Source organism: Trichomycterus rosablanca, chromosome 2, assembly GCF_030014385.1.
Source record: "Trichomycterus rosablanca isolate fTriRos1 chromosome 2, fTriRos1.hap1, whole genome shotgun sequence".
Taxonomy (NCBI): domain Eukaryota; kingdom Metazoa; phylum Chordata; class Actinopteri; order Siluriformes; family Trichomycteridae; genus Trichomycterus; species Trichomycterus rosablanca.
Window position 1 is genome coordinate 36,177,614 of NC_085989.1, and position 72,089 is coordinate 36,249,702.

The 72,089-nt window shown below is 38.7% G+C and overlaps 3 protein-coding genes across 3 annotated transcripts in view; 2 read left to right on the forward strand and 1 right to left on the reverse strand.

The window, feature by feature from the left end:
- The first annotated feature begins 527 nt into the window (after positions 1 to 527).
- On the forward strand, positions 528 to 32,380 carry dennd3a (DENN/MADD domain containing 3a). Its single transcript, XM_062986219.1, has 23 exons — positions 528 to 611; positions 2,060 to 2,324; positions 2,417 to 2,532; positions 2,700 to 2,830; positions 2,921 to 3,032; positions 3,869 to 3,988; positions 4,161 to 4,379; positions 6,285 to 6,394; positions 6,954 to 7,109; positions 7,588 to 7,684; positions 9,894 to 9,997; positions 10,155 to 10,342; positions 12,843 to 13,352; positions 17,773 to 18,032; positions 18,286 to 18,456; positions 20,161 to 20,290; positions 21,536 to 21,643; positions 27,192 to 27,331; positions 27,796 to 27,956; positions 28,914 to 29,053; positions 29,816 to 29,934; positions 30,240 to 30,377; positions 31,708 to 32,380. Exons 1-23 carry the CDS (start codon positions 528 to 530, stop codon positions 31,906 to 31,908), a joined length of 3,780 nt encoding a protein of 1,259 aa, XP_062842289.1. The 3' UTR covers positions 31,909 to 32,380.
- A 1,455-nt stretch (positions 32,381 to 33,835) lies between these two features.
- Positions 33,836 to 35,906, reverse strand: LOC134309159 (tubulin alpha chain-like). Its single transcript, XM_062990794.1, has 4 exons — positions 35,859 to 35,906; positions 35,543 to 35,762; positions 34,987 to 35,135; positions 33,836 to 34,866 (listed from the first exon to the last, which is right to left on the reverse strand). The coding sequence occupies exons 1-4, from the start codon at positions 35,859 to 35,861 to the stop codon at positions 33,889 to 33,891; spliced, it is 1,350 nt and encodes a 449-aa protein (XP_062846864.1). The 5' UTR covers positions 35,862 to 35,906; the 3' UTR covers positions 33,836 to 33,888.
- A 7,887-nt stretch (positions 35,907 to 43,793) lies between these two features.
- Positions 43,794 to 72,089, forward strand: part of ptk2aa (protein tyrosine kinase 2aa) — a 160,485-nt gene continuing 132,189 nt past the window's right edge. Inside the window, exon 1 of the mRNA XM_063014944.1 lies at positions 43,794 to 43,940. The gene's annotated coding sequence lies outside the window, so the exon portion shown is untranslated. The remainder of the gene's footprint in view (positions 43,941 to 72,089) is intronic.

Genomic DNA, 72,089 nt, shown 5'->3' on the forward strand with positions numbered 1-72,089 from the left:
ACCTATGCTGAGCCTACATATGTTTTTCTTTGCTATTAATATAACAAAAGTCTTCTTGATTTGTCTGATAACGTTCAAAATTTTTACACAGCTTGGTTACCAACTTTCATTATGGGAAATGAATGTCCTTACTGTGTTTTGTCTGAAGAGCTACATTATGTCTCTGGTTTTGTGTATTGGTATTTGTTCTGTTGATCTTGATGAACATCTGCAGTTTTTTGCAGGCCTGGCTAAAATTAAGTTGCATCTTTGTTGCAAACTGCTTTACATTTGTCCCACTTCCTTTTTTCTCTATTAAGCCCCTCCAAGTGCCAGTAAGAGCTATTATTTTGCATGTCTTTTTAAACAGGGCCGGAAGACTTGGTCGTTCCAGTAGGTGAAATGCTGTGTTACCAGGTGACATTGGTGGGATCTTAAAGCAAGAAGTGCTTGAAGAATACAAACACCTAGTCAAGACTTCAGCTTCAGCTGACTCCAGCTAGCACTGGAGACTGTGTGAGTGATTAGACGGCCTAAATGTTCTTCTGATGGCGGATAATATCCCACTGGGACTGTTGGAAGCTTGTGTAGTTCTAGGACCATCCAGTGATCGTCTGAAGGAGCTTTGTGAGGTAATGTCAGTCTTTAACACTTCACAATTTTGGTTAGTAAATTAATTTATTTTTACTATCCGTTTTGTCTTGGTCAGGGTTATAAATGACGTCTTATTTACTTGGATTCCAACATCACAAAGAACTGAACCCACACACACAATCTTTTCAGAACCAGACACTGGAGCACTGGACAGCATTCATTACATACAAAATGCCAAGTGTAAATGAAGGCAGTATTCACACAAATGGCATCTTTTATCACTGTTGGGCCTCCAAATTATGCAGGCAGAGTTGATAGAACACAGCAAATAGACAAAACACTTGGCTACATGTTTTACTTCACTGGTTTTATCTGTACAGAATGTTGCCATGAACACTTTCTCTGTTCCCTCCGAATATGCACTTAAAGGTGTACAGATTTTAAGCATGAACTGAGAATCAGGGGCGTAATTGCATTTAAGACAGTGCCCTGATTCATTGTTAAATCAAAGCCCAGCGCTGCCAGAGATTTAATTTTCTTGCAAATTTACTCTGTCATGCCATCAAGTAGTACACAGAGCTAATTCATTTTCAATTAATGATTTCTTTCTGCTCCCACATTTAAAGTTCACCACAGTGGATCATTCAACCGCATATTTGATTTGGTATTTTTGTTCACGCCGGATGCCCTTACTGACACAACCCTACCACACAACCCTTGGGACTGGCACTAAGGATGCACTAATATTCATGGTTGATTGGTGGGGGATTGTAATCACCTTACAAAAGCAGTTCAACTTTGATGAGCATATCTCTTAAGTTTTCCCTTTTATCACAGCATTGCTTGCTCATTTAGCATTGCTTGCCAGATGCTAACAGTGGTGGCTAGCATGCTTTAACGCTGCGCCACCCGAGTGCCTAGCTTGTTTCTCAAATACATTTTATTTGCACTGGAAGTTGATGTTAAACACCCCTTTGCCAGGGCGCTCAGGTGACGCAGCAGTAAAACACGCTGGAACACTAGAGCTGACAACTCATTGGTTAGAATCTCAGCTTTGCTACCTGCTACTGAACAACGATTGGCTTATGGTTTTTTGGGGGAGGGGGGGTTGGCTGCTGGAGGGGTTTCCTCATAACTGGTGCAATTACGACCTCTGCTGGCTGATTAATGCCGCCTGCACAGAGAAAAGATGCAGTCGGCTACTGCACAAGTGTCATGGCTCTCCTCAGTCAGAGTGGATGTCAGCATCAGTAGAGAGGAAGCATATTGCAATCGGGTAATTGGGTATTAATAGATTGGGAGGAAAACTGGGGGGAAAATGCATAAAAAATAAGAAAACACCTTGACTGATGGACAACCTATAGAGCAAAAGACAAACTATACATTTGCTTTGTTTTTTTTGTGTTTTTTTTACCAATTTTTACCAAAGCAATAGTCCTAATTACAGGTTAATCAAAATATCAAATGAACTTTTTCTGTTTATCAGGCTCAGTTGCAAGCTAAAGTAAAGGAGCTTCCAATTTTGGAGGCAGAGGTGCTGCAGGTTCATGCTCCTCCATTTGTGAATAAGGAGAGTGCGAGTGACGAACACACTCCGGCCTTCAGTCGAGTCCACAGGAGACGCTCCTTTTTGAAGAAGAAGAGGGACAGACCAGCCAATTCCTCTAGCAATGAGTCCAAAACCCTGGCCAGCGATCCTAGTGTGCCTAAAGACATTGACCTCATTGCCCTGCCTCAGCTCTGTTTTCCAGGTCAGACATTTTTAATCTTATCAAGGGCTCCAAGAAAATGTTCTGGTAGAGCTAACAATAATAAAAACAGCATCTCTGTTCTCATTGTTTAGGTGGGTTGAGAGTAGTCAGTGAGATTAAGGAAGACTCTTATCACTTCCTGGTGTTCACGGACGTCTTTGGGAACCAAACACATGGCGTAGTGGTTCAGTATTGCAAACCCATACAGGTGAGACTATGAGATTTTTAGACACACTATACTAAAACCATAGGCATTGATATGGACTTGTCCCCCCGTTTTGCAGTTATTACAGCCTTTTGTGTTTAATGGATTGAATGTCAGGGCTTTGTGAAGGCCACACATTAATCATCTGCTCCCCTGTGCCCCCGTTTTAGTTTTCTTTAGACAGGACAGTATTTAAAAATGGCCACCTTTCATCCAAACCCCCACGGCTGTACACTTTCTATGGCATCTGTGTTATCTCCAAACACCCTTACTACAACGCTCTCAGAGACTGCCTATCCTCGTGAGTACCCATATCACCACACCACGTATCACAGGCTTGAATTTGGATGTTGCTCTTTTTTCTCTATTTGACTTCCGTAAATGCTCACAGATTCCTGCTTCAGCTAAAGACTTGCCGCATATCTGAGTTTGAGGAGCAAGTGAAGGAATTCTCAGCCAAACTGGCCCTGGTGTCTATTCCACCGCCTGGTCAGCTGCAAGTGGTGAGCTTATTTAGTGGGGGATTTTGAAAGATCAGGCATTCAGAATATTGTAAAGAACAAAATTTTAAATACATTTTATGTGTAAGTGTAGTTTAATTCGTGGATAAGTATAAATTTTTATGTCTGTAGGGACTACATTTCTACTCAGCATTTATGTTTGTTCAAATGACTTGCTTTAGTGCAAGTATTGTAGATGGGCATCTCGTGTCCTTATGGTTTGAGCTTTATCTCTGGTCACTGTTTATAAGGATGTTCTTCCCAATGGTTCCCTCCAGGGTACTCTGGTGTCTTCCAACGTATTAAAACATGTACAAGCTGGATTGGCTGCTCTAAATTGCACCTAGATGTGAGTCAGCAAATATGTTTGTCACACCCTGTCTTGCACCCACTGTTTCTGGTAGATGCTGTAACCACTGCAACCCTGACCAGTTGAAGGTGGTTAGTAAAGATGATCAGATAAATGAATATTTTTGTATGTGCTATTTTGTACATTCTGAGTTCTGTCCATTAGTTTTTTAAACAGTGCTTTTCTTATATACTTGGAGTTTTTTCACTTCTTGCCCCCCTTTTCTATAATTCTAAATAAAATAAATTAATAAATGTCAGTTTTACATTTGTTATTGTGCTTAGAAACACAAGGCTAAGGCTTACGTTTATATTATAACCATCCTGGAAAGCTGTACATGTATTTATGTTAACGTTGAGACTGTTAGAAAAGCTTAGTCATTGACAAAATCGTTTCCATGTGGACTCCTCTCTCCCCACAAAGAGTTTTAAATAAAGCTTGTTATTTTTCTGCTCAACCAACCAGCTGTTTCTTCTCACCAACTTCATAGGCCTTCAACCTGAAACCCCTGGAGATCATTCTTTCACCCAGAGAAGACATCGACCATCCCACTGTAGACCTGGACCTACATCTACCCTTCCTGTGCTTTAGACCTGAGCAGATATTACAGGTCTTTCAGCTAATGTGCTGTATTCTTCAGGAATTTAAATACTTAAGTTTCAAACCAGAATGGCATGAATATTATACATGCCGTGTTCTGCACTTTTGATGTATGCAAAAGCAACTTTTACAAGTCTTTAAAATATCACTGAATTCATTTGGACCGCTTTGTGTGTCTGCAGGTGATCTGTAGCATCCTGACTGAACAGAAGGTGGTGTTTTTTTCTTCGGACTGGGCAAGGCTCACACTGGTGGCTGAGTGTTTTATGCTTTTCATTTACCCGCTGCGCTGGCAGCACCCATTTGTGCCTGTTCTTTCTCAACAAATGCTGGACTTCCTAATGGCTCCTACTGCGTTCCTGATGGGCTGCCACCAGCAGCACTTTGACGAGGTGGCTACGGTAAGTAGAATCCTATGAGAGTTGGCTCAGCACATAGGGTTTGAGGGTTTCCCTCTCATAAATTGTTACTAGGTGTGAGTTTTTATTCCCTGAAATGCAGTGGCACTCTATTTACACGCTATGCATCTACAGGGAGACGGTGATCGTGATGAAACAGTAAAAGAAAATAAACAAATGATTAATGTAATTGAATAAAAGCAGAGATTTAAATTGTTCACACAAATTAAAGCTTATATATAATGATAGATATTATATAGAATGCCTGGGCTTTTAAAACTATATGAATAAAGAGGCACTGATATTACAATGTTGGTAAGATTAATTCTATTCACTTAATAAATCGTAGTTACAAAAAAACAATCCATGGTGGTTTTAGAAAAAACTGCACAAGCCACTTCACTGTTCTGTTACAGGCGCTACAATGGGGCACAATCATGTTTGAACAGGAAAGGGCGTTCCTCCATCTGTTGCCACAAGTTGAAGTAATGTTATTTATATTTTATAATTGACGTTATATGCTATTTTAAACACCTGAACTTAATACATAGAAGGGATGTCTGCATACCATTGCTCATTTCGTGTATCATTTACTATAATTTCCAAAATCTGATCATTGTACTGCTTCATAAGATGGCAACACTGATGAATACCATACGATGCAGCGGAAATTTTCTGATACTAGGATTTTTCTTAATAATTTACCAACATACTAAAGAGGGCAGCACGGTGGCTAAGTGGGTAGCACTGTCGCCTCACAGCAAGAAGGTTCTGGGTTCGATCCCCAGGTGGGGCGGTCTGGGTCCTTTCTGTGTGGAGTTCGCATGTTCTCCCCGTGTCTGCGTGGGTTTACTCCGGGAGCTCCAGTTTCCTCCCACAGTCCAAAAACATGCAAGTGAGGTGAATTGGAGATACTAAATTGTCCATGGCTGTGTTTGATATAACCTTGTGAACTGATGAACCTTGTGTGAAGATAAACTACCGTTTCCTGTCATGAATGTAACCGAAAGTGTAAAACATGACGTTAAAATCCTAATAAACAAACAAACAAACCACCACACTAAAGAAAATATTTGTGCTCCAGACAGATCTGTTTTCCTTCTATTAAAACTGTGTGGCTTTGTGTTGTTAGTCACTAGTTTGACATAAGACCTTAACCCATTAACTGCCATAATCCCCATTTGGGGATAATGTACTTTAACCCGTCTGGTAACTCCATCTGTCAGTCACTTGTCAGGACGTTCACGTGTTCCAACAGAAAAAAATTGGCAGTTAATGGGTTAAAGTGTTATGTCTGTGTTTTCTGAAAGACAAAATTGCTTTACTTGTTTTGTTGATGTATATGAAGAAGCAATGCAACTGTTTATCAGATTCTATGAAGAAAGAAAATATGTAGTTGGCCTTAATTTACAAATTTCCGGAATATTTCCAAGAGATCAGCACATTAGGAAACTCGAGCAGCAATATGTTAGCTACCTACAATATACCTTACTAGCAGGTTATTTGTTAAAAACCTGCAGTACATCTACTGTTTTGCTTAAAAGCAAATACAACAGCATTAACAAATCTTGTTTTAATCCATACAGCTGGTTTAGAGCTTTTTTTATCTTTTATTCTGTAGCTGATTATAAAGTAAGATATACAAAACATTGTAGTGTGTTTCACAATTTTTTTTATTTCCATTAACCGCTTTATCCTAGTCAGGGTTGCAGCTGGTCTGATTCCACTGAGAGCACTGTACACAAGGAAGGCCAATCCATTGCAGGACTTTGCCCAGCCAACTCCCGACAATAGCACTGCTGAGATTCAAACCCAGATCTCATCAGTGGTGGGATAGAGTAGTAATCGCTGCACCACCCAAGTGTAGTTTCTTGTTATTAATCCACTAGCTTATTTTTTTCCTTTTAGGAGACAGATGACCTGATCCGAATTGATATTGATAGTGGAACAGTTTCTTCCTTATGTCCAGAGGACCTGCCAGATGTGCCGTTAGCTGCCACAGAGTGTTTTAAAAGACGGTAAATGCGTTATATTCAATTACAAGGTTTTTATTAAAAGTATTTTGTTTATCAGCAATGTTTATAAGCAATGTTCTTTTTATTTGAACTATGCTGTACACATGCGAAGTGAACTCATTATTATTTTCATTAAATTTTGATATTTAATGTTACTCTTAATAATACTTGTAACATGATCATTAATTTTACTTGGAAAATCAGCAAATAGTAGTATTTGACCAAGGGTGTCCTAGTTGCATATGGCTCTCGATCTAAAACTGATTTCAAGCACACAGCCATCATGCTTGACATGTTTTGCATAGTTGCGACTTGCGACTTTGTTACTGCGACATTATGTAATTAGTTGTGGTATCAGCCATTACTTAAAGCTGCAATTATTGGAATCAAAGTAAAAACAAAGACAGTATGTTTGGTACATTACTTTATCTGGGTGGTGTTGGTGTTGCTATGAGTGTATCTGGCGAACACACACTCAGCTTGTTGGTACAGCTTATAGATGTCATTTAGCCATACATTATTTGTGTCGTTTTTCATCTGTAATAATTTTCTGTATGTACAGAGTAGCGGGGCTGCAGATTCACTATGACTTGGAGTTGTGCCGACAGGGCAGCAGCACAGATGTGACTCAAGTGCGGGAGCACAGGAGGCAGTGGCAACGACAGCTCAACTCAGAGATACTTAATATCACTCTTGAGTTAATTGTCAACATCTTCAGGTCTGAACTTTAAAAATCTTAATGTTATTTATTATGCGTTAGACTGTTAAGTATCATATTTAATTCAGTATTTACATTAAGTGTGAATACAATAATCATTTGTCAGATATTAAAAATATTCCAACTTAGCTTCACAATTATTCAGTGTGTGTGTTAAGGACTGCTGTATTACTGATTAAATACCATGTTTTCACTGAGACAAATTTTCAGCACTAATGGGAACCAAATCCAAAACTGAATATTTCTAAGAGATCAGCACAACATTAGGAAACTCAAGAAGCAATATGTTAGCAGCCTGCAATATACCTTATTGGTTAATAACCTGTAGTTCAACTACTGTTTTGCTTGAAAGCAGATACAACCACATTGACAAATCTTTTCATGTTTAATATTTTTACTGAGACAAATTTTCATTTTGTTGATAACCTGATATTTTCTGATTCACTTTTAAAACAATTTCCTTTTACTTACTCACTAGGGAGGTTCATGATCACTTAAACTATGAGCACCGGGTTTTCAACAGTGAGGAATTTCTCAGGTCCCAAGAGCCAGAAGATCAACTGTTTTACCGGAAGGTATAAGAAAATTAAATACACTTGCTATATTTAACTATATTTGCAAAGAACATGCATAACCATTCAGTTATAAAATAAAATTCATTTATGTTAACACAATTTCTTTCCTAAGCACTGCATTAAATTGTATACTTATGTACTATTCACAAGTATACAATAGTATACATACAGGGGTTGGACAAAATAACTGAAACACCTGGTTTTAGACCACAATAATTTATTAGTATGGTGTAGGGCCTCCTTTTGCGGCCAATACAGCGTCAATTCGTCTTGGAAATGACATATACAAGTCCTGCACAGTGGTCAGAGGGATTTTAAGCCATTCTTCTTGCAGGATAGTGGCCAGGTCACTACGTGATGCTGGTGGAGGAAAACGTTTCCTGACTCGCTTCTCCAAAACACCCCAAAGTGGCTCAATAATATTTACATCTGGTGACTGTGCAGGCCATGGGAGATGTTCAACTTCACTTTCATGTTCATCAAACCAATCTTTCACCAGTCTTGCTGTGTGTATTGGTGCATTGTCATCCTGATACACGGCACCGCCATTGGATGCACATGGTCCTCCAGAATGGTTCGGTAGTCCTTGGCAGTGACGCGCCCATCTAGCACAAGTATTGGGCCAAGGGAATGCCATGATATGGCAGCCCAAACCATCACTGATCCACCCCCATGCTTCACTCTGGGCATGCAACAGTCTGGGTGGTACGCTTCTTTGGGGCTTCTCCACACCGTAACTCTCCCGGATGTGGGGAAAACAGTAAAGGTGGACTCATCAGAGAACAATACATGTTTCACATTGTCCACAGCCCAAGATTTGCGCTCCTTGCACCATTGAAACCGACGTTTGGCATTGGCACGAGTGACCAAAGGTTTGGCTATAGCAGCCCGGCCGTGTATATTGACCCTGTGGAGCTCCCGACGGACAGTTCTGGTGGAAACAGGAGAGTTGAGGTGCACATTTAATTCTGCCGTGATTTGGGCAGCCGTGGTTTTATGTTTTTTGGATACAATCCGGGTTAGCACCCGAACATCCCTTTCAGACAGCTTCCTCTTGCGTCCACAGTTAATCCTGTTGGATGTGGTTTGTCCTTCTTGGTGGTATGCTGACATTACCCTGGATACCGTGGCTCTTGATACATCACAAAGACTTGCTGTCTTGGTCACAGATGCGCCAGCAAGACGTGCACCAACAATTTGTCCTCTTTTGAACTCTGGTATGTCACCCATAATGTTGTGTGCATTGCAATATTTTGAGCAAAACTGTGCTCTTACCCTGCTAATTGAACCTTCACACTCTGCTCTTACTGGTGCAATGTGCAATTAATGAAGATTGGCCACCAGACTGGTCCAATTTAGCCATGAAACCTCCCACACTAAAATGACAGGTGTTTCAGTTATTTTGTCCAACCCCTGTAAGTGTACATAGCGCTTTGGAGAGTTCTTACCTAGAACTAAACAATTCTAGCACAGTCAGTCTAGTACAGCTTTGTTTTCACAGATAACAAATGAAAGCAACATGACCAGTAATGGCTACATTTGTTGCTTTGCAGTGCCTACATTAGTTGCTTTTACTCCCTGTCTTAAAACTGTTATTGTAAATAACCTGTACATTTAAACTAAAAATATGCACCATGCAGAAACTGTTTGGAAGCTGTCCAGTGTTTTTTTAAGTACTCCCGAGCCCAACTGCATTAATCACAGTAGCATGGCATCTCATGAAATGCCATCTGAGGGCTCATAGGTCACACATGTTCAACAGTGGTTTCTGGCCTTGTGCTTGTCAGTATTTCCTAAATGTTTTCACAATATTATGTGTAGTAGGCGGTAGATGACAATTCTTTCATGAAGTTTGGCACAAAGTATTGAGCCATGAAATATCTCTTTTTGCAATGACTGAACCTTTATTGGATCCTCCTTTTACTAATTCACCTGCTTATTGTGGAATGGTTTAAAATTGTCTGACTTAAATAATCTGTAAACGTTTTACTCTTATTTTAGTCCTGTCCCAATTTTCTTCTTTGAATGTTGCAATTTAAAGTTTGTGTATATATTTACCACATACAATAAGGTCCCAACTTTTTTGGGAATTGGATTTGTAATAAATCTGAGAGACATATTTTGAATTACTGTGTCACTGTGTGTTATTGAGTTAATCTATATTAACTAGAATGAAGGATTAATTAAGTATATGTGTATCTCTGTGCAGGTTTTAGACACGCACATATTCCACTCTTTTCTGCGGGATCGTCTCAATAGAAAGATGGATGCCTTTGCACGCATGGAGTTAAATACTCGTTCAGAAGCATACAGGTAAATGTTCCAAATACATAATTCCCATTAGCTCTTCACTCTGTTTTGCATGCATTTTGTTTGTATCAGTTTGATATATGTAAGAATACTTCTTTTGTAGAAACTTTGGTTCTAAAATGCCTTTAGTTTAATATTCCTTTGTTTTTCTGTGCCCTAGGCTGAGGACCATGTCAGAGTCTCCACGGAGGCCCATAATGGAAGAGATGTCACGCAAGCACCCTGATATTCGGTTACGTAAAAAGCTGGGCATGAGTCTTCCCAACCTAGTGGAGGAGTGTTCTCTAAAGGGTCCCTTCCGCCAGCTCTCCTTTCAAAAGTGTAACATAGGAACCACGTCGAAGACAGGTGTGAGCTGTATTATTTCTCAATAAGATGTTTTAGACATATATGGTACAGACATTTTGAGCTGAATAATTTAAGCATTAAATGAAACGTGAAAAAAACCCCTAGTAAACAGAGCATCATTTAGATGTGTAGATACTGTATCTAATAAGTAATAAGATTTTATTTTGTGGTGAGTTGCAAGTGAAGCATTATCATTGTGGAGTCAGTGGCATTGATGCCTTTTAAATATCATAGCCTAGTTCAGTGTTAAGAAATTAGACATGACTATGAGTCTATTCCTCACAGACTAAATGCTGTTTGAGCTGTCTTCCGCTGCTGAGGGATACCTGATTGCATCCGAGGAGAACATGTCGCTGTACATGCCTCTCCTCCGCCAATCTGGGTCCTCACACAGCGTATGAAGACCCACACACCCAACACATACACCCACCCACACATAGTCCGGCCCCCACCCTGCAGATACGGTGGCCAATTAGTATCTGTTGCAGGCACTGCCAATTATGCCTGCCAGATGGCAGCTAGCCGACAGGAGTTTCGAACCGAGGAATTCAGAATCATTTTGACAAGCATTTTGACACCTCTTTTGATAATCCATGCTTTGTTTATTTTTTACGTAAACATTAGTTCTGTCTACTAGAAACATATTCTGATGACATTTTGAAGTTTATCATCAAAGGCAGTTGTAGCCTAGTGGTTTCGGTATTGGACTAGTAATTAAAAGGTTGCTGGTTCAAGCCCCACCACTGCCAGGTTGTCACTGTTGGACCCTTAAGCAAGGCCCTTAACCCTCAATTGCTTAGACAATATACTGTCACAGTACTGTAAGTTGCTAAATGCTGTAAATGTACATATAATGTATTCAAATTTTGATCCATAATCACAGCTTATTCACATGATAAGTGTTTTGCGCATCATTCTTCGCATGTTGCAGCCGTTCACATGATGCGAGTCAAAACCACTTTCTGCTGGCTGTGGCACCAAGCGCCAAGCTTGAAAACAATACAAAATATTAAGTTTATTGGCATGCAGTGTTGTATGAATAGATTTTAGTTAATACAAGAAATATCATCATTAATCATCATTTGGAGATGCAAGAAGATAACAGAAAGAATAAAACAGCGAAAGAATAAAGTGACTTTATGAAACTGTGTTATTAGGGATGCATCGATACCATTTTTTCCCAACCGAGTACGAGTACAAGTACATGTATTTTTGTACTCGCCGATACCGATACCTATTTAGAATACCGTTTTTTTTAAACAAAAACACACATGAGAAGTGACGAGAAGTTTAATGATACCACGTCCAAAAATGCACGTCAACAAGTAGCGAGTGATCAAAGTGTTTGTGCGCTGATGTGATGAAATCAAGTAGGAAAAATAAATGAATCTGAGTGGATTTGGCAACACGAATAGCATGGATTGTTCTGTAGTGAGTTGGAGGTTAATAAATATTTTTGCAATGTTGGTGTTTTGTTGTTATGCTTTGTAGAGAACGATCAGGTCAGAAATACTGTAAAACTTGTGTGTGTGCTGGTGTATTCTGATATAAACTTTATTATCCCCCTGTCCCACCTGTTTACACTCCTCTCCTGCGTTTCCCCTCACACCGTATCCTGCGTTCTCATTGGCTGTTCGACATGTCACTCATTATTACTAAGGATTCAATCTTATTGAAGAGCAATGAAGCCATGACAAGTGGTTAAAGAATTAGAAAACTTGTTTAAAATACAAACCTGATCTCCATATTTCACAGCTTTCTAGTAGTCATGCTAAATTTTCCATTTTTCGATATTTGATTTAATGGAACACGATGTTTAAATTTTGGATGTTGTAAAACAATGAGAATCAAATTCTCTCTGCCAGCAAATTGTATCATTGGCCTTGCTCCCAGGAAAGAGTGGCAGAACCATGCAAAGCTGTTTTACTTCGTATCATGTGAATGTCTGTTTTGCCAGCAAGATTAATGAGTGTGGCTGAAATACAGAACAATAAAACGGGTAGATGGAGTCTTTGTGCTGTACACGTGTATAAATATACTGTATGATAATGTTTTTCCACACATCCCAACTTGTTTGGAAGCGGGGTCAGAGCACAGGGTTACCCATTGTAGGTCACCCCTGGAGACCAACTTTAGTAATCCTGAAGGAAATTAATTGTTTTAAAAATTGTTTTATTCTATAGTACTGTAAAATAATTCTATTATTTTTAGTGTTTTCGAAAATGACTGTTAATATTTGTTTAAATGTCATGTAAGCATTTTTCCCATTAATTTGCATTGTTGACTAACGGCAGAACCTCTGTGATGACCTCTGAGGAAACTGTCCTTGCATCCCAGTAAATCCAAAATGGGAACATATTGTAGCAATATGCTGTCATAAATGTATATAATTTTCTCTCCCTGACTGAAATTTTGTTAAAACATTTTGTACTGATTTTTTGTTTTAGAATGTTGTGAGCGTGTTCTACCCTAAAGTATTTTACTTTTTCTGTCCTAACAGATTTCCAAAAGCCATTTAAGACATTCAAACTTCCAGAATTTCCTCCTCCATTGGCCTATCATTATGTTCAGAACTACTATTTAGACCTGATCAACCAGCTGGGCAAAGCCATCACTACAGCGACCCCTGAGGACTCTGCACTTCTAGCACGTTACTATTACCTTCGTGGCATGGTAAATACTGTTGCTGGGAAAAGGCTGGATGCTCTGACGGACTTCCAGAGCCTCTACAGGACAGATACAGACATCTTCCCAACAGAGCTGGTAACAGCATTAGCAGACTGTTTAAAGAAAGAAGAGCGGCGAGTGGCAGAGGAGCGGCCTGAGCTGAAACGCCTTATCAGCCAGGTGAAGAAAAGCCAGGACGGCAATCGCGATGGCGGCTCTGTCAAGAAGTTTGAGCTCCCACGCACACACATGCTTCTGGATGACTTTGTTCGACGTGTGCAGGAGTCTGGCATTGTTAAGGATCTGGGCACCATCCAGCGCCTGTTCCAAGCTCTTACAGTGGGTAAGTAAATCAGCCAAATCACATTCAATTTTCCAGAACATTCAATTTTTCACTGTGCTTAAACTTTTATCATTTTGTGGTATCACAGTTTTAAGAGCTAAACATTCTGTAATCAAATGTTAAACCTACTAGCTGTACTTTTGGCTTTGAGAACACCTCTTGGCACCAGAAGTATAATTTATACATAATTTATTAATGTGGCTGTAACACATCAATTCAAAAATTAGAAAAGATGCCACAGTACTACAGTGTATCACAAAAGTGAGTACACCCCCCACATTTCTGCAGATATTTAAGTATATCTTTTCATGGGATAACACTGACAAAATGACACTTTGACACAATGAAAAGTAGTCTGTGTGCAGCTTATATAACAGTGTAAATTTATTCTTCCCTCAAAATAACTCAATATACAGCCATTAATGTCTAAACCACCGGCAACAAAAGTGAGTACACCCCTTAGTGAAAGTTCCTGAAGTGTCAATATTTTGTGTGGCCACCATTATTTCCCAGAACTGCCTTAACTCTCCTGGGCATGGAGTTTACCAGAGCTTCACAGGTTGCCACTGGAATGCTTTTCCACTCCTCCATGACGACATCACGGAGCTGGCGGATATTCGAGACTTTGCGCTCCTCCACCTTGCGCTTGAGGATGCCCCAAAGATGTTCTATTGGGTTTAGGTCTGGAGACATGCTTGGCCAGTCCATCACCTTTACCCTCAGCCTCTTCAATAAAGCAGTGGTCGTCTTAGAGGTGTGTTTGGGGTCATTATCATGCTGGAACACTGCCCTGCGACCCAGTTTCCGGAGGGAGGGGATCATGCTCTGCTTCAGTATTTCACAGTACATATTGGAGTTCATGTGTCCCTCAATGAAATGTAACTCCCCAACACCTGCTGCACTCATGCAGCCCCAGACCATGGCATTCCCACCACCATGCTTGACTGTAGGCATGACACACTTATCTTTGTACTCCTCACCTGATTGCCGCCACACATGCTTGAGACCATCTGAACCAAACAAATTAATCTTGGTCTGGTTCCAGTAATCCATGTCCTTTGTTGACATGTCTTCAGCAAACTGTTTGTGGGCTTTCTTGTGTAGAGACTTCAGAAGAGGCTTCCTTCTGGGGTGACAGCCATGCAGACCAATTTGATGTAGTGTGCGGCGTATGGTCTGAGCACTGACAGGCTGACCCCCCACCTTTTCAATCTCTGCAGCAATGCTGACAGCACTCCTGCGCCTATCTTTCAAAGACAGCAGTTGGATGTGACGCTGAGCACGTGCACTCAGCTTCTTTGGACGACCAACGCGAGGTCTGTTCTGAGTGGACCCTGCTCTTTTAAAACGCTGGATGATCTTGGCCACTGTGCTGCAGCTCAGTTTCAGGGTGTTGGCAATCTTCTTGTAGCCTTGGCCATCTTCATGTAGTGCAACAATTCGTCTTTTAAGATCCTCAGAGAGTTCTTTGCCATGAGGTGCCATGTTGGAACTTTCAGTGACCAGTATGAGAGAGTGTGAGAGCTGTACTACTAAATTGAACACACCTGCTCCCTATGCACACCTGAGACCTAGTAACACTAACGAGTCACATCACATTTTTGAGGGAAAATGACAAGCAGTGCTCAATTTGGACATTTAGGGGTGTAGTCTCTTAGGGGTGTACTCACTTTTGTTGCCGGTGGTTTAGACATTAATGGCTGTATATTGAGTTATTTTGAGGGAAGAATAAATTTACACTGTTATATAAGCTGCACACAGACTACTTTTCATTGTGTCAAAGTGTCATTTTGTCAGTGTTGTCCCATGAAAAGATATACTTAAATATCTGCAGAAATGTGAGGGGTGTACTCACTTTTGTGATACACTGTATATACTACAGTACAGTAAGTAGCATGAAATATGACAGATACATGTTTAATAGATTTTAGCTACAGTATGTTTAGCTACTCAAATGTAATTAGGTTTGTTGCAACACTGTAGCTCCGACTAATTATGTTTCCTAAGAGTGTTTTGTCATTATATTCTAAAATCAGTGCACTAGGGTTAGGGTTAGGGGTAAGGTAGTTCATAAAACTAAACTAGGTGTCACGGCTTGATGGGTAGCACTGTCATCTCGCAGCAAGAAGGTCCTGTGAGGTTTTTTCTCATTTTTTCTTCATGTTTTTCCCCTAATCTAGTCACATTCAATTACGCTTCACCTCTACCAATACAACCCTCTGACTGGGGAGCTTTGAAACTGGCACACACCCCCTCCGACATGTGAGCAGTACAGACTGCCTCTTTTCACCTGCACGAGGCAAGTTTATATGTGGATCAGCCTTATGCACGAAGAGCCACACCCTGATCAGCATTATTCCCCAACTCTGCACAAACGCCATCAATCAGCCAGCAGAGGTCGTAATTGCGTAATTGTTATGAGGAACCCTGGTCCGGCTCATCCCACCCTTGAACAACAGCCAATCGTTGTTTATGTGGCCACCCAGCCCAGCCGGATAGGTCCTGGGTATGATTCCCAAGTGGACCATCTGGGTCCTTTCTGTGTGGAGTTTCCTGCGGGTGCTCCAGTTTCCTCCCACAGTCCAAAGACAGTTGGGACATTATGGAACATAAACAGAAGGAAGTAATTTCTAAATTTGATGTTATACAGACAAAAAAAAATGCTTTGAAATTGCACCTTTTTCATCCCATTGTTTAAAGCTCAGAATCATTTACATGCTCAATAGGTTCCTTATCTATCTGTCTATTCATCCATCCCAGGGGTGTGTCTAGTCTAATTGAACCCAATTGAATTTAGTTTGGTAAACTGATTATATAAGTAACTTAAAATAGCAGTATTTTTTAAATAAATGAAAGGATTGTTTTGAAAATATGTATTGTCTTTTTCTCATATTCAATCTTGTTTAACGCTTAGAATCATTTACATGAACAAATATGTAAAAATACATAAAATGGGTAAAATATGTTTTCATTAAACAGTATAAATGAATCTATTCGATCTATGTGCACTGTGTATGATATCCATAAATGCCATGTCATGGTGTAGACTGATGGGAGCGGATGTGGTTTGCCAGGTGTGGAGTCTACAGCGACAGTCTCAGTGCAGTCTGTATTTTACCTTGATTCCTCAGCGGATGGTAAGCTTAGATTGTGCTGCTGAAGGGTCTGTGATGTTTGTGTATGTGTGTAACCTATTACTCATTTATTGCCGGATGTGCTTCAAGCCTTCAAATTTAACTGTTTGCTTTAATCCTAAACCCTGTTTGTTCTTTAACTCAGAGCTTGTACCTCTTCATCGTCTGCTGTTTAGGAGAGGTCCTGCTGGCATGCTGCTAGTTAATCATTTCCTGTTTTAGCTTAAAAGGCTGCTTTCGCTCTGAGGAAAAAAACTATTATGGAATGACTTGTGTTTGCATTGTGTGGCTTTTTCCTTAGACACAATTAATTCGGCTTTGTTTTGGTATGCTGAAATTGTTGATTGCTGCATGGTTTAGGAATTGCAGTGGGTAAACAAGTGATCACATTTCCAAATTGGAGGTACAGTGTTAATATTATATACACATATATTGTACCTACCCTTTTCTACTTGTAAAACCACTTTGAAGATGTTAAAACACTGACTATATTCCACCTACTACTATCTACCCATCCATTAATATAAAGGAACCATATTGCCATATGCCATCTGCATTTCAAAATTAAGATTCATCAAACCAGGTAATGGCTTTCCACACCATGAACTTCTAGTTTGGTAAGCCTGTGCCCACTGTAGTCTTACATTACTTTTCTTCGGTGGCAGGAGTGGTACAAAAAATCACCTGTGACAAAAAAAAAATATCAACCAAACACAAAATCAAACACAAGACAACCAAGAACTTGTTGCCATAAAAATGAAAATATAAAACCAGACAGAAACATAATATCTATCTTACCATAAAATGACACATACATATTTAACATGACATTAAAATCCAAATAAATAAATACAATACTTTGTTAGGAAATCAACAAAATATTACATTTGGCCTGGATTGTCCTAACAATGTAAACAATGGTGTAACTGTAGATTGTTGATAGTGTAACCTTAACCTAAACGTTAACATTAGAGTGTTAACCAGATGACGAGTGTTTTAAGTGTGTGCAACTGCTTTAAAAACATTAGGACCTCCTAAAAATTGTTCCTGAAGTCTGGCTGGATAAAAATGAACAAACCTGATGATACAGGTGATGCCAGCTTGTCAGGAACAAAACAAGAAACTGTGCTTCTAATGACAAGTCAAAAGCTGTAGTTACAAATGGTCTGCTTTTGGAAATGCCAAATACGCTGCTGCTTCCAATGCATTAAACCAACCTAGCAGGAAAACTGTGTATTCGGGAGCTTTACCCCTGAACAGCACTGCCTGGGTTTTTTTTTTAATAGGTCAACAGAAGCAGGTGGACCCTGAGGTCTTCCGTTTCTTCTACACCATATGGAAGGAGACTGAGGCTGAAGCTCAGGATGTGGATTTGCCTGCTGCCGTGCTGGAGCACCTAGAGGCTAACGAGTGTGTGTACAAGCTATCCTCATCTGTAAAGACCAGCCATGGGGTGGGCAAGATCGCCATGACCCAGCGTCGGCTCTTCCTGCTCACTGAGGGACGACCTGGTTATGTTGAGGTCACCAAGTTCAGAGATATTGAGGTGAGCTCATGTTTCGCTGTGTTTCCACAAGAATTACATATTTTTTACAGATGTCATGTATAATGGTTTTGACCCTACTTTTCTTGGAAGTGTTTTATTTAACAAATTATATTAGTAAATGTTGGAGAACGTGTATCAGATATTTTGGGGGCAGAGGGTAATATACAGCAGTATTTTGAGAAAGGTGCTGTCTTTTTAGTAAACTGATAATAATCTGAGGAATTTTTAACTTCTGTCTGTTCATTTCATTCAGGAAGTGAAGATATCATCTGCTCCTTTACTTCTTCTGAGGATTCCTTCTTTAAAGATTAAGACTAGCCTGAGGAAGGAGAGTTTTGAAGCTAACCTGAAATCTGAGTGTGATCTTTGGCACCTGATGATTAAAGAGATGTGGGCAGGGAGAAAAATGGCAGATGAACACAAGGTTAGTTTCATTTCAATGTCTCAACATTAAAGCTCAGTCCTGGGTGAATTTTCAAAATAAACTGTGCCCTGATCCGAATCAAAGTGTAAATGAAGATGAATTAAGGAAGATACATTTTGTTTATGTGGTTATGCACGTTTTAAGTATATTTTTGACTAGTACATGTAAACAATAAATCTCAGAGTTAATATTTTATTTATTACAAAATTTGGCAATATACATCATTTGGATTGTCTAAAAACATTTTGTTTTACTAATAAGGCAATATCATCATAATTTAATTTAATTTATCATGATCGGGGTCACGGTGGGTCCAGTTCCACACACCCAGACATAGCCAATCATATCTGTGCAGGTGCTCGGCCAGCTGATAGCACCGCCAGGATTTGAACCCGGATCTCAGTGGTGATGGGCTATTGTCTGGATGATTATCATGCTGCATAATTCAAACTTTGCTGCATTTGACCTGCAAATTCATAGTTCCATCAATTACAGCAAGGTCCTGTGGAAGCAAAGCAGCTCCAGACACACACTGCCACCACCATGTTTAACTGTTGGAATGATGTTCTTACGGTGGAATGTAGTGATCTAGATCTAACCGTTTCCATGCCACTGCTTGAAAGGTCCGTGAAATTTCCCCATGAATGTAGTAGGGCCCTGCTTATAGGCCTCCACATACCCAGTGAGACCAATGTGTTTGTACTGTTTTTCCAGCTGCCTGTCTCTAGCCTTTTTTGCTCAAGGCCTTAAGGTATATCATATTGCAGAAGTTTATGTATACAAACGATTATGTAGAACGTTTGCTGTTGTAAAAACAGCAGTTGTAAAAAGTTACTAAGAATCATGTATGATAGAATAATGGGATTAAGATTTAATTAAAGATAAAGGTTATGGTCACAGACATGTCAGTTAAAACTGGAAATAGAGGCAACCCAGTTATACACACTCAATCAAGAATATGATATTAGCACATGTAATATCAGGGACATTAACACATGTAATATCAGCACATTCAAAGAGAACTAAAGAAATTCCATGCAAAACAGCAAGTCATGTGTCAACATGATTATTAAAATCTTCTCCTAATATAACAGTGACGGTTTAAAGGGTGCAGACTGAAGACAAAAGATCAAAGAGCTCTGTGGAAAATATTGTTGAGATATAGGAATTCCATAAATAAGAAGAAACTGTAGTGCTTTCAGACCAGCCCCAAAAAGTTCAAGCACTGTATATTAAAGGACTGATATATCCCTTATTTTAAAATCACCACTGTGAAGAATTGCCACCTTTGCCCACCAAGCAGGGCTTGATAGTATAAACATACCCCAGTTGTTAAAGCAAGGATAATCTCAATGTTTCTGACAGTTCTCATATCCATCTGAAGTTTTTTCCAAAGGTGGTGCAGCAGGATATTTTGCCAGTGCACCTGTGCTGATATTCTGAACTCTGAACCAACACTGTACCAATCATATTGATTTTAGATTGTAATGACTTTTAAAATCAAGATACTAAAAGTTAGCCAGTTTGTTATGTATACTGTATGTCTACATAAACCAAAATAAGGCTTAATGGGGGAGAATCATATTTACACCTCTTAATTCACTTTTAATACACTAGCGTTTTGTTTACAAACACTAAAAGTCTAACGTCTTTGCATACCAATTCCTTACCAATTAACTAGTAAACGTATGCATTTCTTTATAGGACCCCCAGTACATGCAGCAGGCTTTATCCAATGCTCTGTTAATGGATGCTGTGGTTGGATGTCTCCAGTCTCAAAAAGCGATTTATGCCGCTTCTAAACTGGCCTACTTTGACATGATGAAGAGAGAAGGTTAGTAGATCCATTATCTATCAAGTCATTTCTGTAGTAAAGCTTTTTAATTGCTTAGGATTGTAAATGCATTCACTCTTTTATCAATAGATTGCTGTTCTAGGAGCAGTTCCTATTCTTTTTAGTGAAAGTTTTCATGACTTTCATGACAGACCTTTCTGTCTGATTGTTGGCCTGTTGTTATTTTTCAGCTGTATTTTAATAATCATTTATATTTATATATTTATATTTTATATTTTCAGCATTTAGCAGATGCTTTTATCCAAAGCGACTTACATTATACAGTCTAAGCAAATGAGGGTTAAGGGCCTTGCTCAAGGGCCCAACATTGGCAACCTGGCAGTAAGCCTTCTGCTTACTAGTCCAGTACCTTAATCACTAGGCTACAACTGCCCTACATGAAATCAAACATATAAATTGTGCTTGCTTTTATTTTGTAATTAAATAGCAAGGTATGTAAAGTTAGCACACCCCATTTGGCAGGTATCACAGCTTGCAAAGGCATTGCATAGCCAGCTAGGTGATTTTCTCTTATTTTAGGGTGCTGCTTAAAAGACAAAGGTTGAAGAATTACTAAATTATTTACATTCTGTCATTAGCTAGCGATTTTTTTTTTAAATGACTATGGCCGCATATCTGCAGGGTGGGGGCCGGACTATTTGTGGGGTAGGATCTTTATACGCTGTGTAAGGACCCTGATTGGCGGAAGAGATGCCTGTGCAGAATGCAGGGACGAGAAGAGAAGGGCTGTGCATGTGTCGGAAGAGGTGTGTACAGTGACGTTCTCTCCTCGGATGCAATCTGGTATCTCTGGTAGCAGCGGAAGACAAATTGAGTGTGCTAAATCGGGAGGTAAATGGGAAGAAAATGGGGGGAAAAAGTTAGAGATTCTAAAAATGTGTACACATTTTTGCATATTTTTGCTTATATTTTTAATTCATCAAATATAAGTAACTATTTGAACATGCATAACATACTGTAGGGTTTTTCACTTCAAAGCTGTTTACTATTAATTTTTTTTTAATTAATGAAATTGCGATTTTGTCAGTGGTGCACAAACATTTGCATTCAGTTATTATTGTGCTAGAGCAGTCATCTGCAAAACTGATTTGAATATAGATCCTGTATCCATTTATTTTGTGCATTTTTGATCAATTTGGGTCACAGTTGTTTTACTTTGCACAAACAGATGATTCCTGGTTTAAGTGAACATAATAAAGTGTATATAAATTTGTTTTCCTACAGTACCAATGATGGTCCCCAAAACAACATCTGAGACCCTAAAGCATAAAATCAACCCCTGTCTGGACCTGACCTCTCCTCAAGCTGTGGACATTCTGTTCTACACTCCAGGTTAGACGTGGCATTTCTTTGTTTAATTCGAAGTCAGCTGGAAACAAACACTGAAAAAAATCTTAGCACTAGCACATTTTTACTATGAGATTCTTATATGTAACCTATTTCCAGGAAGTTGGTGACAGTTTGGAGTGAAACCATCCTACTGCATTGGCAGATACACAGTATGAAAAAAAGTATTAGGACACCCATTCAAGTTTTTAGGTACATGTGTTTCGGCCATAACAATTGCTAACAGGTGTAATAAATCAGTTATATAAAAGAGATTATATGCTTCCAACTTTGTAGCAACGGTTTTGGGAAGGTTCTTTTCTGTTCCAACATGACTGTGCTTCTGTACACCAAGCACAGTCTATAAGGACATAAGAACATAAACAAGTTTGGTTTAAAGAAACTCCAGTGACCTGCACAGAGCCCTGACCTCAGCCCAAATGAACAGCTTTGGAATGAACTGGCTTTCTTGACCAACATCAGTGCCCAGCCACACAAATGCTCTTTTAACTGGACACAATGATCACAGGCATACTTCAATGTTTTATCAGGAGAGTGGATGATGTTATAGCTGAAGATATCACATGCTGGTCACTTCATTTTAATACTATTTGTTTTTGGAATGGGATGTCCAACAAGCTTATGGTGTCCAAATACTTTTGGCAATACAGTATGTTTACATAAAGCAAAAAGCTAAATGACCTCATTATGTGGTGATCTTGAAGTGAACGTTCTTGTACTAAAGCTTATAAAGGGTGTCCCAAAATTCACGCAAGAAGTAATTTTGATAGAGAACACAGGTTTTTAATTAAAAATTGTAAATTTTTAATTGATTCATAAAGTATACAGTATAGGGTTATGTATGGAATAGCATATCGGGTAAATGGCCTCCATGGCTTTGCTGGCACATACGCACTATTTTGTCGAAATTTTCCATGACCGTTTTGCATAAATGTGGCTGAATTTCGTTGATACAGTGCTCAATTTCCTCCTTCAAGGCGTGGGTGGTCGTGGGCTTGATGGCATAAACCTTAGACTTTAAAAAAAAAAACAAAGAAAAAAGTGCAACGGCGTTAAATCGCATGATCTGGGCGGCCAATTCTGATCACCAAAACGGGAAATTACACGACAAGGAAATGACTCATGCAGTAATTGAATTGTTTCTCGGGCATGAGGCACCGATTCTGTATGGCATGTGGCACCGTCTTGTTGAAACCACATGTCGTCCACATCCATATCTTGCAATTTAGGCACAAAAAGCTGGATTATCATGTCGCGATAGCGAGCACCATTAACTGTTATTGCATGACCAGCCGCATTTTCTAATGAAGAATGGTCCAAATTCAAATCTTGCGTGAATTTTGGGACACCCTATATTAAGGTTGACAGTAGACCTCTATTGTGCTTCGTAGTTCATCTCAGTTGACATAACACTGAACATGAAATACTGGCTACTTCACAAGCTATGCTGTTCAGGCACATATTCCAGGATGTGTGTAGTGACAAACCAGGTCTTTTTTCATGTCTTTGTGTGTCCCAGTACTTTCAGCTTTGACAGAAATGATCCAGTTACTTCAGAGAGCTTCCTGTGAAACAGCCTGGAGCTATTTCCCTTCAAAACGTTTCTATCCAGCTTCCAAAAAAAACAATACTGTTGCTTGTAAAAAGCCAATTGTTTTGCGTATTCATCTCTTTTTACTTCAGTAGCACTCACAGTACCAGCTGTAAAATTATGTTATCCGGTTTCCTGGAAATGTTTTGGCCACTGTCATTAAAAAGCCCACAGCCTTGTTCACAGGTGGAAAGGGGTCTAGTGCTAGGGCTGCCACTAACGACTATTATGCTTCTAAACAATTAATTTTCCTCCAAAAAATTAAGTTCAGAATCTCATTTAAGCTTCTTTTACCAACAAACTGTATGGCATAATCATATGGCACAAAACTAAATGTAAACAGGGTTTATGTCCATATTATAAAATTATCAAGTGTTCCATATTAAACAAAGTGCAACACTTTTAAACTTTTAGCAGAAATAAAATAGTTAGAGGTAGGCATGTCTCATTAAGTCCAACGTACAGTAAAGACACAATGAGCCCAGATTCTAACCTACACATTCACTTCAAATTCTAAGCGATGTAAACAAATTGGTAAGTGTCCAATGCAGCAAAGTGCACGTCGGTCTAACCGAACTCGCTAAGGATTAAGGTATTCCAAGATCTCCATGATTAAGAAGCGTAATAAAACAATATAGACTTGCAACATGGCGCTAGTTCTGCTGTGGTATACCATCAAAGCTTTGCACAGTGTACAAACCACCTTTCTGTTTTGTGCCAGTTTTAAGTATTCCCAAACTTTTGATGATTTGGGTCTTGGAAAACTTGTAGCTTTTCTTTGAAAGCTCTCTACAATCGGTCTCTGACTGCTGCAGACAGCATTTTGTAAGACTGTGCTTAATGCCGCCAACCAGTGACTGGACCAAATACAACTTAGGTCATGCATGCAGCAAGTAGTGCTGAGGGAAATTGTATGAACAGTTATATGAATGGAAACGTTGTAGAAATTAAAAAGGATCATTTATAAACATAGTTTTAAAAACGATTCATCGACTTCAAATATTGATGTTGACGTCGACCAATCACAGCAGCCCTATCGAATGCACTAGCCCACCACCACCGAGATCTACGTCCGTGCTATCAACCAGTCGGGCACCCAAAACAGGCAGGATTGGCAGTGCCTGTATGCAGCAGGTCCTTCTGAGACTCACAAAACATACAGCTGTCACACAAAATATTACTTCTCTGGAAATTCTGTAAATGACGTTGATTTTGTTCCAAGGGATATTACCCAACATCACATCACAAAGAACAGCAGCCGAGATTTGCTGATTAAAAGTGTCTTACAAAATACTATTTGTTACTGGTTGAACAGCCGGTTTGGTCACATTCCAGTTTATGATTTGATAGGTTAGGAATCTCACTTGGCCAGTGGAAGTTTTTTTTATATTCCATGACTTGTACGTCTACACTGCTAGTCAAAAATTTAGACACCTGATTAAAGCGAATGGAATTTTACCCAACCGAGTGAAGGTAATAAAAGCAAGATGTGGAAGCGCCTTAAAGTGCTACAGATTGGTGATCACTAAATAAAGCTAGTTGACAGAAATCCATTTGTTATTCAGTATTTAGGTCACTTTCACACCATTTTATTAAATTATTTCCCCCTTTATCTCCTAGTCTAATCATTTGCAATTCCCGATTTTGAATTCCCTGTTGCTTTAACAACCCCCGCACTTATCAAAGAGAGCCGGATCACCACACACCCCGTTCAATCTGCGTCCGCTTCTTATCACCTGCCAGTGTTGTGTTCCCACACACAGCTGTATCACATACAGAGAGCCAAGTTCAACTCCCATGTGACTTCTATAACTTTAACACTTGATATGTTTATTGCTCTGGAGAATTTGTGTACTCACATCCCTCTTGTACTTGCTGTTTCATTCCATAGTTTAGTTTTTTTATTAATGCTTTATTCAGATCGGGGTTGTGGTAAGTCTATTGTAATCTGGAAACAATGGATGCAAAGCACAAATACATGCTAGACAGTACCTCACACTCACCCTTTCATTTACTTACTCACTCCATTTACTGGCAAGACTGGCCAATAAGTGTACTTCCTACCCTTCCTGCACTGGGATGTGAGTGATTACACAGGGTAGTGTGTGATGCACTGCCAAGTGTTTCTTGCATATAAAATGTATATTTTATTAGCCGCTCAGGTGGCACAGCGGTAGAAATACGCGCTAGCACACCAGAGCTGGGTTTTCAAATACATCGTATCAAATCTCAGCTCTGCCACCTGGCTGGGCTGGGCGGCTACATGAACAACGATTAGCTGTTGTTCATAGGGTTAGGGGCAAGCCGGATCATGGGTCCTCATAACTGGTGCAATTACTACTCCTGCACAGGGCTGAGGAATAATGCTGATCAGGGTGTGGCTCTCCGTGCACAGTGCTGATCGGTATATATGAACTCGAATCATGCAGGTGAAAAATGCAGTCTGTACTGAGCACGTGTTGGAGGGGGCGTGTGTCAGCTGAGAAGCGTCCTCAGTCAGCAGTGGAGGGTTGAATCAGTGGGGGATGCAATCAGGGTAATTGGACACAACTAGATTAGGGGAGCAAAGTCGGGGGAAAGGTTGGGAAAATAGAAAATTAAAAAAAATTATATTTTATTTACTGGGACATTTATCAGGAATCAATTATTAAGTGAATACAGGTTAGTGTTACAAGGTTAAAAGTATGTGGACATACCTTCTAATTACTTCTAATTAGAGTTTAGATGATTATAGCAGTAATCATTGCTAACAGGTCTATAACATCAATTATATGTGTTTCCAACTTTGTAGTAACAGCTTTAGATGGATTTGTTACTCCAGCATGTTCGTGCCCCTGTGCACAAATTTAAATCCATACACACATGGTTTTCTGTTGATGAACTTCTGTGGCCTCCATGACCATAACACCTGAACCTTACAGAACACCTTTGGGATTGAAACGTCCGTTGCAAGCCGTTCCATCTAGTCTAATGCTACTAATACTGTTATAGCAATAGTATAATATAATAGCCAACTTTCCACAAGAGTCCAGTGTCCATGGTAAGAATAGGATGTCCAACAGACTGATGGTCAAGTACTAACATACACTATATGGCCAAAAGTATGTGGACACATAGCCATGAGCTAGTTTAAAAATTCACTGTTGCATTCAGAATTAAATTTGCAACAAATTGTATTATATTGCCCACCATATCTTAAGCATGTACAATGACAATTTGTACAAATTTATTTTCATAATAATGATACATGACAATAAAACAAAAAAAATTAATCTGCACGTTACAAACAAGCGAATGCTACTGGTTGTGAAGGAATTTTGAAACTTGATCAGCATTTGCCTAATTTTTAAGCAAAGGTGCAAAGGTCACAGTGTTTATAATAAATCTTAAACAACTTTGTGACTTTCTTGATGGATTTTATTGAACAAGTGGAAACATAAAGGTGTATTCAAGGTATCCAGTCAAAAGGGGCATGGCTCGGTGGGTAGCACTGTCGCCTCACAGCAAGAAGGTCCTGGGTTCGATTCCAAGGTGAAACGGTCCAGGTTCTTCCTGTGTGAAGTTTGCATGTTCTCCCCTTGTCTGCGTGGATTTCCTCCGGGAGCTCCAGTTTCCTCCCACAGTCCAAAAACATGCAAGTGAGGTGAATTAGAGACACAAAATTGTCCATGACTGTGTTTGACATTAAACTTGACCTGATGAATCTTGTGTAACCAGTAACTACCTGTCCTGTCATGAATGTAACCACATGTGTGTAAAACATGACTTTAAAATCATAATAAATAACTACAAGCCAAAGGACATGCATTTATTCTCTTGGCAAGTAACCAATGTGTGCTTTCAGTTTCCACTTCATCTTCTACTGTAGCTCTAGCATAATAAAAATACTGTTTAGTCCAGCCCCTATTTTGATGATCTAATTGTGGTTGTCGTTCTTTTCAGGAGAACTAGGTGCAGTAGGGTTAGACGGTGGTGGATATCCAAAACTTTGGTGTGCTTTGAGTGATGGAAAGGTGGTGGTGTTTGACGCCGCCAGCTGGTCAATGCAGCAGAACCGCATTCAAGTGGGGAGCTCCCGCCTGGTAAGGGACCTATTTTCATTCAGTGGGGAGGAGTAGTAATTGGTCATGTCTGAGAGACTGAGCGAGAGCTTATAGTCTGGATTTAGTGCCAACTGATTTCCACCTTTTTGAGAATAGAAGCTTTATGGGGAAGAAGATTTTCATGTGATGATGTGAAAGCAGCGGTGCATCAGGGGCTACACGCTCAACCAAAATCATTTTTGCTGATGGCATCGGAAGGTGACTGTAGAAAAGTGATGTCATTTGTTATTGAAATTCTAAGTAAATAGAGTTTAAAAAAAGAGTGTTGAAACTTTTTGAAGAACCCTCTTATTGTACACTGTTATTGGTTACATTTTGCATATTTCAATGATTACAGTTTTCTTTATAACTCGAGATTATTTGCTGCCTTCTGCTGGATTCTGGTACCCTCCTTCATGTTAACTTTTTAATGACCCAACCTGACCTTGTTTTGGCGCCAACAGAATTGCATGCTTAGAGTGGATCAGCAGCAGCTCTGGATCGGATCTCAGGACTCAGTCATTTACATAATTAATCCAAACAGTATGTCCTGTAATAAACAGCTAACAGAGCACCGTGCTGAGGTAACCGGCCTCGCCCTGGAGGAAAGACCTGACAAGTTCAGGTAAAGCACACCCATAATGCATCTAATACGGCATGTTCATGATCACGTTGCAGCCACATGACCTATATTACTTTACTTCCTTGTAAAACGTCTAGTGCTGGCTGTTTTTCATTAAAGTTTTATTGCCAGGTGGCAGATGTATTGTGCTGTAACTCTTTGAGAGCTTATGTTTATATCAAATAGTAACACACCTAACCTAAAGTAAACAGTGTATTCATATATCAGTGCGTATTCAAGGTTGTTAGAACCCTGATTAGCAAGTACATGTGTGTTAAGAGCTGAGAAAGAACACTGAGGTGGCATGGCTCTAAATTAACTCGGCTCTTTTTAGACATCTATCATGATTTTAAGTTTATGAATAGTGTTAACAATGGCTAATCCTTAGATTTCTTTGGCTTAGTTTAGTTCCTGTTGGCTAAATATCCAAAATGCCTACGAAGTTTATTGCTGACACAATATAAGCCCTATGGGAAGTGGTGTCAGTTGGACATTGTTTTAACCTACATAACAAAAGAGGGAAAAGATTAGCTACATTCAAAACCACATACTAATGGTCTGCTAATCTGCATAATATTGTGCTGCTAAACGTTTGTGGTTTGCTTTATGACAGCTTATACACTGATCAGCCATAACATTAAAACCACCTCCTTGAAATAAAATCAAGTGGTGTTTACCTACAGTGTTCCATGGCTTTGTTGGTTACTTGCCTGGACAGGGTGCCAATCCACCTTTAGGGCTTCGCCCAACCTCCTGCCCCACCCCTCCTTTTCTTTCCTTTCCCAGACATAGCCAATCATGTCTATGTAGACACCCGGCTGGTCGATAGCACCACTTAAGATTAAAACACGCACCTCAGCGGTGGAGGGCTGCACCACCCGAGCACCCAAAAATGATATTTTGAGCATTGTGTAATGCTCTGTGTACTTCTGTTTCATAAATACAATGTCACTCTTCCAGCCATTTGTTGGCGTACTCATGCAGTATAGATGGTACAGTGATTGTCTGGGACGTAGCCACACTGCAGAAGAAACGTGACATTCATCTAAACTGTAACAGACTGCAGTGTCTTCAGATCCACGGCGGTAAACTATGGTGCTGTAAGTATGTTTATTGCATGATATTGTTTTAATTATTTGCTTTAGCTATTTTATTTGTAATAGCAGTTACCACCATTTATGGCATTTAGCAGATGATTTTATCGAAAGCATCTTGCAGTTAGGTAAGGGTTAGGGTCTTGCCTAAAGGACTTGCTTAAGGGCCAAACAGTGGCAACGTGGTAGACGTCACTTATCAAAGTAATCTAATATACACATCATCTTTGTAAAAATACATTAATAAAACTTTACTTTATGGTAGCTCAATTACCAAATGTAATTGTTGATTGAGAATAATAAGCTCACTCCCCACATATTTATCCCCACATACGAACAGTGGTGAATCTAACCAAGACTGGCCAACCAGCTGAATCCTTTAAGACCTCAGTGACCATTCATCCACGAAGTCATCAAAGTCTGCCACACTTCCATAAAAAACCCTTAAAAATATCAGAAGTCTCTAGTCTTACTTATAGTTAATGTTCATTACTTCACAAAATTGCTGAGGTTATCCACTATATGTAAACAAACTAGTGTTAAATTAATTGCAAGTGATTGATTGCAGTCAGTGTTGCTGATGGTGGTGCAAATTAAGGGTGACATTATATTGAGTATGTTATAGATAGCTTTAGTCTAAATAAATGTAAATATGTGTTGTTTTACCTATAACTATGCTCTTCATTACTGTTTATGGAAACAAAGCATATGTGAGAAAATGGGGTGAAGTCCAAAAAAAGACTCACATTTTATGACCGTTGTTTATAGGTGCGCAGGATTGTGTGATGGAGGTGCTCCGGACTGGCACAGTGCACCGCAGGATGTCTCTTCCCAATCACCCGCAGGGATTATCAAGCTCTTACAGCAGCTTTTTGGTGTTTAATGAGGTAAATTTCTGTGGACTTTTTCCCGTCCTGCTTTTTACAAACCTACACCCCGCTGCCCTGATCCTCTCTGAACAGCCTTCTGTCTACCACACTTCATGTCTTCTGGGTAAGGAAACATGAGTCATAATGACAGGCCGGTAAAAATAATAAAAGATCTCTAATGAAACACTTGTGTGTTAGCACCAACTGATATTCTGAGTAGGGTTTTAGTCTTGTGATGTGACATTTCACAAGCTGTGAACAGCAGTTATCCTAATTGTGTTCTAGGGCTGTGATGGTTGTGCTAAGCTGCTTTGTTTTCACAGAGAATGCAGATATGGACCAGCTGTGCAGACACCGGTGAGTTGTGTGTGTGGCACCTTAGTGACCTGAAGAGGCCATTCCAGAGAATCCAGCTGCCTGACTGCGCTGGTGTCAACAGCATGATTAAAGTCAAGAACCAGGTGAGAAACACCTAAACATAAAATTTGCATTAGAAAAGAACCCTCTGTTTATTAGGGAAGTACCCTGTCCTGATGCGATGTGTAGGGTCCTCACATGACAAAGTTTCATGTCTATTTGTGCTAAAGAAAAGCACCTTCTACACCTAAAACTTATGTATATTTTAATCCCACATGCAGGCATTGTCACCAGCCATTACCAGTCAATTTTAATTTTTTAGTTCAAGTTTGATTCCATAGCAAAAGAAAAAAGCAGTAATTAGGCCCAGTCCTTTATTTAAGAATTATTTAAAGCTATTTTAAGGCTATTAAAGTAATTGGTGTTTACCAATGTTACTTTACTAATCCCATCTGATACTGCTATGTTAGTTTAAGGACTGCAGGCTCCCATTTCTTTAAGCATTACAGCTAAAAAAAATAACCACAGTGAAGTGTACAAATTGGCATATTGGTAAAAATGTTGTGGCCATTGAAGAAAAAGAGCTTTGTACCAAAACTGTGGGTAGCACTGTCACCTCACACCAAGAAGGTCCTGGGTTCAATCCCCAGGTGGCGCGGTCCGGGTTTTTTCTGTGTGGAGTTTGCATGTTCTCCCTGTGTCTGTGTGGGTTTTCTCCGGGAGCTCCGGTTTCCTCCCACAGTCCAAAGACATGCAAGTGAGGTGAATTGGAGATACTAAACTGTCCATTACTGTGTTTGACATTGTGAACTGATAAATCTTGTGTAACGAGTGACTACCCTTTCTGTCATGAATGTAACCAAAGTGTAGAACATGACGTTAAAATCCTAATAAAATAAATAAAATAAGGTAATTAAAGTAATTAGTGTTTACCAAAGTTACTTTACTTACGTCATCTTTACAGACTTCAGACTCCTATTTCTTCAAGCATTACAGCTAAAAAGAACCTCAGTGAAATGTACAAACTGACATATTGGTAAAAATGTGGTTGTGTCTATTGAAGAAAAAGGGCTTCGTATCAAAACTGCTGTAGAGTTCCAATTATTATTGCTTATTAATCATCATTTAATATCCGTTATACCTGTGCAAATAATTTACGTAAAGTTTAATGACCTGGCAATCGTACTAGGTTTTGCTTTGGGTAAGCTGTCTGTGCCAGTCTTCTTTACCTTTTGTTTTTGTTGTGTGTTTACACATAACATCTATTCAATAAGTTACTGGTAAATGTTTGGTTCAATGTACATGTGATAGAAGGAAATTGTAGTTGTAGTGTTTGTTATTTTTTTTATCGTATTATTCATTTATACATTTATATTGTCATAAAGGTGTGTAGTTTAAAAAAGTCTTATTTTATGCTTTTTCTCTTGTTCTCAGATTTGGGTGGGTGGCCACAGTCAGAATGGTGGAAAATCTCGGGGAAAGATCTATGTGTTGGACATGGAGCGCCACCTGGTGGAGAAGGAGCTGCAGGCACATTCGGATGCTGTACAGACCCTGTGTTCAGCAGAGGACCGTTACGTTCTCAGTGGTGCTGCTGCTCTGGATGGAAAGATTGCTATCTGGAAAGTGGAGTAGTATCAAGAGTGAATTATGGGTTCCTCCTAAAGAAGCACTTTAGCTTTACTGCGTTACACATGTGAGCTCAATAACCGTTTTACCATCTGTGGTTATCAGCAGACGTGTTATGGGTAAAGGAGTCTGAATTAATAGAATGAAATGGGATTATGATTATAAATATTGGGAGGTTTTTATATTAGTCTTATGAAAGACATATTTTAAAAAGGCACACACAAATACCGTACATATAAATGTTTATATGATGTTTTTACTTGTTTTTAATCTAATCTATATGTAAGCATTTTCTTCCTCACTTTTTACTATTATCAGTATTTATTTATCATTATATCCAGTACTTACTGCCCTATCTGTACCTAATGTGTTGTTTCATGCCATAGATATGAAACTATATCATGTTTGTAAATGATTTTATTTCTTCTATGCTGGTATATATATATTAAGGTGTCATGTTATATAATATAAATATGTTTACTTTTTTATAAAGTAACATTTGTGTAAAGCATTGCTTTAGTTTGAATCTCTTTCACTGGTGCATTAGTAAATTGGTGCATGTTCGTTTCTTAAATTATACACATTTAACTAAATTCGTGTAGGATTGTCTGTTAAGTTGTTAGCAAGCTTATTTTACAAAATTCTGAAGGTAAATAGTATAGATTAAATTATTCTATTATAGACTTTAAAGCACCAAAACGCTACGTTTTAACATTGGTCTAAACCTCAAGGGGGCAACAGGCTCCATGAATGTGGCTTTTCAGATTGTGTCTGAATTTATAAATCTAATGTTTTACAAAGAAAATCTAATGGATTATTGGACCATTAGACTTACTGTATGTATCAGTACAGAAAGATGTAACTGTTTTTATCAGCAACAGCTTAGATGGTAGAATTATTTCAAGCATGAGTCTGGTTCAGTCTGGCTATGCAGCTTAATTCTACAAACATTTGATTTTGTCTAGTAGTAAAAAAAAAAAAAAAAAAGTATACATCTAGAACCAGAACAGTCAAAGCTTAAATGAGTATCTTTAATAAGTTTATTTATAAGCTTAAGAAGAGTGGGTGCTTTCTGACAATGTCATTAACAAAATTGCATATCCAATGTCTAAATACAGTGCTTTTAAGCCACATTATAGCAAACTGTTCTAAATTAAAGTAAAAACTTTTAGAAATAACATTAAGCATTTTCTATTTAATACATAGTTTAAACCTATTGCCTTTAACCAGTCAACACAAATTAAGGCCTATATTCTAATCATAGTAGCAGCAAAGCGCTCATGTGACTGACATTATTTATTCCAGCTTTACTGCTGAACAATGCAATCTTGCACTCCTCTCATCCTTTGTGAGCAGCGGTCAGCTACTAAGTTTTATGACCTGGGTGAAGTGTTGGAAGTAAGAAACACTCACAATAACTTAAGATTCAATTGTTACTTGAGGGTAGAGTTTGGCCAGTCAAGTGTAGCATCCAGACCAGTGCCACTCAGAATGGCATCAAGAGCAGGGTTCCAAATATTAGGATTTTAAATGCACGTTCAGTAATTCTTTTTGCAGTTTTAATTTTTGGGGAGATGTGTAAAGCATTTAAAAGTTTAGGAACAGGTGGCATATAGTTCTGCACTGTTGCTGCTCTGGTCACAGGCTTAAATTTAAAGATGAAAATAACCAATGCAAATCATTGTCTACTTTAATGCAGTGACAGTCATTACTAAGACTATTAAAACAAGTTAAAATTTGCTATTTTAAACCCATTGTGCTTCCAGCTTGTTAGACTTTTTTAAATTAACTGCCCCCTATGCACAAACTAAGTACAGGAAAATGCAGCATGGTAAACCTGCATAGACTGGAAAAAAATGCTGGAATATTCCATTAAAACTTCTGCATTCACTTAAAAAAAAAAAAAAGCCTCCAAATACGAGTATTACACATGCATATTTTATTTAACATTGTACAAAAACATTTAATGTTGGTACTCTAACAATTTTAGTACTCTTCTTCCTCTTCCTCAGCATCTTCAGCAGAATCTGCTCCAACCTCCTCATAATCCTTCTCCAGAGCAGCCATGTCCTCTCTAGCCTCAGAGAACTCTCCCTCCTCCATTCCCTCACCAACATACCAGTGTACAAATGCCCGCTTGGCATACATCAGATCAAATTTGTGATCCAGACGACTCCAAGCTTCTGCAATTGCAGTAGTGTTGCTCAACATGCACACAGCCCTCTGAACCTTGGCCAGATCTCCACCAGGAACTACAGTTGGTGGCTGGTAGTTGATCCCCACTTTAAATCCTGTGGGACACCAGTCCACAAACTGAATCGAGCGACGAGTCTTGATGCTAGCAATAGCAGCATTTACATCTTTGGGTACCACATCACCACGATACAACAGGCAACAAGCCATATATTTACCACGACGAGGGTCACATTTGACCATCTGATTAGCTGGCTCAAAACAAGCATTGGAGATCTCTGCCACAGAGAGCTGCTCATGGTAAGCTTTCTCAGCAGATATAATTGGAGAGTAGGTAACTAGTGGGAAATGGATTCGTGGATATGGAACCAGATTGGTCTGGAATTCTGTAAGATCCACATTTAGAGCGCCATCAAAGCGCAAAGAAGCAGTGATTGAGGAAACAATCTGTGCAATCAGTCTGTTTAGGTTGTTGTAGGATGGACGTTCAATATCCAGATTGCGCTTACAGATATCAAAAATAGCCTCGTTATCGACCATGAAGGAGCAGTCCGAATGCTCAAGGGTGGTGTGAGTGGTCAGGATAGAATTGTAGGGTTCTACCACTGCAGTGGAAACCTGAGGAGCAGGGTAGACGGAGAACTCCAGCTTGGACTTTTTGCCATAGTCGACTGATAGACGTTCCATCAACAGGGAGGTGAAGCCAGATCCAGTCCCACCACCAAAGCTGTGGAAGATCAGAAAACCCTGCAAACCTGTACACTGGTCAGCCTACAGGAGACAATAATGGCATTGTTACAAGCTGGCATGAAACAGTGCTAAGTAGAAGCAGTTTTTGCTACTTCTTAGAAAATGTACATTTAGCATCGCTCCAGTTAGTGCAGCCCTTACCATTTTTCGCATTCTATCCAGCACCGAGTCCACAATCTCCTTGCCAATGGTGTAGTGGCCTCTGGCATAGTTGTTGGCTGCATCCTCTTTACCACTAATCAGCTGTTCTGGGTGATAGAGTTGTCGATAATGGCCATTTCGGATCTCATCTACAAGTACAGTACAATAATAAACATATAGCACATACTAATTTCTGGGGAAAGTGACCAATTAGAGTACAGTAGTTTAAAATAAATTTAATGCTGCACTTAAGGCATTCTTTAAAAGCAGCGATTCATGTGTTACTATTGTATCATCACAGTACAGTCTGAGGCTACCAAGTGCATCATCAGAACTTCTAGATGACCAACAACTCACAAATAGCGGCTTTCTTAGTTAACATTTTGTAACTTTGTTGTGGCACAACTGTGAACTGGAACTTGGCTTGTAAACTCCAGAACAGTGCAAATATACAGTGCAAGCCCTTCAGAACCACATCTACCACAATCACACATACCCAACTTAGTTGTTTTTTTTTGGTTTTTTGGTTTTTTTAAGTGATTTATTAGCATCTTACCTACAACCGTTGGCTCCAGGTCAATAAAAACAGCTCGTGGAACATATTTCCCAGCTCCAGTTTCACTGAAGAAGGTACCAAAGGAAGAATCTGCCAAGGATGTGCTGCCAGAAGAGATCATCCCATCAGGCTGGATGCCATGTTCTAGACAGTATAACTCCCAGCAGGAATTACCCATCTGGACTCCAGCCTGGCCAATATGCACAGATATACACTCCCTCTGTAAAGCACAACATTCCAGTTATTCCAGTGACAACCATAATCTAAACATATTACTTAAGTGCAAGTCATTTTAGGGATTAATGTTTAACCTGACCATTGTTTATATTTAGTGAGGGGGGTAAAGCCACAAAGACGGTCTTGATCTGTAAAGATAACAGTACAAAAAAATTTACACACCGCAAACAAATTTAACATCACTGTTTTCTACTATCTCTAAAATATCCACTTACCAACAGAGCTGAACCACCGCAGCCAGTTTGATCTACCTTAAATACACGAAGCTCAGGTGTATGGGCGTTACCAATTAAGTAACCTAAGTAGTGATTACACTCACCTGAAGTAAGGCCGAATGTCAAAACGCACTTTCCTCCCTATATCAATACACTACTAAGGGTGGAATATAAAGGATCAGGTAGCCTGAAAAATGAAAACAGTTTATGTAAATAAATTGTAACCTCACCCAAACTTAAGCCTAGTGGGGATATGTTTCAAAACCCATATTCTACTCAGCAAGCCAAGTGACCATAGCATACTTTTTAGTTTTTAGGGAATCATTTCGGACACTCGCCTAGAAGGACTCAAAATGAAGGTCTCAAAATGCTGCTTACTCTTTCAAGAAACATTGTGTTTTACCTAGCATTAAAATACATTAGCTACTGAAAAAGAAGAAAATACTGAAAATAATGTACGTCAATAAAACTAAAACAGAATCTTGGACTATTTCCTCACAATTTTTCATGATACTGTATAAAGTGTATAAACCACTACCATTCTGATTTTCTTACATTTACTAGACACCAGTAATTTCTATGAGAGAGGGTCATGGCAGAGAATACTAACAATTTTAAACCTACTAATTTACACTAAGCAAAATAATATAACAAGCCACATTCTGCCACTTGTCCACAAAAGATACTAAGCTAAAATCTATACTAGTTTCTTGATCACCCATATCTGTTTGTTATTGTATTAAAGTACTTCTAAAGTACTTAAAATATATACATGTCTACAAACATGTTTAAAATAGACTGGTCACTGTGGTATTAAGGTGAGAAAACAAGTTCTTAGATTCCAGACATTAATAACTAAGTTGACTGAACTGAAAAATAGATGCTGATGACTATGAAAGTTAAGCCACGTTAAAATCATAGTAATTTCTGAATATTTTCCCCTATTAATTTTTAAAGAACTTGTTAGGTAAACCATAAAGGCACATAATAAGTCCTCTAGCTGAAACATGCACGTTGATACATGAGTAGCTTCCATAGAAAGAAATGGTTTAATCTTTTTGATGTTGTTCAGAAGGAACCTGCATGATCTTGTCCACAGGGGGCAGTGGTAGCCTAGTGGGTAGAGCTTTGAGCTATCAACTGAAGTCCCAGTTCTGCCATGAAGCCACTGTTGGGCCCTTGAGCAAGGCCCCTAACCCTCTCTGTTCCAGGGGCACCATACGATGGCTGACCCTGCGCTCTGACCCCAGCTTACAAACGAGCTGGGATATGCTTGAATTTTGTTGTACTGTACACCTGCATATGTACTGTATATACAGTGTATCACAAAAGTGAGTACACCCCTCACATTTCTGCAAATATTTCATTATATCTTTTCATGGGACAACACTATAGACATGAAACTTGGATATAACTTAGAGTAGTCAGTGTACAGCTTGTATAGCAGTGTAGATTTACTGTCTTCTGAAAATAACTCAACACACAGCCATTAATGTCTAAATAGCTGGCAACATAAGTGAGTACACCCCACAGTGAACATGTCCAAATTGTGCCCAAATGTGTCGTTGTCCCTCCCTGGTGTCATGTGTCAAGGTCCCAGGTGTAAATGGGGAGCAGGGCTGTTAAATTTGGTGTTTTGGGTACAATTCTCTCATACTGGCCACTGGATATTCAACATGGCACCTCATGGCAAAGAACTCTCTGAGGATGTGAGAAATAGAATTGTTGCTCTCCACAAAGATGGAGAAGATTGCTAACACCCTGAAACTGAGCTACAGCATGGTGGCCAAGGTCATACAGCGGTTTTCCAGGACAGGTTCCACTCGGAACAGGCTTCGCCAGGGTCGACCAAAGAAGTTGAGTCCACGTGTTCGGCGTCATATCCAGAGGTTGGCTTTAAAAAATAGACACATGAGTGCTGCCAGCATTGCTGGAGAGGTTGAAGACGTGGAAGGTCAGCCTGTCAGTGCTCAGACCATACGCCGCACACTGCATCAACTCGGTCTGCATGGTCGTCATCCCAGAAGGAAGCTGACGCACAAGAAAGCCTGCAAACAGTTTGCTGAAGACAAGCAGTCCAAGAACATGGATTACTGGAATGCCCTGTGGTCTGACGAGACCAAGATAAACTTGTTTGGCTCAGATGGTGTCCAGCATGTGTGGCGGCGCCCTGGTGAGAAGTACCAAGACAACTGTATCTTGCCTACAGTCAAGCATGGTGGTGGTAGCATCATGGTCTTGGGCTGCATGAGTGTTGCTGGCACTGGGGAGCTGCAGTTCATTGAGGGAAACATGAATTCCAACATGTACTGTGACATTCTGAAACAGAGCATGATCCCCTCCCTTCGAAAACTGGGCCTCATGGCAGTTTTCAAACAGGATAACGACCCCAAACACAACCTCCAAGATGACAACTGCCTGCTGAGGAAGCTGAAGGTAAAGGTGATGGACTAAACCCAATTGAGCACCTGTGGCGCATACTCAAGTGGAAGGTGGAGGAGTTCAAGGTGTCTAACATCCACCAGCTCCGTGATGTCATCATGGAGGAGTGGAAGAGGATTCCAGTAGCAACCTGTGCAGCTCTGGTAAATTCAATGCCCAGGAGGGTTAAGGCAGTGCTGGATAATAATGGTGGTCACACAAAATATTGACACTTTGGGCACAATTTGGACATGTTCACTGTGGGGTGTACTCACTTATGTTGCCAGCCATTTAGACATTAATGGCTGTGTGTTGAGTTATTTTCAGAAAATCTACACTGCTATACAAGTTGTACACTGACTACTCTAAGTTATATTCAAGTTTTATTTCTATAGTGTTGTCCCATGAAAAGATATAATGAAATATTTGCAGAAATGTGAGGGGTGTACTCACTTTTGTGATACACTGTATGACAAATAAAAGCATTCAATTCTATTGTTGGCTACATGTGCAGAGAAGGACACCCAACTGTCCAGGACAATAATGACAAAAGCATGAGTAATCTTGTTTGTCCTGAAAGGACAATACATGTTGTATTTAGGCAATATTCCTTAAATATAAAGCAGGATTTAACCAGTTTCTTGGTGTGTCCCCAACAATGACTAGGTTCACATACTACTATGCAGTACTGGTGAGCCCAGCCCGATATTCAAACCACCGGAACTCAGGAATTGCTGTTACTAGCAGTGTGGGTCCTACCATTACGCCACACGAGCTACAAGACAAATAGATAATAAAACTTTAAAAAAAAAAACTAACAAAAGCACATGAAGAGAAAATAGTATGTGGTAGAGAAGAGACTATTGGGGATACATAAGAGCAGCAATAGAAGATGTGTGAGGAGTCCCAATTGATGACAAAGTATCACTCTCATCCATTTATTTACTCACTTACACATTTGCATGTTTTTGTGAAGTGATAGAAAGGCACTAGTATGAGGTAACATATGCAGACAGGGGGATAATGCAAAACTCTTCATAGAGAGTAACCTGGGGTGAGGTTAGAAACCAGGTCTCTAGGGCCCTAGTGGTGTGCAGCATCTGCACTATCTACTGTGCCATGGTGCTACTTCACTTACATGAATTTATTTGCTGTCAGAATAAATACTGCAGTTGTTTTGTTAATTTAAAGTATAAACATTGGTTGTACAGTGTTCTGACTAGGGTCTCACATTTACAGTTGTACAAAGTAAACATGCATGGCTGCTTTTTGTTGAGACTGAGGCTGTTTAATTCTCTTTGATACTGTAAATAGTGTGACTCCCATCGAGTGGGTGTGCTGTTTACCACTGAATTGTGTCTTTTAGAGACAGGGTGTGCCAGGAGCGATGCGTGGGATGAATGAATTGCTTTGAGGGATCGGTAGTGGTTTGTTTGATGTGGTAAGTGAGCCAGTCCTCAGCAACATCCACACTTCAGAGCATATTTAATATCAAGAGTGTAGGAGTGTGTGCTCTGCTACTGCTTCTCTGTAGTTTTACTATATTCATTTCACCAGGGATGAGTTGAACTGTAGCAGGCTTTTATTTATTTACTCATCTATCTCCATTAATTGTATTATCCGGATCAATGGATAAGGCACTGGCCTTATGAACCAGGGATTGTGTTAAGATCTTATCTGAGGTGAACAGTGGGGCACAGGTAGCTCAACAGTTAAGGTACTGGACTAGTAATCGGAAGGTCACTGGTACAAGCCCCACCACTGCCAAGTTCCCACAGTAGGGGCCTTGAGCAAGGCTCAGTTCAAATTTGCTTTGGATAAAACATCTACTAAATGTGGCAAATGCAAATCACAGTGGATCCAGAGTCAACCTGGAGACACTTGGTGCAAGGCGGAAATACACCCTAGACATTGGCATTATTCTAATACAAATGGACATAATGAGAACAAGCTTAATTCTTATGTATTGGACTATAGGCAATGTTTAACCAGAACACAGGTCCCCATTAATGTCTCTCTTTATTTACTTAAGTAAGTAAATAAGTAAAAAAAAAGTGACATTGGTTGAATATCTGTGGCAATAGGCTTTTCCATTTTTTCCTTTGTTGCCGTTTTGCATATTATACATTGTGGAGGTCAGCTGAATTTACACACATACTAATATTAATAGAAGCATGTTCAGTGGAATGAAAGGACATATCCGTCAGACATTATTTGCTTTGGCTAGGAAGGGACTCAGAAATGTTGGCTGGGTTTTCCCATGGGAGAGTTAGAGTAGTGTTACTGCACAACAGGTGCCTCTAACACCCCTGAGCTGCCAGATACGGGGTCAAAGAGGCCAACCAAGTATTATACACCCTCTGTTATTAGGGGTAAATAAGGCTGCCAGCTATGGGAAGCTGTATTTTATTTATCATCTAAACTTGATGACTGGCTGTGTCACCTTTAGCAGCAAAGATGACAGGCAAACAGTTCTGGGAACTGGAGAGCAATCTTTCACTTTACTGCAGAATTGCTTTTCTTCAGCCACACTGGCGGGTTTTCCAGCATGCTAAACTGCCAGTTTTAAGGTACTGCCAAAGTTTATCAGCAGGGTTCAGGTCAGGACTTTGACTATGCCATTTCAGATCCTAATTTTGTTTCTTTTGAGCTATTTATTCGTGGCTTTTTCAGTTTCAGTTGTTGTCTGGTTGTATATCCCAGCTGCATCTGAGAAATCATAGACTGATGACCACACATATTTTTAAAAAATATTTTCTGGTAAAGAGCAGAGTTTTTGTTTTATGCTAATCACTTAGGCCCTATAACAGTAAGCATCCCCACACCATATGTTGTGCTTATTGTTGAAAGCTGTGTTAGCTTGACTGCAAATGTTGTAGGACCCATGTCTTTCAAAAAGTCTTTATTTTTGACTCATCAGTCCACAGAACATTCTTCCCAAGGGTTGGGGTCACTAATGGTTTTATGGCAAATGTGAGACTAGCCTTTATGGTCTTTCTGATTAGCAGTGGTCTTCAATTATTACTTATTTAGTCTCTTTTTAATGGTGTAACCCTGAAGGCTGACCTTATCTGAAGCAACGTTGGCCCGCTGAGTTCTTAGGCCAGCTACTTCTGGGAGGATTTATTTAGGAATTAATTTTGATCACATTTGCTGCTTGTTGAGACCATTAAGCCTTTTGTGAGGTTTGGATACAACAACGCTGGCAGTAATTAAGACTATGTAGGCTGAAGGCAGGAATACCCTGGACAGGGGGTCAATTCACTGCAGAGCTTCAGCCATCCCTTTCAGACATAGCCAATCATGTTTGTAAAGATGCCTAGCCAGCCTATAGCTGATCAAACCCAGACATCAGCAGTGATGGGCTAGCATGATAGACTGCTGTGCCACCTGAGCACTGTCATGTGTGTGTAGTCTAATTTATCACTATTATTAACTAAATATGGTAAATTGGTTACTTGAGTAATTAAGAAGACAGTTACTTGTCTTTTAAACAGGGCCACATTAATGGATAAATAAAATAAATTGTTTACTCAGGAAATCTACAGATTATATCAAAAAAAATTTAATATCTTAAACTGGGTGGCGTGGTGGCACAGTGGGTAGTGCTGTCGTGTCACAGCAAGAAGGGTCTAGGTTTGATTTTCTGACTGGCTCCTTTCTGTGTGGTGTTTGTGGCCATGTGGGTTTCCTCTGGCTGCTCTGGTTTCCACCCACAAGTCCAAAGACATGCATTGGAGCTGCTGTTAAAACTGCCATGAGTGTCAATGTGTGTGTCTGCCTGCCTGCCCTGTAAGATATTGGCAAACTGTCCAGGGTGTTTCCTAACTTTTGTTCAATGAATCAGACCCACCATGACTCTGACCATGGTAAAAGAGAGCTAATGAATTATCTTAAACCATTAATTTAACAAATATGCAAAAATAAAAGAAGTCAGGGAGGGGCACAGCACTGTAACTGTTGTACAAACACTATAACAGCTGGATTATTCCTACTCACACTAGATAATAAAGGTGGGTCTGGAAAAAGCATTACTGTTAGGCTGATCAAAAAGCAGTCATGCAGTGGATTGTGTACAATATACAGACAAGTTACAATAACCCAATATAGATTATTTGAAACTGTTCTTAGATAAATGGAATGTCCAGGTCCTTTCTCTGCGGAGTTTGCATGTTCTCCCCGTGTCTGCGTGGGTTTCCTCTGGTGCTCCGGTTTCCTCCCACAGTCCAAAGACATGCCGCTAGGCTAATTGGAGACACTGAATTGTCCCATAGTTACCTAGCCGCTGGGATGCACAGACCCGGATAAATAGGAAGGGTTGTGTCAGGAAGGGCATCCGGCGTAAAACTGTGCCAAATCCCGCCAGCGACCCCTAACGGGAAGAAGCCGGAAATGCCGACCCCGTAACCGAAAAACGGGACAAAGGAGGAACGAGAAGAAGATTTTAGCTATTTTCTTTGCTTGCTTGGGTCAGGTTATTATGGGTGTTCCTGTGTCATGTTATTTAATTGTTTTTTTTATTAGGATTTTAACGTCATGTTTTACACTTTGGTTACATTCATGACAGAAACAGTAGTTACTCATTACACAAGTTTCATCACTTCTCAAGGTTATATCAAACACAGTGATGGACAATTTAGTGTCTCCAATTCACCTCACTTGCACGTCTTTGGACTGTGGGAGGAAACCGGAGCACCCGGAGTAAACCCACGTGGACATGGGGAGAACATGCAAACTCCACACAGAAAGGACCCGGACCGCCCCACCTGGGGATCGAACCCAGGACCTTCTTGCTGTGAGGCGACAGGGCTACCCACCGTGCCGCACTGTTATTTAATAGAAGTCATAGTGGAAACATTGGCTCAGTTAGCAAGCTGCATTTTGACTAAGCTTTTATATTAGACTGTGCTTGTTGGTATAGTCTAAAACCTTATCTCTTAAGATTATCTGTACCAACAATTTTAATAAATACATGAACTAGTGGTTTGTTTGCCAAATTGGAAGAAAAATAAAACTGTATTTGATACAATTTTATGCTGAGAGAAACTGTGTCCAGATAGCTCTTAATTTACAGTCAGGTTAGCTTTAAATCACCAAGAGATTTATCTAGAAGCTTCCATCCCAGCAAAGCCCTTTGAGAGCATTTTTTTTCCATGCAGTCAGAGTAAAAGAACAGTACCAGAATAATTAAAGTGAGTACTAACTTTGTACTTTATTAAAGAGTAGTGTAATAAAATCTGAGCAGGTTTTTATGAGAGCTGGGACTGCTCCACTGTGTGTGCTTGTACAGGGGTGTAGTAACTGTAGTGGATGGGTTGCCATGTGGCGGCCATGTTGGAATGCTCTATTGCTGATGAAGGGGAGATACAGTGTACTGAGGGAACGAGAGTGAGCGACCGGAGAGAGAAGCTCACCGACTGTACACAGGATTCAGCTATACTGGAATGTATTCAGTTATTTTACATTAAATACATTCTGAGAGGAGACTATAAACACTAAAGGGCTTCAAGAAGTTGGAAAAGCTGGTGAGTAAAGTAAATTCCATGTTATTTTAAGGGTTTGTTGGGAAGCTGAGGGAAAGCGGTACTGTAGCGTTACATATGTAAAGCTGTAGCACTGAGAGTTGTGCTTTTACTAGATTTCATTTGTCACAATAACGGCTTTCATCATTTAATAGTATTTAAGTCCACACTACAGACTTGTCTGTAAATAAATACAATAGTGCCAGGCAAAAATGTCTACTGTGTTTCAAACCTGGGAACAATTGTACCAAGCTGTAACTCAAACCATAAGCGGTGGGTTTGTATAGGTTGTGTAGGTGTGAGGGTTGAGCGATATTATGAAAAATATCGTATTACAATGCACAGTATGCATCACGATACCATATGTGTGTACCACCTCCTTGTTTCTACACTCACTGTCCATGTTATCAGCTCCACTTACCATTTAGAAGCTCTTTGTAGTTCTACAATTACTGACTGTTGTCCACCTATTTCTCTCCATACCTTTTTAGCCTGCTTTCACCCTGTTCTTCAATGGTCAGGACCACCACAGAGCAGGTATTATTTAGGTGGTGGATCATTCTCAGCACTGCAGTGACACTGACATGGTGGTGGTGTGTTAGTGCGTGTTGTGCTGGTATGAGTGGATCAGACACAGCAGCGCTGCTGGAGCTTTTAAATACCGTGTCCACTCACTGTCCACTCTATTAGACATGCCTACCTAGTTGGTCCACCTTGTAGATGTAAAGTCAGAGACGATCGCTCATCTATTGCTGCTGTTTGAGTTGGTCATCTTCTAGACCTTCATCAGTGGTCACAGGACGCTGCCCACCGGGCGCTGTTGGCTGGATATTTTTGGTTGGTGGACTATTCTCAGTCCAGCAGGGACAGTAAGGTGTTTAAAAACTCCATCAGCGCTGCTATGTCTGATCCACTCATACCAGCACAACACACACTAACACACCACCACCATGTCATTGTAGCTGCAGTGCTGAGAATGATCCACCACCTAAATAATACCTACTCTGTAGTGGTCCTGGGAGAGTCCTGACCATTGAAGAACAGCATGAAAGGGGGCTAACAAAGCATGCAGAGAAACAGATGGACTACAGTCAGTAATTGTAGAACTTCAAAGTGCTTCTATATGGTAAGGACAGTGAGTGTAGAAACAAGGAGGTGGTTTTAATGTTATGGCTGATCGGTGTATGTATGTATGCATATGTACATACACACAATGGTTTGTGTCATTATACTTTAATTCACTGTTAAGTTGGATAGCAGCTTTTCAGTGGTGTGATTTTGATTTAATTCATAATATGATAAGAAAAAAAATGTTAAAATAAGAATTTGTGCAGGTATAGTTTTAAACCAATGAACCTTATAATTTATTGGCAGTAGTTAGCATGTAATCCATGCCTTCAGTCTCTTGAAAGTTTGACATTTGGCATGTTCTCCCAATTCCTTGTTGGTTTCCTCCCTTAAAAAGTACCAGAAGGAGGATTGGCTGCTGTAAATTGCCGCTGTGTGTGAGTGTGTTATCTAGAGATGAGTTGGTATGTTATGCTCCTGGGTAGGTTCCAGACCCATTGAAAACGTTACCAGGGTAAAGTGGTAAATAAATGGATAAATAAATGCTTACATTTATGACCGTCACACTGTGCCTCATCAGCGTCTGAGTCATACCAAAACAAGCTTGATTTTGTCATCTTAAGTGACATGTAAATGAACACTACAGGCTTATTTGTCAATAAATACATTGTGGCCAGCTTGGACACTGTAGTGATGATATAACTAGTAGAGTGCTGCACTTAAGCACAGGTGCTTAAAAGTTTGTTTCTCGCCTCTGTTGACTGTGTTTGAGGTTTTTGGAATATTCTGTTTCTGGATGGGTTTTGTGTAAGCACTCTAGGTTTCTTTCTACTCCCCAAACATGCAAAATATGGATCTGCTGCTTTAAATTGCATTTAGATATGAGTTAGTACATGTGTAACTGTGTTGAATGTGTTAAACATTTGCAAGATTGACAATACATGAAGATGTATCTTTGGCCCATGACCCTCCTGATTTACCCACACGTTCTATGTTTCTTAATCAGTTTAAACCTGTCAATGGCTCGTCTAACTGATCTTATTGTGACTCTTAATTAAACTCTTCTGTTTGTGTCTCGTTTTGCCGATCGTGTTTGCGCTCCTTATTACTGAATCTAACCGTTACCGTGTATAATCCTTGTTGTCTTCCGTTTACTGTTTTGGTTTTCGCTGTTTTTGGACTCTACCTGATTTTGTACACTGTTTTCGCCCTTTTTATATTAAACTTTCCCTGATTTATATTCCGTGAGCGTCTGGTCAGTTTCTGCTTCGTGACATGTTGGTATTTTAATTAAAATATAAAGTATGTAAACAATCGCGATTGTCACATTCTAACATCGGGTGAAAACGTTCATTCGAATTAACCGAGAAAATCGCCCAGCCCTACTCTCTGCACCTCATTTCGGATTGTTAGACAAAGTACTTGATTTGAAAGAACTTTTTAAACCAAATCAAGACAGTATTATTACTTTTGGAAATTTTGATTTGGATTGAGCAATTGTTAACAATCAGGCTAGGCTAGTTCAAAATGCAACCATGTGGTTCCTGACAGGTACCAAGAAAAGAGAGAGCATTACCCTGGTCCCTTCACCACTGCGCTGTAAAATACAGAGCTGAATATTAAAGTTTTATTATTTGTTTTTAAAGCTTTGCACGACATGGCTCCAAGCTATATCACTGACCTCCTGTGCTTCCATTCCACCTCACAAGCCCCACACTCCTCAAACCAGTTGCTCTTAGCCATTTAAAACTCTCAGATGAGGTTCAGAGGTGATTGCGCCTTTTTTTGTAGTTGCTTCATGTCTTTCAACTTTCATAAAGGAATTCTCCACAATAGATATTCTCTCAGGTGTTTGAGTTCTTTTAAAGACTTACCTGTTCTGTCTTGGTTTGTTCTTTCTTGCAGTCAGTAGTTCTTTTGTTTTATTGCTTTTTAAATATGTGTGCAATTTTCCTTGTTAAATTTGTTGTGCCATTTGGACTAGTCTTTGGGTGTTATTGTTTGTTATTGGCTACCCACTAAAATTTACATTGTAAAAGCTGAAGTGTTCTGCTTGCTCTGTTTATTTCGTCTTTCTGATATTTTAATAGGATGCTGTAAGCATGTCATATATCGGTTAACCATTGAGTAATGACAGTTTATTATCAGTTAAAAGAATTTGGCAAATTTGCATCCCTATCTGTAATAGAACTGTCTCATGTTTAAGGTAAAAAGAATATTCATTATTATCTATTAGTGTAAGAATTATTCAAGTAACGTTTATCTAGGATCAGCATTGTTCTGATGCTTTAAAAGAACTAAACTGCGGTTGAGCTATTCAGAATAACATTTTGTGCCCAAGGGGGTTTCCTGAGCTTTCATGCCCAGCTGTGCCGGGTTCATATTAAAAAGTTTAGCTTTTGTATAGTGTAGCAGCAATACTTTGTCCGCTGGGCTTCAGAGATCTTCAGGCACCTAATGAGAGTGCTGTGTCTCCTTGTCCCATGGCAGTGATGTGCTGTGCTGTGCTGACAGCTGCTTTATTTTTAGACTCGACTGTTCAAGCTTCACTGTGTTTGTTATCCTGTCATAAGCCAGGCAATGTATATTTTATGCCTGTAGGACATGCTGGAGACTGCTTTTCTCTGCAGTACACGTTGTAATTAAGTAAATATACAGCTGCATTATTAGATGTTGAAATCTTATTCGCCTAGCTTAAAGATTTTAGATCAAAGAAAATAGAGTAACAGGAAATAAACCTGACTGAATGATTTTTAAGATTATTTCTACATTTCTTGTCTATTATGCCTTACAAGTATTGCAGATGTTTTAGTATTTTCTGTTTATGCAGCCCCCCAATTACCTGAAGATACCGAAACTGCACACCTCCACCCAGACTTTGTTACAGCCAGCGAGCAAAGAAAATTGATGCTTTATTGATATTTTAGAGTAGCAGGATATTTTGTTAATACTGCCAAGTTATTATATATTTATTTATTAGGATTTTAACATCATGTTTTACACTTTGGTTACATTCATGACAGAACAGTTAGTTACTCGTTACACAAGATTCATCAGTTCACAAGTTTAATGTCAAACACCGTCCCAGACAATTTTGTATCTCCAATTCACCTCACTTGCATGTCTTTGGACTGTGGGAGGAAACCCACGCAGACACGTCAAGAACAGGCAAACTTCACACAGAAAGGACCTGGACCTCCCCACCTGGGAATCGAACCCAGGACCTTCTTGCTGTGAGGCGACAGTGCTACCCACTGAGCCACCGTGCCGCCCCCATGTTATTGTTTAACCCCAAAATAATATTGCTGTTTTTAAAAGCTAAGGTTTTAAGACCTAAAGTTAGTTTCCAATATGATTAAGCCATTGGGAACAAGTGTATTGAAACCATGGTGAAAACTAATGAGCTGTCACAAAAGCTAAGTCGAGATGATTTTATTACACCAAGGCTAAGGGTTTAAGAAGATTTCCTTCTTGTCCAAGGACCTTGAAAATTTCTAGATACACTGTTGGAAGTATTCCAAACTTATGTCACTAAAGCACACCTGCTATCGTTTTACATTTATTTTATGCCTTGAGTGTGTGTGCATGTCTCTGTATGAAAATCTTTATATCTGAGAGTGTATCGTTTCATTGTGTGAGCATGTGCACAAGTGTGGGTATCTGTATGTACGCAATTGCAGCAGGTCAGAATGAATAAAGCTCCTTTTTATGAGCCCAATGTAGGAGGCGGCAGCTAAAGTGCATGTCTTAATGTCATTATTGAACAACACAGGCTGGACATTTATGCTAACATGGTGCTGTGTAGTTTACTTGCAATATATGGTGCTATGCATTAGGAGTGGTATTGACATAGACATGACACAGCAGACTGCAATGATTGAAGGGTTAGAGATGGAATAAAAGAGTAATATGGACAAGTCCCACAACACAATAACAAATTAATGAAATAATTAATGAGGTTTAAATTGCCTAATGCATGGTTCTCTACTTTAAACATTCCAAATCAGCTAAGCATAAAAACATATTTAGTTTTCTTCAATTTTTTATGCACATTTTTTAAACTAAAATGAACCCTCATGTTCTGTTTAGGGTCCCTGAGAGCCTCTTTAACACCTCACAAAATATCCTTAGCCTTTTCAATCACCTTGACATTTTAATGAAAACTGCAAGTAAACATTAGGTTTATATTGATATTGTGCTCCAAACACCCCATAATCTATACACTTCTGTTTGGGGTCTTAGCTAGAAAACATGATTAAAGGCAATAGATTTTCAAATGATTTTCTTACTGTCTGGTGTTGCAGCTGACTTTCCTACACACACACACACACACACACACACACACAACTCTTTACAAAATCTCCCACCTCTCTCTCACTCCAGTTAATTTAGTTATTTAGTTTGGTTAATTTTGCACTTGAACAACATTTGGGTCACTGGAATTCCCAAGAACAAGCCAGTATAGACAATGTGAACAGAACTCGAAGGTTAAAAGAGTGTATGGAAACCCCATTATAGTGTAGTCCTAATGACAGGATAAGGAGTAACCACACACATAAAGAATGCATTTTTGTTGCATTGATGATAACTGGTCAGGAAGAGAGCTTGTGTTTACATCAGGGAGTGTAAATTACAGTGTGTGTCTGTGTATATGGTGGGGGGGGGGGGGGTTGTGTGTTGTGCTAAATGGTGCACTTAGAATTGTTCAGGATCAAGCTGCCTCACTGTGTCCCTTAGGATAGTTAAGGAAAAGGAAGATGTCTTTTCCTTTTGGCAGAAGCTGTTGTTTTTGGATAATGTAGAGGCAGCTAGAGCTTCTTAAAGCAGTTAATGTTCTGCCTTCTTCTTTATTAATCACCCTAAGCAAAAAAGGCTTGGTGTTTATCACTTGGTACAGCCTGAAATGCATTAGCCAGAACGTTAAACTTAAACCACTCATCTATGCCCTGTGGCTCCCACGAGTAAAACTTTCTCCTTGGAACTTAATAGGTTTTTTTTTCTTGTTGCTCTCTGATTTGATACGAAAAGCATCATCTCTGGTGCGTTCCAAGCATAACCTAATGTTTTTTTCTTTGCATTTTTCCCAAATTTCTGACCAATCTAGTCATATCCAATACCCTATTGCATTACACTTTCTTTGTACTGATGCTGACTTCCACTTCTGACTGAGGAGAGCCGTGACTAACACGCACCCCCTCTGACACGTGTGCAGTAGCCGACTGCGTCTTATCATATGTGGATCAGACTCACAAACAGAAAGCCACGCACTGATCCCATTATCCCTTGTCTCTGTGCAGGCGCCATCAACCATCCAACAGAAGTTGTAACTGCATCAGTTATGAGGAATCCCCTCCGTCACCCTTCCTACAAATTACCCTATAATTGTTTGTGTAGGCGCCCAGTAGCAGAGCTGAGATTTGAACTCACGAGTTTGAGAAGTCAGCTCTGGTGTGCTAGCTTGTTTTTTTACTGCTGCGCCCCTCAGTTGTTTGTTTTACAGAATTCATCAGTTATACTGTTGAATGGATGTTTAACTGATAAGACAAGCTCATAGTGTCCCATTAAAATAAATAAGTCAAGAGAAATGGAGCTTGTTTAGAAAATGCAATAAGAATAGGCACTGGTGTTATTAACACCCGAAACAGCTAAATTGGGTTGGAACATATTTACTGAACAATGTCAAATAACCAGTGAGTTAAAACAAACCGATACTGCAAATTGAGTATCTGCCAATACCAATCCGATACCGTCATGCACCATGGTTAAACTAGCTAGCTAAATAACAATGCTCAGACTGTGAAACAAATATTGTAAAGGAATAAATACAGAACCTACAACATCACACGTATTCAAAACTGCTGTTTTTATTTTAACTTTTACACACAGAACATTTAGCAGCATTTTTGTCTTGTTTACCAAAAGTGTCTACAATTGAAAGATGTGGCTGTCAGTCAAACCTGATGGACCAATTAGAATTGACGCAGAGTTGAGATTTTCCGTTAAAGTTCTGTCACGTTTTTAGATGATTAAAAACCAAAGCGCGCTTATTACAAAACCCTGCTGGATTTTGAAGAGGGAAACGGAAAACGGTGTAGTTTGTTTTATTTCATAACACTAATGGATTAATCGTTGAGGATGTGAGATATCTCCAAGCCGAGACAAGATAGGTTTTCTTTATCTCAGGTGAGAGATTTATCATTTATAAAGCTCTTTTGGAACGTATCTTCATGTGTTATTTGCTTTACACACAAACAATGGCCTTATTTACATTAAGTGTTATTTACATTAAGTGTTATTTACATTAAGCAACAGTATCGGATCGGATTACATGTTTTTTTCCTTCCGATATACGATCCAGTGATTTGGGACAATATCGGACCGATACCGAGTATTAAAACCATGATTACCCTGACAGCCCCAGAAACTGACTAACAGAAATTGCTCTCATTAAAAAATGATTGAAAAACCACCAAAGTATGTTTTTTAACAGTTTGGATTTTCGCAGGACAGAGCAAGAGACCCTGAAATTAAAGCTTTAGTTCCATATTCCGCTCATAAGCTAATGGGTAGAGACAGAATCCTGCATGTGGCAGTTAGAGAACAGTAGATGTGTTGAGAGGTAGTCAGATGGAAAAACTCCAACCTAACCTGATCAGACCGGAGTTGTGCTGTGCAGGCTGATGAATGTTCCATTCACAGGCTACGGTTATAACACTCAGATTTTTACACCAGCATTTTAAACAAATGTTGTCTGTCAGGATGGTGACCCATTTGTCATTAATGGGTGCTTTGTTGAAAGGGGCCATCATTGCTTCATATGAGTGTGTAAAAAGCTGTTCAAAAATGAATTTATTTCCCTAAAGTACCACTGCTGGCTCAGGATTGCTCATTAACATTACAGGACATTTTGACTGACTGTTCTTGGCTATGTATGACAAGGTCCATTGCACTGCAGTAAGGTTGGATTAAGCAGGACTGCTAGTACTACATAGTTATTACTTCTCAGACTAATAGACCTTTAAAAGTGATACTGTTTCCCCAGATACACATTCAGTCTGAAGAAAGCATTTCATTACCTACAGTTATTTCTCTCCATTAGTACCTGTACACGAGTTGTCTGTGTGAGTGTGGTGGTTGTGTTTCTAAACAATAGGAAGAAACATGTTTTTTCCATCAAGAGTGGCTGTGTGGGATTGAACACAATAGCTTCTGTTTCTTTCTGCTCCTATGGGAACAAACCCTCACACCTGCATTTAGTATAGCTCATTCTCCATTGCCGGACGTTTACCCCCAGCATTGTGTATAGACTTTTAAAAAGAGGAATTGTTCTCTGCACGTGTGTTGTTGAGTAAAAAAATATAAAGGGCTGAAATTTGTAGCCGTATGCTTTAATGAATCCATTTCATGCAAAATATTATAAAATGGATAGTTCCGGTCCTAAAATCTGATTGGCTGAGCCGCGTTCGAAGCCGTTGTAAAATCCCTGATAAACGCACACCTATGACCACCTCACATCATTCCATATTAATACGCCACTGAAAAGAAAAAGTCAATGTTATGTTCGCCGGAAGAATGCTTTTTGTAAGTGTTTTTGTAAATAAAAACATTTATTTATTGAACATTGTTGTATTTTATTATATTTTATGTTGACCGCCATTTTATAAAAGCAATAAGCCACTCGAGACCGTGCGTTACTGCTATGATTTTATCACGGGGAAAGACGTTTTAGGCAAAACAACCTTCCCCGTGATAAAATCGCAGTAACGCACGGTCTCTCGTGGCTTATTGCTTTACTTGAACAGTTTGACAAATAGGACCTGACTGATTTATACTGTCATGACATTTGTAACGAAAGGAAAATTGAATTAATTATTCCTTTCGGCTGCTACTGTTAAGGGTTGCCTAGGTGGATTATTTGTCCGTGTATTTAATTTGTTTTTACGTTGGATGTCCTTCCTGATGTAACCTTCTATTTGTCTGAGCTTGGGACCGCTCCCCCCTAGTGTCAAATCATGTAACTCTATGCTGCCTCTGTATTTGTGAGCCCAGCTCAGGGTTCAAACCCTCTGAACATTTGTTACCAGCAGCGTGGCTCTTACCATTGCGCCACAAGAGCTCATTGATTGCACCAGCTAGTTGTTTTTTTGTTAAGCAAGGGTTTTTTGGTAGGGGTACTAATGATGTAAACGGATCATAATTGGTACAGTGTTTACCAAGCATCACATAGATCGGGGTGCCCAATCGCAATCAAGATCTACCAGTCGATCGCATAGTGCACGCTGGTAGATCGCGTCTCATTCCCACATGAAAATAATTAAATGTAAATATCAGTCCACCCTTAGTGATGAACACTTGGAAGCCTGCTTAAGAATTGGCATCAGCAGTTATTGTCAAGACTACATAAACCTGGCTGACACCATTCAGTGTAAATCATCAGAATAAGATTAGTGTTGCTTGCCCTGTAACGCTGAATATCAGTATAGGCAACTGAAGCACATTTAAAAAAAGCTTCAATATGATGAGGCCAACATTAAAAAGAAGAACGCGGTGACCTGTCGACTGAAATAGTAGAAATGTGGGCACCCCTGACATAGATGTTTTTCCATACAAAAGTTACAAGAAATGGCGTCGCAATAACAGTAACATTGACTTTTCTTCTGCTAAGTTATTTTATACAGATTTTGGTACAGATTTAACTACCGATGCTCCCTTTCCACACCCCTTCAATTGTTTTGCATTTACCTAAATGGAACATGTTGATTTACTTGGCTAACACACTACATTGTCATTTTCTCGAGGTAAAAAGCTATTTTTGCTTTTAAGGTTAGCCATAGTTGCATTATTTCTTCAATTATAGGAACAATATTTGTCTAGCATTAGTATCATTTAATACCCCTCCTACCCCAGCCCCCAGCCCCCTACTACCTAAACTGTGAAATAATTCATGAAAATACACAGATTCTTTTTCATAATCTTAGTATCAGTACTTTTGACATTCATGTAATGCTTTCAAGTCAAAGAATCTTTAATATCAACAAATACATATCACTCCCACTGCTGGAAAAAGTCTTTAAATAAACTTACATTTTGTAGTTGGTAAATGAAACTTTAAGCCCACTGTGATTTATATCTCTGTCATAGTAAGCAATACCCAATGTTGTGTAATTCTCGAACCTACTCTGTAGAAATGTAGAGCAGTCTTTGAGGGGTTTTTGTATCTGTTGGTCCTGGATTTTGTAAAGTTGCTTTGAGACAATGTCTATTGTAAAAAGCGCTATATAAATAAAGTTGACTTGACTTGACTTGATGGATGGGTGTCTTGTTTGCTATCTTACAGATACATGCAACGTTCTAAAATTGAAACTCCCAAAGTCATACAGGCTTTGACAGTATATTTGCAAACTTGACAATAAGAAGATTATGGATTAATTATGTTATTGTGTTGTAGACTATATACACCTGTTTACTGCTTTTTAGTAGGTGTTTTGGATGCTAGACCAAAGAAGCTGTATGTAGTCTAGGTTGTACTCAGTCTCTGATCAGCTAGTATTTATGTTTAGCTTTGTGTAAGTGGGTCCTTTCACATCGCCTTGTGTCAGATGTATCAGATGTTTGTTTTACTTGTGTATGCAAAAGGCATTTCTTGGTTAAAAAGCTGCCTGTGTAGGTTGTCGCCTGCAAAAGACATCGCTAAAGCATGCGCATCCGGAATTGAATTGAATTTCACTTTATTACAACAACTCTTAGATCAGTATGGCGTCAAAATAGGGCCAAAAGTATTGAGAACCAAAAAGCAGATTTTGAGAACCTAAAGAGCAGATTGTGTGTTCATTTTGTATTTTACATTTCTGAATAGTCTGTTTTACGCTTTTGGCTGCGCTGTTTCTCAGTCACGTTTCTCTCGGTCTCACTTTCAGTATAAAAAGTTTCTCGCTTACGCTGTTTTCTGTGCTGCTCTCAGTTTTTCTCTCGAGTAAAAATTTTTCTCAAGTTAGAGTTTTGGCCCCGTTTTGACGGGTGGGCGGGACCTTGTCACTCATTGGCTGCTAGAAACAAGCCCTGCCGGAACACTTTTTTGACGGACGGGCGGGATCTCGTCACTCATTGGCTGCTAGAGATAAGCGCCGCTCACCGAGTACATCCTACAGACATCCTTCGTCTCCTTAATCCTGCAGCCTGAAATGGTTCCAGCTCCTGAAGGAGATTGAATGTTGTCTGAATTTTCATTTAGCCAGCAGAAGTCAGGAAAGGGTTTTTACAACTTTGTGATCTTGCAAACTTACAACTGCACTCTAAAAATTCTAATTTGGCAACCCAGTGCTGTAAATATCGGACAGAACACACGCTGGGTTATTTAAACCCAACTTGTTTTGTTATGTTATGTAATTGTGCTGGTTTGTTTCAACAACCCAACTATAAGGATCTTTTTTACCCAACGCTGCGTTAATTTCACCATGAATGTTGTTTACTCCAATGCATTGTTTACTGATGCTGATATGTAAATAATAATACTAATACTGCTACTGTTGCTGCTTCTAATAATAATAATAATGACAACAATAATAATAAAGTCAGCACAAAGATGTTTTTATTATTTTGAATAAATAAAAAAAATATTAAGTACAACAATGTATATGGATACACAAAAAAAACTAAATTTGAAAATGAAATCAGACAGATTAATATATTATTTACACTTATTTAAGAGTTACATGTGTTTCTTTGATTATTTGTATATGCTTCATAAGAGACGCTGCTCTAAAGGATCATACAAACAGGAATCGATTCCTCTGTTCATATTGCTGCAAATACTGCACCATGCTGCTCCACACTGTTAATAAAGGAGCAAAAAGAGATATTAATAAACTAACTATGGTTAAAACATTGGAAATAAATAATAATTAACAAGCGTTCCCTGAGATAAAGTCTTATATCCACTGTAGTTAACAAAGTAAGCTAAAGCTAAGTAATTAAACTAAACATAGGCTTAGTATTTTATTAGCATTTAAATATTAAAATAAAGTAAAAACACTTACCTCAAATACGCTGCTGCTGCAAATGTCCAAACTGTGTTGTGATCAGGGTTGACATATTGCTACAGTGTTAAAACTAGGGCTGTCGAAGTTAACGCGATAATAACGCATTAACGCAATCTCAATTTAATGCGATTAAAAAAAATAGTGCCATTAACGCAAATGACATTACGAGATTTTTTCACTTCTAAAACTAAAGCGATTAATTTTTCACCCACGGGAGACAGATTGAATTATTCTCACTGACCACACTCACACGCACGTTTAATGTTATTTAGTTCCGTTTGAGAAAAAAAACCCTTTAAAATAGAGCTAACAGTGAAGATAACCGGTTACAAAAGCAGCGACCGCTGTTTGTGTTCAATTCTCTGTTCACAGTGTCGATACAAGTGATTCAGGAGTCGACTCATTGTAAGCGCAGCGTAAGTTTCTTTTCTCAGTCATCTCTCCGTGTTTACTGTTATAATGAATGATGCGGTTGTAAATAAACACCAACTACTACAGAACATTTTGTGTGACTCGCTTACCTTATAAAGCTCAGGCTTAATTATACTGGTTATTACCACAGAGCGGGAGCCGACTCAGAGTCGTTTACGATTTACCGAGGTGAACCACGAACGTGCTGATAGAATCGGCTCAGATGGGATCGGACTGTATTATCTTTTTAAAGTAAATATTTCAATCAGCAGAATCGCATCGCATGTATGATGTGCACAACGTTAATTACGTGCGTTTATTAATGAACATTAATTACGTTAGCTTATCAGAAGCTATTTTTTTACAATTAGTGATGGCAAGCAACTGTTCCACTGCACTATTTTACACTAAACACTACACTATTCCATAATGCTCCAGATTGCATCATTCTAAATAGGTATCGGTATCGGCGAGTACAAAAATACATGTACTTGTACTTGTACTCGTACTCGGTTGGGAAAAAATGGTATCGATGCATCCCTAGTGAAAACACACTCACTTCGTGTAGAAACGTCCATCAAACCATCGTCACGATACAACCACAGAAAAGTCTGTTACAATAACCGCGCATCTGACATATATACGAAGTCAAGGGTCTCTGCTGGATAGTATTACTGCCTAGTATGTGAGTGAATAAAACTCCCTTACAGTTTTCTCTTGTCCCAGCAGTTTTTAACATCAGTACATTTAGCATAAAATATGTTCACCATTTTAATTGTAACATTTCACTTAAAAATCCTTGTTTTCTATAACATTTACACAGATTTTTTTAATGCGATTAATCGCGATTAACTATGTAAAATTCTGAGATTAATCGCGATTAAAATTTTTAATCGTTTGACAGCCCTAGTTAAAACGTATTTCAAAACCCACCGAAATGCATGGAAAATCACCAATGTGTGCTCATAGAGAACATTATACTAATAAACTGCTGATATCTTACAGATTAGTTATTATACATTTAGTGACATTTAAAACATTTTTATTTGCAATGCTGTGTTCCTTGAACCCCTCCCAAGTTTAAAATAAAAGCCTTCCAATCTGGCAAGAATATAAACGTACACTGGCTTATCTCCAGCAGCCAATGAGTGATGAGGTCAAGGAGAAAAACTGAGAGCAGCGTAACTGAGAGCAGCACAGAAAACAGCGTAAGCGAGAAACTTTTTATACTGAAAGTGAGACCGAGAGAAACGTGACTGAGAAACAGCGCAGCCAAAAGCGTAAAACAGACTATTCATAAATGTAAAATACAAAATGAATTAAAAATCTGCTCTTTAGGTTCTCAAAATCTGCTTTTTGGTTCTCAATATCTGCTTTTTGGTTCTCAAAATCTGCTTTTTGGTTCTCAATATCTGCTTTTTGGTTCTCAATATCTGCTTTTTGGTTCTCAATACTTTTGGCCCTATTTTGACGCCATAGATCAACCTCCGTGAAGCTGGCCCCCCATGTGGTCAGAAATGGAATATAAATATTATTATTCGTTTGTGCTGCGTTTGTGCTGGTTTGTGCCGTAGGAATCATCGTTTGTGCTGGCACCGTTTTAGAGAAATTAAGTATTATATTTTATTACCCGTGACATCATTCAGCCCCCCATCAGAGCCCAAATTGCACCAAAAGCATCTCATTCGTTTGTGCTACGTTTGTGCTGGTTTGTGCTGCTAAAAGAAACATTTGTGCTGTTTTAATTCTCAAGTTATTACGCTATAAATATTACACCTGTGACGTCACCAGCCCCCCATTAACGTCCAAATTGCTCTAAAAGCATCTCATTCGTTTGTGCTACGTTTGTGCTGGTTTGTGCTGCTAAAAGAAACATTTGTGCTGTTTTAATTTGCAAGTTATAGGCTAAATTCTCTCTCTTTTTTTTTTATTAAGTGAGGACACTTAGCCCCTAACAATGTTAAAATTGCATCACAGAGTGAAATTTATTATAATCGAATTACCTTTAAAAACCTTTAACATTTTAAATGTTAAAATGTTATCCATAACATTATCCATACACATGTTACACAGCTAAATTGATTTGTGAATTCCAAATGTTAATGTTATTTCAAAGGTTTTAAATGCTTGTGGGCCGTCAACAAGTATATTCTACCTACAGACTCACCAAATAATCAAAATGTAACATAGCTTAAAAAAGTTTAGTCACAGCAAAATTCCATGGTTTGTGTTATAGCTCTGATGTCTTTGTTATTCTATTTATATAGGTGTTCAAACCAGAGTAAGAAGTAAAGGCTTTAACAAGACCACCCAGTAATGCAAGAGAGAAATCAGAAACAACTTCTTTTGGTACAGATGCTCCTCCTCTAAGCCATTCAGAGACCCAGTTTGATATGGCGTTAATGTCATGCCGCTCAGACAGCATTTGCACCACTGGGATGTGAATAGAAGTATCTCCATGTGAGGACAGAACTCCTTGATATGGAAATATATGTCCGGATGTTTCTGTTGGTCTAGTGAGCCTTTTGACTACTGTACCTGTAGCATTAAAACTTACACTTGAGTCTTTACTAGTATTTTGTAGACTAGTAGTTGAGAGGGGGTCCAATAGTGGCATAAAAAATTTGTCAAGGCCGATGTCATGAATACTGCCCCTATGAGGCACACTGTATTTTATTAGATGAGGGGGAAAGGATGGGGTGTTTGTGTTCTACCTCCCTATCCCCTTTCTTTTGTTTGGCTTTTCTTAATGTACTCAGGCTTGGTAGGTGGGCAGCTCTGGGTTACCGAGTGGCATTATCTTGTAAGCCTCTGTGGCTCGCCACACATGTAGCAGTTTTTTACCCTGCCAGAGTTCTTCAGAGACCGGCAGTCTTTTCTCTCCAGATAGCATGTGCTTTGCCTTTCCAGTATGAAGACTGTCATCAATGTAATCAATTCTGCATTTTAGCACTGCTGGTGTGCTCACCTCTGGTAGACTCTCACTGGAAATGGACAATTTTGCAGTACAGTGGCCAGTGATGTCAATGCACTTAGATGCACTGTGTGGGTACACTTTTGCTCTCTTGAAACTAAGTATGCAGGCTAATCTGGTCATGTTCCAGATCTCTTCATTTAGGACATGAGACCATGTGCCAGAATTAGAGCTGTCACTGTCTTCATCTGCCTTTACCTTCATCTATATTTTTGATGCAATCATTTTCAATTTCAGTTGATTTGTCTTTCACTTGCCTTTTAATGTGTATGTACAGCATATGTTTGTTTTATATTTTTCACAGAACTGTCCAATCTTGTTCTAAATGTCATTAATATGATTAAAATTCTCAGAGGACTATTACAGGGTTTTATTAGAAGCAATAAATTACCTTAAAATGAGAATTATGTGTTTATGCGCTATGAAAGCTCTTTCCTGGAATGTCTCTTCCAACAGTTGCCTGAGGAGAGGACAAAAGAAAAGTATGCTCAGACCTTAGTCAAACGTGACTACCAACTTTTTGTTGCTAGGACAATGGTCTTTCTCATATGTGGTTTTTTTTAAATAAAACTTGCATAAAAATAATGTTTTTTCATGCCATGCCTTGGGTTGTTGAAGCCCACTTTACTGGCCAGTGAGCGTAATTGAAAGGTAGGTCTTTATAATAACGTGGTAATGTGGTGTATAGTGGAGCAGAATGACATTCTGCCAAGGTTTTAGTGCAGCATGCTATCTAGTGAAAGGGAAAGTACAAACAAAATGAATGAGTGCAGTGTAATTAGACAAGGCAGTGCATCTTAATACAATAAATATGCAGGGCAGCATGATGGAAAGTATAAATGTGTAAAGTATGCAGATTTGTGAAGACCTAACAGAACTGACAGCAAGTTGCACAGGGAGATGGATAAACAAGTATAACCTTAATGACTAATATGACGTTATATGGTGAGGGTTATATATTTGTGTGTTTTGTAAGTGGATGCTGCAGTAGATTCTTGCAAACAATGTTAATGAGCCGAGGAAGCTTTGGGGTTACTTATTTACAGTGTCATTACAGTGATACACATATGGGAATCCTGATCACCAGTAAACTGCATGTCAAATTAGACATGCATTGCATTCTTCATAAAATACTTGTATTCATACAACAAACACTCCAACTCTGCCTCAGTATTTTATTACTGATGTTGAGTCTACTGAGACACTTTTCTCTTCATAAAGTGACAATAAAGTACAAAATATTGAAAATAAGTCATCTTACTGTTATTTGTTATATGGGTTTAAGTTTAAGTTGTGCTGTCTGAAAATGACTGCTCACAGTCAAACAGGTCCCCACCCTGTATCTCAGACTTTGGCCCCACCGTTAAGAAGTCACATAAGGACAATTGGTTTATTTATCAAAGGACTTTTGACATTAAAATTATTGATGCGACTAAATAAGAATGAATAGAGAGAATGCCATGTAAAACCTATACTTTTGTAGTGTATATTTCTGTAGTGTTAAGTGATTCACAGTTTACAAACGTGTTTTAAGTTATGTTCTGCCATAAGTTGTGTATATTGCAGGAATATCAATTAAAACATGAAAACCAATTAAAACTGCGTGTTTAGTTTCAAGAGGATATTGAAGAGGATACGCAGTATGGCTGAGTGCTTTGACATATCTGTGCAAAGTGGAATCCACATCCAATGACATCATTCAGATGAGATGACGTCAAACAAAATGATGTCAAACAAATGAGATGGTTTTGATGCAATTTGAACATTTTATTGGGCTAAATGTCCTCAATTTATAAAAAAAAAATATTATTTAGCCTATAACTTGAGAATTAAAACAGCACAAATGTTCCTTTTAGCAGCACAAACCAGCACAAACGTAGCACAAACGAATGAGATGCTTTTGGTGCAATTTGGACGTTAATGGGGGGCTGGTGACGTCACGGGTGTAATATTTATAGCGTAATAACTTGCAAATTAAAACAGCACAAATGTCTATTTTAGCAGCACAAACCAGCACAAACGAATTAAAGGGTTTTGGTGCAATTTGGACGTTAATGGGGGGCTGGTGACGTCACGGGTGTAATATTTATAGCGTAATAACTTGAGAATTAAAACAGCACAAATGTTTCTTTTAGCAGCACAAACCAGCACAAACGTAGCACAAACGAATGAGATGCTTTTGGAGCAATTTGGACGTTAATGGGGGGCTGGTGACGTCACAGGTGTAATATTTATAGCGTAATAACTTGAGAATTAAAACAGCACAAATGTTTCTTTTAGCAGCACAAACCAGCACAAACGTAGCACAAACGAATGAGATGCTTTTGGAGCAATTTGGACGTTAATGGGGGGCTGGTGACGTCACAGGTGTAATATTTATAGCGTAATAACTTGAGAATTAAAACAGCACAAATGTTTTTTTTAGCAGCACAAACCAGCACAAACGTAGCACAAACGAATGAGATGGTTTTGGTGCAATTTGGGCTCTGATGGGGGGCTGAATGATGTCACGGGTAATAAAATATAATACTTAATTTCTCTAAAACGGTGCCAGCACAAACGATGATTCCTACGGCACAAACCAGCACAAACGCAGCACAAACGAATAATAATATTTATATTCCATTTCTGACCACATGGGGGGCCAGCTTCACGGAGGTCATAGATCAGCACTAAACCGTGTCTGAGGAACAGACGACATGGGTACTTTGGCTTCTGAATCTGGCTTCCTTTTTCTTTTTCTTTTTTTCTTTTTATGAGAACCAATTGAGAAGCCACATCCAGCAGCCGTTCTACTTCTATGACCACTTCCATCCTGTTCTTTCTTATTTGTGAGGCATGAGAGGAAATATAGTGTAATGTGTGCTTCTGGTGTGTGCTGTTTGGGATTAGAGTAAGAGGAAAATTAAGACTTGATGCCCGTTTATAAAGAATTGTGCGTATCTCATTTATCCTTGCCTGAAAGTATTGATCCAGAACAATTTTACATGGGACAATCTGCTCTTAAAATGTATGCCTAAAAATACTCTGGTTCCTGTGTCTTAAGCTAAGTAATTTGAAGGGAAAAGGTTTAGACAACATACTCAAACAATTAGGACAAGTAGTCATTTCTGCTTTTTCTGTCAGTCATACTTACTGTCTATTTAGAAGACTTCTGCTCCTTGGCTAGCGTCCAGGCATTCTCAGTTTTTTTGTTCAGATTAGAACGGCAGCACTTTTATTCTGAATGGGTATTTCTTTTAAATGATAATAACTCTATTTAGTTGACTGTTAACTGATAACCAACAAGCATATAGCGTCCCATCAAAATATAAAACGCATCACAGTTTCATATTAACACGAGGGGCTGCACGGTGGCTAAGTGGGTAGCCCTGTCGCCTCACAGCAAGAAGGTCCTGGGTTTGAAACCCAGGTGGGGCAGTCCGGGTCCTTTCTGTGTGGAGTTTGCATGTTCTCCCCGTGTCTGCGTGGGTTTACTCCGGGAGCTCCTGTTTCCTCCCACAGTCCAAAGACATGCAAGTGAGGTAAACTGGAGATACTAAATTGTCCATGACTGTTTGATATAACCTTGTGAACTGATGAACCTTGTGTGAAGATAAACTACCGTTTCATGTCATGAATGTAACCGAAAGTGTAAAACATGACGTTAAAATCCTAATAAACAAACAAACATATTAACACGACATTATACTTTATTTAATAAAAATCATTGTAATGTAGTGAACATATGAGTAATGTTTATCATAAACATAGTGAGCAGAACCAGTTTAACATGAAAAAATCTGCCCACATCACCCGTATTCTTAACAAGCAGCACTTGCTTTCGGTAATGTTGCGTATCAAATACTAAATATTCCTCATTACATGTAAAGCATTTCATGGTCTTGTCCTGGCATATCCTGGTGAGGTCCTTCATCCCTACACACCTCCTCACTTATTTAGGTCCTCTGATGGCAAGTTTCTCACTCTTCCTCATACTAAACTCTCCTTAATGGGAGGCAGAACTTTTAGTACTACAACCTCTAAGCTCTTGAACTACTTGCCCCAAACTCTTCATGACTGTCTCTTTTGAAGACTTTTTTTTAATTAGTAGTATTTCTGTTCTTGTAACTTCTCTTGTAAACCAACCTTGAGATTGTGAAAGGCACAGTATAAATAAAACTTATTATGATATTAGTATTACAATTATTAATGTAGATTTTATGCAATCTGTAGAGAACAGTCACAACATTACAAGTGCTAAGTAAACATTTTATTACAGTTCTTCTTAAGAACATTAGTGTAGTTATTATGCACCATCATTTCTGTAAAAATGTCAGGCTCCATACAGACATGAAACGGTAGTTTGTGATTTCAGTAAGTAGCAGTTCTCGTCAATCACAATTCAAATAAAATAAGGGAATAAAACGTTTTTTTTTTTCCTGCACTTATTAGAATGGCAGTGCTCTTTCTCTGAAAGAAAGTCTCAACTCTCATGTGAGCAATACCTTTACTCTCATTTCAACTCAAGCATCAGTTGTTTAAATTTCAATGACGGTTTTAACTAACAGCATTAAGCCAACAGTGACTGCTTTGTTGGTTATTGGTTAACCGGTTAGTCATTAAATGTTTTAGGTCCATCACATCCCGGACAAATAGACTACAAAACAGGTTTTACCTCAGGGCCATACGGGAACTAAACACTTCCAAACCACAGTCTGGACTCCTTTAAAAACACAACACAATGTTCCACTCTACTCTGTCCATATTAATATTTTATTTATTATGACTGTGCAATATATTCAGTGCAATATCTAAGCTATTCAGGGCATGTGCAATACCCCACTACTACCTCACTGCGGTTTTTCAACTATCGTCTATTGTCTTTTTGTTTAAATAATTATAGTTTTTAGTCTTTATTCCTTATATTTAAGATTTTTTAGGCACACATACATGTGTGTATTGTGTATATGTATATACTTCTTGCTCCTTGGTTACTTATTGCATTTGTAAGCACCGTTGTATTGCTGCTCAGTTTTGTTGAACACTCTGCAATGACAATAAAAGCATCTTATCTTATTAACATCCCTATTAGCTCCACTCTCAATTCAAATCAAATGTCAGCTGTTGAAAACCGTTAACATTCCGATTCATGAACTGTTGTTAAGCTAAAACTTTAAATGGATTTTTTTCTGTCAGCTAACACTTTTAGCAGCACTTGCTTATAGCACTTGCTACCAAAAGCTTGCAAAATTTTCATCCCTGCTTCCATGTGAACAGACTATCATTATAAAAAAAATGGTTCTCAATAAGCATATATTTAAGTAGGCATCCAATGGTAAAAATTCTGTTTTTAAATCTTTACTCAAAAATGATTAGCTTTATCTTCTTTTAACCTTCCATTTCCTTCCTGTGAAAGTATCCTCTTACAGCTCACTTTATAAGAAACACCTCTACATGTATCACTTTATAAGAAACACCTCTTATACACTTATCACTTTATAAGAAACACCTCTACATGTATCACTTTATAAGAAACACCTCTTATACACTTATCACTTTATAAGAAACACCTCTACATGTATCACTTTATAAGAAACACCTCTTATACACTTATCACTTTATAAGAAACACCTCTACATGTATCACTTTATAAGAAACACCTCTACATGTATCACTTTATAAGAAACACCTCTACACTTATCACTTTATAAGAAACACCTCTACATGTATCACTTTATAAGAAACACCTCTACATGTATCACTTTATAAGAAACACCTCTACATGTATCACTTTATAAGAAACACCTCTACACTTATCACTTTATAAGAAACACCTCTACATGTATCACTTTATAAGAAACACCTCTACACTTATCACTTTATAAGAAACACCTCTACATGTATCACTTTATAAGAAACACCTCTACATGTATCAATTTATAAGAAACACCTCTACACTTATCACTTCATAAGAAACACCTCTACATGTATCACTTTATAAGAAACACCTCTACATGTATCACTTTATAAGAAACACCTCTACATGTATCACTTTATAAGAAACACCTCTACATGTATCACTTTATAAGAAACACCTCTACATGTATCATTTCATAAGAAACACCTCTACACTTATCACTTCAAAAGAAACACCTCTACACTTATCACTTTATAAGAAACACCTCTACATGTATCACTTTATAAGAAACACCTCTACATGTATCACTTTATAAGAAACACCTCTACATGTATCATTTCATAAGAAACACCTCTACACTTATCACTTCAAAAGAAACACCTCTACACTTATCACTTTATAAGAAACACCTCTACATGTATCACTTTATAAGAAACACATCTACACTTATCACTTTATAAGAAACACATCTACACTTATCACTTCATAAGAAACACCTCTACATGTATCATTTCATAAGAAACACCTCTACACTTATCACTTTATAAGAAACACCTCTACACTTATCACTTTATACGAAACATCTCTACATGTATCACTTTACAAGAAACACCTCTACACTTATCACTTCATTAGAAACATCTCTACATGTATCACTTCATAAGAAACACATCTACACTTATCACTTTATAAGAAACACCTCTACATGTATAACTTTATAAGAAACACCTCTACACGTATCACTTTATAAGAAACATCTCTACATGTATCACTTTATAAGAAACACCTCTACACTTATCACTTCATAAGAAACACCTCTACATGTATAACTTTATAAGAAACACCTCTACACGTATCACTTTATAAGAAACATCTCTACATGTATCACTTTATAAGAAACACCTCTACACTTATCACTTTATAAGAAACACATCTACACTTATCACTTTATAAGAAACACCTCTACACTTATCACTTTATAAGAAACATCTCTACATGTATCACTTTATAAGAAACACATCTACACTTATCACTTTATAAGAAACACCTCTACATGTATCACTTTATAAGAAACACCTCTACACTTATCACTTTATAAGAAACACCTCTACATGTATCACTTTATAAGAAACACCTCTACATGTATCAATTTATAAGAAACACCTCTACACTTATCACTTCATAAGAAACACCTCTACATGTATCACTTTATAAGAAACACCTCTACATGTATCACTTTATAAGAAACACCTCTACATGTATCACTTTATAAGAAACACCTCTACATGTATCACTTTATAAGAAACACCTCTACATGTATCATTTCATAAGAAACACCTCTACACTTATCACTTCAAAAGAAACACCTCTACACTTATCACTTTATAAGAAACACCTCTACATGTATCACTTTATAAGAAACACCTCTACATGTATCACTTTATAAGAAACACCTCTACATGTATCATTTCATAAGAAACACCTCTACACTTATCACTTCAAAAGAAACACCTCTACACTTATCACTTTATAAGAAACACCTCTACATGTATCACTTTATAAGAAACACATCTACACTTATCACTTCATAAGAAACACCTCTACACTTATCACTTCATAAGAAACACCTCTACATGTATCATTTCATAAGAAACACCTCTACACTTATCACTTTATAAGAAACATCTCTACATGTATCACTTTATAAGAAACACATCTACACTTATCACTTTATAAGAAACACATCTACACTTATCACTTTATAAGAAACATCTCTACATGTATCACTTTATAAGAAACACATCTACACTTATCACTTTATAAGAAACACCTCTACACTTATCACTTTATAAGAAACACATCTACACTTATCACTTTATAAGAAACATCTCTACATGTATCACTTTATAAGAAACACATCTACACTTATCACTTTATAAGAAACACCTCTACACTTATCACTTTATAAGAAACACATCTACACTTATCACTTTATAAGAAACATCTCTACATGTATCACTTTATAAGAAACACCTCTACACTTATCACTTCATAAGAAACACATCTACACTTATCACTTCATAAGAAACACCTCTACATGTATCACTTTATAAGAAACACCTCTACACTTATCACTTTATAAGAAACACCTCTACACTTATCACTTTATAAGAAACACATCTACACTTATCACTTCATAAGAAACACCTCTACACTTATCACTTTATAAGAAACATCTCTACATGTATCACTTTATAAGAAACACCTCTACACTTATCACTTTATAAGAAACACATCTACACTTATCACTTTATAAGAAACATCTCTACATGTATCACTTTATAAGAAACACCTCTACACTTATCACTTCATAAGAAACACATCTACACTTATCACTTCATAAGAAACACCTCTACATGTATCACTTTATAAGAAACACCTCTACACTTATTTGCAGCACAGTGTATTAAATCATACAGACATTAGAATAATCAAATTGTGATCCATTTAGAAACTGGCCACCGTTTTGTCCCATTTTGTTTCACTGGTGTGTGAAAAACCCGTTAGGGTCTGAATCAGAGTTTACACAGAATGATCTAAGGGAAAACAAAACAGAAAACAAGTGGTCTGGTTTGATGGGTCTTGATTTTCATGGTGATATGCAAATAGTAGGGATTTGTGGAACACAGCAGTTCAGTCTGTTGGTGGTGGTGTGATGGTGTGGAAAATTGTTTAGACACACATTGATCCCCAAATTATTATTAAGTTATTGAATGAATCTGATTGATGTTGCCTACCATGTGCACTCTCTTATGGCCACAGATTTTAATGGCTGCTTTCATCATTATAATGTTCCATGTTGCAAAGCACAAGTAATCTTCAACTGTCCAGTAATATTGTTCTGTTTTGAACACCTTGTGGAATCTGTGTCGCACAGAATCAGGCCGTCCTTAGAGTGAAGGTACAGCACAGTGTTAGTGTGGTGCCTCGAATAAAGTGTCAGGTGACTGTATATGTGGTTTCAGAGAGAGTGTTGTGTGATTGGTTATTTTTTAATGTAGTAATAGCATCAGTGTTGAGAGTGTGGAATGTGCTAGCCATTCTCATGCTGACAGAGACTTGAACACAATGGCTGGAAATGACCTCATGGTTTATCACTTTATGTCTTAAGAGGTTAGACTTGACTGCGGTTTTTAAAACACAACACACACACACTTCCCGCACACATTCCTCACACAACTCTGGCTGTAGAAGTGCATGATCTTATTCATACTCGCCTCATGTCTTTAGAAGGGAACTGTATCTGTGAATGAAAAGGAGCTGGCAGACAAAAAAATGACGTGGAGAGGTGGCATCAGCATGCCCATGCCACAGATATTTTGTGCTGTGTTGCTGATGAGACTGTAAAAGCGAATACAGCATTTAATACATTGGCTTTCCATCAAAACCTTTTAAAACCTTAAATTGAATTTAAGTCCCAGTCGATAAAAGACAGTACAAAAGCATTCTTATGAAGTACTCTTATGCAAAAGTCCTGATAATAACATTGACAAAAGAAATAATCCCCCACTGCAATGAAATAATGCTTTGCTGGGCATTCTAACAGCTAAACACCGGAGTTCATGTATAGCCTAACTACCAATTTACCAACTTGGAACACTAAAAGTGCTGAGCGCTGGTCATTTAAACACTGTGATATTTTACTAAAAGCACTGTTGACTTATTTCTATCTGGAAGTCCTGAGTCACCGTTCATTTGATAGCAGCGACACACATGCGCGCACACACAAAATAATTCTTTGCACTGTATTAATTCCAGAATTCTCCACTGATGACTTTTCCCAGCATTGCCATTTTTTATAACTTAGTATCCTTACATTAAAAAAAAAAATCATTCCTCTGTGTGTGTGTGTGTATGTATGTGTGTGTGTGCTGTCCAAAGAGATACCGAAATAAAACTCAAACTCAAACTCAAAAGAAGCTTTATTGGCATGACAAATAATGACATTCGTATTGCCAAAGCAAGTTACAGAGAAATATAAAAATAAAAATAAGAAAGAACAAAAATATACAGAACAGTTACATGTGCAAAAAATATAGAATAGAATAAAATATTTATAAAAACAGTGCAAAATAATAATAAAAAGTATAATATTTACATTAATGAGGTAGTAAAACAATCAGTTTGTGTGTGTGTGTGTGTGTGTGTGTATGAGACATGGTCACCCACTGTCCCTCACCTGGTGGCAGGTGTGAGTATAGAGTGCTGCTAGTTTGCAGCTCTCTCTGTGCTCCCCCAGTAGGGTTAGGTTGTCAGGGTCTGGGAGGGAGGTAAAGTTGGGGATGACGTTATTAAATTTAGGGAAGAATTGGGAGCGGACATGGTGGTACTTGGTACACCGGGTGAGGAAGTGCAGCTCCGTCTCTACTGTACTGAGAGTGCAGCACTGGCACAACCTCTCCTCCCGGGGCAGCCAGGACCGGGTGTGTCACCCTGTATCCACGGCCAGGTCGTGTGCGCTCAGTCTGTACCTCGTCAGGGTGTTTCTTAATTTAGGGTCGGATACTGTGCTCAGATAATCTGCTGCACTGTAGTGTCTGTTTAGGGCCAAATAACACTGCATTTTACTTTGAGTTTAGTTTCAGTTTCCCAATAATTCAGATATTTAGTTCGGATTTTTTGTGTAATTTGGTTTATTCTAATTGGGTTTACAGATTTCTCTTGTTCCTGAGTCTTTATTGTGTTAGTGTGTGTTAGTGGTGTGTCGGCGTGTGTTATTACAGTGTCTGTGTGTGTTACTTGTGTATCTGTGTGTGTTAGTGGTGTATCTGTGTGTGTTAGTGGTGTATCGGTGTGTGTTACTGGTGTATCTGTGTGTGTTACTGGTGTATCTGTGTGTGTTAGTGGTGTATGGGTGTGTGTTAGTGGTGTATCTGTGTGTGTTAGTGGTGTATCTGTGTGTGTTACTGGTGTATCTGTGTGTGTTAGTGGTGTATCTGTTTGTGTTAGTGGTGTATGGGTGTAGTGACTCAGGACCAGTTGGATGAGGGGACTGGTATGTTTGCTCAGCTCTTGGTGTTTCAGGGCTTTATAATGATAAGTTTGGGGGTCGCTCTCATTTAGATGGTTCCAGAAGTTGATTGCTCTTCTCTGTATGTTTATAATTAGTGGAAATCGGAAATAAAAATCACACTGAACAGGTAATTTTGACGGTGTATTCCAAATTGACAGGCAATTCAGGTATACAGTTCTCCTAACAGCTGTGTATTTATTATAAATATAACCTTATTTAAAACAGTTCCATGCAGATACGGCTAATATCAGTACAGATAATATTATTTGCCTTATCTTTTTTAGAACCATTGCCTTGAACCGTGGAAGTGTGTGTCTGAAAGTAAATGACTGCAAATGATAAGCTCAGATGTTTATATTTGTCAAAAACAAAAATACATTTGTTACTTGATGCATGCTCAGTAATCCAGGTACACAAATCCACAAAGTTGAATCAGTTCATCTGGACACAAGTTTGTTGTAGAGATACGTTTCGCCACTCAATCCAAGTGACTTCTTCAGTCTGAGCTGGTGTTGAATACCCCAACATTATATGCAGCCGATTTGCATAATGACAGATCACCGTCCATTGCATAACAATAGAATCGGTGATCAGGTCCATCTGCAAAAACTAAACTAGTTTTAGGGAAACTAAACAGCCACTGGCTAAACGGATGGCCCAACATAGCAGATCGACCTCTTCTGGCCAGGACTCCGCCGTTTACACTAGGGGTGGGTTTATAAAATCGATTTTTCGATTTTAATCGATCTTTATTTGAACGATCCGATATCGATTCATATAAATGCGAGATCGATTTTTTAAATACGCCCCTTTTTACGGTGCACACGGAAATCTATTACTATTGTTACCCCCTTTAATTTCGCGTGACCAGCCACTGTTTTTTCATGCAACGAGATCTGACCTGCACATCAGTTTAGCATGGCAGAAGCTCAAGTTATGACCACTACACAACTTTTTGCACTGATTTTCGCTCGGCGACGGGTCGGTGCTGGATTCGGGAGGAACTCGGTGTTCGCTCTGCGATCAAAACTCGGCTCTCAATCAATGTGTGAAACAGCGAGGGGAAACACAGGGGAGAGGTTGGAAACAGGTGGTGGAGCGCAATATAGTTTCTATCAGAATACATCAGCATTACAAATGGAAGAAAACAGTAACATTCATTTTTTATTATTATTTCATTTGTCTGACATGCTACAACATTGTAAATGTAATGTAAACATACACCTGGCTGTTGAATGTTACTGTTTTCTGTTTTGGATTAATTATTTATGTAAACAAAATACACAAATATTTTTAATAATGAGTGTTCTTTGTACAATTATCACATTCGTTCTCTGAACATCTGTACATATGTAAACAAAACCTGTTAATGTAACTCAAATATGCCTAAATGTGTTGAATCGAAATTGGATCGAAAATCGAATCGAAAATCGAAGATCGAATCGAATCGGGACCTGGTGAATCGGAATCGAATCGATCCAGGAAATTGGTGGCGATACCCAGCCCTAGTTTACACTCACCTGCAAGCCAGCGGCCACTCATTTAATGATAACGATGTGCAGATCCGTGACAAGGAGAAACGCTGGTTTGAATGTGGAGTCAAAGAGGCCATTTACGTGAAGAGGGAACGACCATCTCTAAACCGGGGAGGGGGCCTGAGAGTACATCTCTCACCATCATACAACGC

Excerpts from the sequence above, each read along its gene's own strand:
- dennd3a (XM_062986219.1), top strand. The coding sequence starts at position 528 with ATGGCGGATAATATCCCACTGGGACTGTTGGAAGCTTGTGTAGTTCTA. Across the intron at positions 3,033-3,868 it reads CGCCTGGTCAGCTGCAAGTG|GCCTTCAACCTGAAACCCCT; the intron begins GTGAGCTTATTT and ends CCAACTTCATAG. Across the intron at positions 3,989-4,160 it reads GACCTGAGCAGATATTACAG|GTGATCTGTAGCATCCTGAC; the intron begins GTCTTTCAGCTA and ends GTGTGTCTGCAG.
- LOC134309159 (XM_062990794.1), bottom strand. Across the intron at positions 35,136-35,542 it reads CCTGGAGCCAACGGTTGTAG|ATGAGATCCGAAATGGCCAT; the intron begins GTAAGATGCTAA and ends CTGTACTTGTAG. Across the intron at positions 34,867-34,986 it reads TGGATAGAATGCGAAAAATG|GCTGACCAGTGTACAGGTTT; the intron begins GTAAGGGCTGCA and ends TGTCTCCTGTAG.